Source organism: Mesocricetus auratus, unplaced genomic scaffold (assembly GCF_017639785.1).
Source record: "Mesocricetus auratus isolate SY011 unplaced genomic scaffold, BCM_Maur_2.0 Super-Scaffold_100015, whole genome shotgun sequence".
Taxonomy (NCBI): Eukaryota; Metazoa; Chordata; class Mammalia; order Rodentia; family Cricetidae; genus Mesocricetus; species Mesocricetus auratus.
Window position 1 is genome coordinate 58,442,353 of NW_024429198.1, and position 72,089 is coordinate 58,514,441.

General features: G+C 38.2%; 1 long non-coding RNA gene across 1 annotated transcript; it reads right to left on the bottom strand.

Annotated features, from left to right (window-relative positions):
• Positions 1–15,280: 15,280 nt before the first annotated feature.
• LOC121144393 lies at positions 15,281–47,948 on the bottom strand. Its single transcript, XR_005881752.1, has 5 exons — positions 47,771–47,948; positions 42,515–42,686; positions 18,642–18,782; positions 16,939–17,004; positions 15,281–15,788 (listed from the first exon to the last, which is right to left on the bottom strand). It is a non-coding gene; the product is annotated as an uncharacterized LOC121144393 (long non-coding RNA).
• Positions 47,949–72,089: the final 24,141 nt, after the last annotated feature.

Sequence of the window (72,089 nt, forward strand, 5' to 3'; positions counted from 1 at the left end):
ATCACAGAGGTTTCTTCAGTAGCACTCAGAGCACCTTAGACCCCCCACAGCTCACTCAGGCACTTTATTAGAATTTGCCAATTTTGTAACGTTTCTCAAAATGAGATTTAAGCTTCCTAATGTAAGGAAGGGGAGAAGGAGGCCAATTCACCTGCAATTGTATACCTAACCCCAGGGACACATCTCACAGATTGCCATAAAAATAAATAACTGCCTATTCTGTATTGTTTCACAGACAAAGGCAAATGCCATCTACTACCATCACCAGCAAGAACCCAAGAAAACCTGCCAGCAATTCTGTTCCTTCATGAGGAAAAACACATCAAAATCAGGTTGACTTCTGGAAGGAGTTATGGAATTCTGCTTCCTGGAAAAGGATTTATTATTCATTACATTGTTTCTTCAAGATCATCTTGCTTCTTCCTTCAGGAAACGAGCTGTTTGCTTCCAGTGTCCAGAGTGAAAGCCTTCACTTTAGACTGCTGCAATTTCTACCCTAATAGTCAAGTAGCAATTAGAACTGTTTGTTACAGTGACAGCCGGAGCAGCATTTCAAGCAACAAGGCAGGGGAGGCAGAACAAGCGTGTTCATTTGAAGGGGACTATCGCCACACAGCAGCAAATCCTGGGATAGCAGGCAATTTGGGGAGCACGACTGCAAGGGTTCAGCTTCACTCAGCTTTGCTGCTGCAACTTTTGAGAAAGGTCTCATCTTTGTTTTGCTGGGAGGGAAGAATATAGGAACCCTTGGTTGTGTGCTTCATTTTAACTCAATATCCTCATATTCTAATCTTACATAAGAGATTAAGGAATAAATTGGGAATTTTAATTGTTAATTATGGATGCAGGGCTCAGCAAACATCTCACAATAAGAACCTTGTGATGGAGTCCTATTTACAAAAGCAGGGAGGTATTTTAAATAGCATCTCTGGTATCTTTGTCTGTTATTTGGTCTTCAAATATTTTGTAAATTGTTTGAGTTTAATTGATAGCATGGGAAGAAATGTTATGATTGGTGCCACAATGTTCTCCCTGTTCTCCTTTCTTGTTTTTTTCCCAAGTATTCTACACTTTTCAAAATTATAATTGAATTCTATTCTTGATTTAACCAATTAAAAAGAAAAAGCTTTACCCTCTGTACGTGTTAAGTTGCCTTTGGAAACTATCCCTTCTCAAATAAAGCAAGAATCCTACTACTTTCCCTCAAAGAAACCATCTGAGAAGCTGTGAAATACTGCTGGGTGTTTGATGTTTTCAACCAGAGGTATTTTTCCTCCTTTGTTCAAGAGCTATTATTAAGTAGAGATTCAATAAATAGCCAAATGCAGATAATTCTTAGACATTGAATAAGCATCTTGCTAGATACTTGGTGTGCACACATTTGAATACATTATGTTTTCTATTCTCTAACAGGAAAGAATGAAGTTCCCAAGCCGAACTCTGAATAGCCATATTTAGGAGAGAGCTGACCCTAGGCTGGGTGAGTCTGCATAGGTTATCAGGCATGGTTCTGTACTGCTTCAGGTGCCTTCTTGAACGCAAATACTCCAAACGCAGAAAAAAGCTTGGTACCATTTCTCTTTTGTTTTAGTATGGATGGGGTCTTTCCCCCTCTTTTATTTATTTTGCAAGTATACATGCACTCTGCAGCAGCTCTTTCCAGAGTCAGAGGTGAAGCCACGCTTGACTGGAGACATCTAAGATCAATTTGTTGCCTCATACTTCAACATTAAATGCAGCTTGAAATATAATTGTTTGTCCATGCACTCTCAGCTCCTAGGAAGTGTTCCAGCACCTCAGAATGGGGAGTGTGGATATTGATGATAAGCCAAGACGTGTACCCTAAACCAAAGCTAACCAGAATTTTCAGGTTCAGAGATGTATAGCTCTAAGGAACAAGATGGGGACAGGAAAGAACAAAAGACAGAAGGAAAGCACAAAAACAGACAGAGCTTGGTTACTCCAAATACTATGAGTGGGAAAGCACGTCAACAAATTTGGAAATCTGCAAATAAAAGATATTACACATGAATTATTTTTCTTCATTTTTATCCCTATGTTGATAAGTTCCCCCAGCCCCCTTTTCCTTAGGCAGCTTCACAAATCCTGATTTGAAGACCACTCAGTCTCTGTGATTTTAGGTTTCTGTTTTGAGGAATGTCTGCTCACCTGCAGCCTGGGATGGCAGGAAGCAAGCCGTAGATGATTGAGCCTCGTGGACTGAATGACTGTGTCTTTTCACATCCCTTTAGAATTCAACTCTCAAGTTCTGCCTGTACTCTTCTGCTAAATCCCATGGTTAAAAATAGTAAACACACAACCTCTGTGGCTCCACAACTTAGAAGGGAATGTGAAATCCAGAGCTTATGAAGCTGACCCCGATGGTAGGTCCATCCCATAAGAATCTGTAATCACAATGGCTCCATGGATGGAGAAGAGAAGATATTATTAGATTAAATATGACAGTTCCATGGTAATGTGAACCTCTTTGGAGATAGGGGAGAATTACTGCCTCCAAGGAGAATAGACAGGATCTCCAATGACAAAACAAACCAGCTAAAGAGTATTGACTTTTGTCATTAATAGAAGTGTTTTCTAGATGACTGGCAACACAGAGCCTTGGGAGGATCAAGGGTATATTTAGTACCAGTAAGGTAGGGTATATGAACCTGCTTCATCAATATATCACATTGTGGCCTCACACAATTTGTAGTCCCCACAATACTGTGATTTGCAATTAGTTCAAGGAATATAACTCTGTTCCTTATGAGGACTTTTAGGATAAGGTTCCCATTCAAAGTACCCATTTGTTACAAGTACATCTGACATCACCAAATATTCTTACAATTCTCTGTACTTTGTAGGTCATTCATTGTGTACATGTTGGTGACACATAGGGGTGATATGGAACGTTTGAGCATGAGAACCTTCTTACGTCTCAGGCATTTGGATCAAACACTGTTTCCAGGAGAGTAAAGGTCTTCTGTCAGCACTGCATCCAGTGCTGTATATTTTCACTTGAGTCTTGCTGGCTTCTCATGAAAGACAAAAAAAAAGTAAAATCCAGTTATTGAATAAGTAAAAGAAATGAGACTCATATCACCAGAGACGTAAGAAAAGGTAAAAGCCAAAAATGTTTGCCGGAGTTATGATGCACGACAACAACATCCCCGTCTTCACCGGATGAGAATGGCTGAGAATGGAGCCCCACATAGAGCACTGGTCCTAGGGCCCGGAATGCACAAGGCCATACACCCAATTCCGTAACCAAAATAAACCACTTGCAGAAAAATAAGAAAAGAAATTGAAAGCCTTGGACAAATAGAAATTTTTCCATAAGGACACTGGAAGAAAAAAATAAATGTAATAAGGACATGACTGCTTTTGGTTATGGTGAAGGAGCAAGTTTTTGTGGAAATAAAGGAGAACACAGTCAAAGGCATCCGGAAGGGTCCTAACTGAACCAGTCCATGAATATGTGTTTACCAGGAGCCAAGAGGCCAGGGGACCAAGAGCCCTACTTGGCAAAGTGGCTGATGTATATAGTGAAGAGAAACAGGGGAAGAGGCCTAGCCCAGTCTTTGGACTGGACAGTTAAGAGTAGGGAGTGGGATGACCTGTGCTGGGAGGAGACACAGGTACTGACTTATGGTGGAGGAGTAGGTCTATGTGCTCTTTGATATGACAATAGCCACCTCAGTTAGCCATTTTTTTCCTGGGCTTACTTTGAGACTTAGAGAAATAAAATAATATTTTCTAAGTGAAAAGAATGAAATGGATTGAATCACTTCCGCAAGGGCACAGACAAAATGGAGACAAGGAAAGCTTGAGATAGTCACGTCAGAACTGCTCATTTGGCCTCATACCTCATGAGTCCAACAGGGCAGCGTGGAGTCCTGCTTGCTCCTGTTGCCTTTCAAACCCTTTGTTCTCTCCTCCCCTCCCACCTCTCTTGTGTTTTCTACTTTCCTATTCTCTTTATGTTAATGAAATCAGAACATTCTCTTCCTTCTTTGTTTCTGCAGATTCCAAACCTTTCTCCCTGTAAACAAGAGTGCAGAGAATGCAGCCCTGTATTGTCATCAGAGAAAGAGATTCCCCAAACACCACCATTTCTGTGCTGTTGGCAGCACACAGGCATGCAGACCTGCCCTCTGCAGAACACATCTACAACAATCTGCAGTTCCTGACCTTATGCCCAGGAGAATACTGACCACTCAGAACAGAGGATGGCCGTGACGGGGGAACCAGGAGAGAAATGCCAAGGTCGACGGCACCTCCCTAGGCTTGATCAGAACTAACAGGAAACAAGAGGTATGGGCACTGGGAGATTGTTAGTGTGGGAGAGAAAGAAATATTAAAATGGAGAGAGAGAGAAGGCAGGGACATTATGTAACCTCACATTCACCCCTGCTGTCCTTCTGTCGGCCTTCCACTCATGATGGGCCTGCGGCTGATCACATTCTTGAGATGGCTGGATTTCCTCAGAAATGCACTTGCTACTGATCCCAGGTGAATGCAGGGTTGTGAGCTTGCTATGCTTTGTGCATTATGATAATGCTATACTTATGAACTCCACTGAAAGTTAGTGTCCATGTGTACGCGCATGCACACACACACTCACACACACACTCACACACATACATGCTCACACTCTCATACACAATACACACACATACAAACACACACACAAGAGGGAGCTCAGACATGACTGCACACCGAAAGCACATACACAACTTGGCAGTTATCTATGATAAAGATTGACAAAATATCGATTGTTTAAGAAGCTTCCATTTTATCCCTCTCCAGATAAAGAAACTTCGTGATAGAAGACAGCTAAGTGGATCAATAGTAACACAACTACTAATAAGTGATAGGGCTTGTGTTCAGTCTTTTGATCCCATATTCTATTTGTTCTAACACATCAGGCTGCCTTTGATACCGTCTTACATGGTTATCAAGGACCAAGTTCAAATCTTTATTTCCTTATGGTGTCTTTCTGAATGCATCAATTTACACAATTCTCTTCTTTGAAGTATGTGATGATTATAATGATGATTTTCATGTGATATATTTTGAGAGTCTTTTTCGGTATTCAGCGGTGTGATATATAATTAATTACAAAATTTTACATTAAGATATTTATTGCTAACAATGAAACCGTGTTTTTTAGTTAACTCAAATAATTGTATTTCTGAAAATGTGTTGCAGACTTAGGAAGGCCAAACGTATCTCCTTCATTCCCTCTTTGTCCCCGTCACATCTGAGGATCTTCAGCCCCACTGAGGCTAGGTATGTACTACCTGAGCAATCAAACCCAGCTACGAGTCATAACATGTGAAATACAAGTAAATCGTTAGCTGCATCACTGCCTTCTGGTGGTGTTTTTGTGGTCACAGAGTCTCAATTCAGACTGTTTCTGTTTGTCAAATGCCTAGGAAATGCCAAGTCTTTTAGATTCCCAGAATTCTCAATCTTTATTTGTGCCAGGTTTTAGGAAGGCCAAGAAGGCCTAATGTGGAGAATCATTTTTGAATCTATTTGTTCAGTACTCCTAATGTTGCATGTTGAGAATGTGGAGAATCATTTTTAAATCTATTTGTTCAGTACTCCTAATGTTGCATGTAGAGCCAACACACAAGCAGCATTACACCAGCCATACTGTAATAGATTATAAAACTGAGAATTGCATTACCAACATAGGCGTTTCTGAGAAAGTATGAATGCTCATGGTCATTTTCTAAAATACGCATTTGAAATGCCACCTACTTGGAAAGGCATGGGAGTGGAGATGGAGAGGGAAAGAATCCCTCCCATAGGAGCATCTGGGCTCCTATCCCAGGAGGCCATCAACCTTCTAGTACAATGCCTGTGTTCAGACAGCGTAGGCTGCCATCTGGGAGAGTTCATTTCTAGTTACCATCTCTTAGCCTTTATCCTAAATCAAGGATGCACATCAAATGTAAGTACAAAATTCCTCCTGGAAGGGTTTACAGTTGATAAGGCAATGGATCTTTCTTTTGTTATAATACATGGAACAATTAAAAAAATTTCTCAGTCTTATACCAGAAATTGAAGATAGAACCTATTTCCAACATTTTTTAAAGACTTTTAACTTTTTGTGACTGGGTTACCTCACTCAGGATGGTTTCTTCTAGTGCCATCCATTTGCTAGCAAATTTCAAGATTCCATTTTTTTTTCTGCTGAGTAGAACTCCATTGTGTAAATTTACCACATTTTTCTCTATCCACTCTTCAGTTGATGGGCATCTAGGCTGCTTCCAGGTTCTGGCTATTACAAATAATGCTGCTATGGACATAGTGGAACAGATGTCCTTGTTGTATGAATGTGTATCATTTGGGTATATGCCTAAGAGTGGAATTGCTGGATCTTGTGGTAGACTGATTCCCATTTTCCTGAGGAATCTCCATACTGATTTCCAAAGTGGCTGTACGAGTTGGCACTCCCACCAGCTATGGAGGAGTGTTCCCATTTCTCCACATCCTCTCAAGCATAAATTGTCGTTGGTATTTTTTATTTTAGATTTTAGCCATTCTGACAGGAGTAAGATGGTATCTAAGAGTTGTTTTGACAATAAGGTATATACTTGCTCATATATAGATTTTAGGCCTGAAACAGGGGAGTGCCAGCCTACAATTCCCAGCCAGAAATTCTGGGAAACAAGGAGGACCCTAAGAGAGGTAAGCACTGTAACCCAGAGAAGGGGAACAGGACAGAATCTTCTGAGGGGACTGGGAGCACAGGAGGAGGGATGAGGAATCTGGAAGAAAGAGAGGGGGTGAAGAGGGGGAGAGAGGAAGACATGGGGGAGCAGAACAGTTGAGTTGGGGGAAGAATATAGGAGAGAAGGATGAGAGATACCATAATAGAAGGAGCCATTATAGGTTTTAAGAGAGATCTGGTACTAGTGAGATGTTAAGAGGTCTACAAGGATGATACCAATAGTGGAGAGGCTACCTTAAATGCTCTTCCCTATAACGTGATTGATGACTTCCTTGTGTGCCATCCTGGAGCTTTCATCCAGTAGCTGAAGGAAGCAGAGACAGACACCCACAGCTAAACACTGAACTGGACCCCTGGAGAGGGAGAAGTGATGAGCAAAGGGGTTATGACTTGGCAGGTGAAACCCACAGAATTAGCTGATCTGAACAAGGGGGAACTCATAGACTCCAGACTGATAGCTGAATGGCCAGCACAGAACTGATCCAGATCCCCTGAATGTGGGTGTCAGTGAGGAGGCCTAAGCATCCTTTGGGGCCTCAGGCAATAAATCAGCATTTAGCCCTGTCATCCAGATGGACTTTGGCAGCCCATTCCCTGTGAAGGGATGCTGTCTCTGCCTGGACACATGGGGGATATCCTAGGCTCTGCCCCAGATCATATGAGTGGAGTAGGGATTGGAGAAGGGGTTGAGGGAACGTTGAAAGGGGCAGGAGAGCAGGGGAAGGAGAGGCAGCTAGGACTGACATGTGAAGCAAACTTGTTTCTAATTTAAATTAAATTAAAAAACAAATTAAAACTAAAAAATTAAAACAATATTAAAAAAAGTTTTAACTACTTCACGCACTTCACTGTGAGACAGCATGAATAGGAACAATCTCCAGACTTTTCTCCCACAGCTGTATTCCTATCTTCACATGCATGGCAAAATATATAAAGACTCATTTCAACTTTGATTCTGAATCTTTGCAGCACCATGTTATCAATACCATGGGATGTGATCAAAGGAAAGGGATAAGATTGCCTCTAGAGCCAATTCTGTGTGAATGGGTTTCTGCAGGACAATTGATGTGGGGGAGGGTGGCACTGAGCACTTGGGTGGACATTAGGAGACATCGGATTTCACATTTATAGATTTCTACCCTTCATTCTTTCAATTCTTTTCCATGCCCATACTAATTAGTATTTTTTGAAAACTAGTGAAGGGCAGCTATAGGAAAGCCTGTGTCTATACTGAGATACTTTGACATCCTATTCCAGACTAGATAGTCGACTTAGTGAGGGGATTGCAAATGGAGTTGCAAAGGCACATTATGATACATTCTAGAACCAGACTAGAAGTCTCTAACCTCCTTTGATAGGACAGCCAAATGGAGAACAAGAGTTATATAATAAAAAGTAAATTTATTTCTACAAGTGACTGCTTTGATCTTTAAAATTCAAAAATCAGAAAACATACTGAAAGTGTTTGATAAAGGAATAGATACCTGACAAAGTATAAAGGGAGTACAAGAGTCCCCGTCGAGCACACACCACACCTAAGCCTCAGCAGCTGAATATACTAGTTTGCACTCTGATGCTGTGATGAAAAACAGACCAAAGCAACTTGGGGAGGAAAGGGTTTTTTGGCTGGTAGTTTACAATGCCAGGACAGGAACTCAGGGAAGGAACCTGTAGCTAGGATCTTAAGAAGAGATTATGGAGGAGTGTTGTTGCCTAACTTAAGTTTGGTTATCTTTCTTAATGCATCTTAATCCTGTTTTCTTAGGAATGGCACTGCTCACAGTGGACTGTGCCATCTCATAAGAATTCTCAATAAAGAACATAGCCTACAGACACATCCACAGACCAATCTGATGAACACAACTCTTCAGTGGAGGTTTTCTCCTCCCAGGTATGTTCCATTGAAAACTGATGCTAACTATGACACTAACACAATCAGAATTGAAAATGCATGAAAATAAATAGGTTACATGGAACCTGGGCTTGAAGACAATCACACCACACAAGAGGATGTTGAAATGTGAAAGAAATGTGACTTATGTGAAGGATGTTACTAGAAATGAGGTGACCACAGTAAGCTGACAGAAGACTAGTGTTGAGATCTGAAGAGAAGAGCTCAATATCACAACAACCAAGCATTATAAAGTAGAGTGGGGAATTCTGAGAAGTGAAGGAAACATTTTACTGGGATCATTGATAAAATGTTATAAATATTGAATTTCATGAAAATTTGTGATGGCTGATTTAAAATATTTCTGTAATTTTCAAATTAAATTTAAAAATGCTGATTACAAGTTCTACAACTAATAATCAATTATTAAACACTAACCTAAATGCACTTAAATATATTTTGTTAAAACACTGAGTTGAGAGCTAAGTGTATATTCTCAGTCTTGAATAATTATGCAATTTGTTCAATGTCTTGGCTTCTGAATGTTTGACTATAAATTTATCCATACCAGAAACACTTTAAGATGAATTAATCAATTTTTAAATCACAGGAATTTCAATTTGTTTTTTAATATAAAAATGTGAACCAAACAAGTACCAAATACACAAACAAACAAACAAACAAACAAATAAATAAATGGCAAAGAAACTTGGGCATGGTTGAATCTAAAAGTATCTTCTACTTAAATCCAGTGAATTACAATACAGTCAATAGAAATTTCACACACTGCTACAAGTCTTTATTTTAATAAAGTTAGATCTGTTTTAAACAAAAGTTATTTTTCAGCAATGTCAATTCACTTCCTGACACATTACAAAATCATCTTCAATTATCTCATTTACAGTAGCCAACACATGGAAGTATACATGTATAGAACAATGTGGAGATTTCAGCTATTTTTTCTTTTTTGCATTCTGATCCCAAAAAGTAAGGTTTGTAAGACTCCAAAATTTACACTGACTAGTGATTAAGGTGGTGCAAGATGGTGTAGATCAAATGTGTTTCCTCAACAGGAAAAACAAAACAACAACACAAAAACAAACAAATAAAAGCCCTGTAGCAGTTCTCATATATAACATTAGTTAATATCTCAACTCTTCCATGTGTTTACATGAAGATAACACATATAAGCTCCTGTGTAGAGTTAAAGCATGCCATCGATACAAGGGTACCATGATCAGTTACAAATCCGTGTGGTAAGCCCTATCCTCTAGCCTCAGAGTTCAGTGTGCTTGATAACTGAAGGTTACTGTGAATTCAAATCTGAGCTGATCTAAATCACAGGAATTATTTGTTTTTGTAAGTTTTTTTATATATTTCTACAGAGCGTTTACGGAATCTGAAACTAGAAAATTGAATATGGCATCTTATTTAATTTTGTTTTTGATTTTGTTTTTCAAGACAAGGTTTCTCTGTATTGTTTTGGAGGTTGTCCTGGAACTTGCTCTGTAGACTAGGCTGGCCTGGAACTCACAGAGATCCACCTGACTCTATCTCCTGAGTGCTGGGCTTATTTAATTTCTATATGAAATATTTTTTTTACTTGTGCTAAGCTATAGCCCTTTCTCTAATGATATCATATTACTTGTAATTTATCTCTATGCTTATTAAATACATGACAATAACTATAAAATTAACATTAAAATCAATTCAAATTGGAAACAAAGACCTTTTTAAATAAAGATTTGTGAAAAATTCATGAGTCCTCCCATTTAGGGTTGTCTTCCATAAATTGTTTAAATATTTCAAGTTCTAGAATGTTGAATGGATATAAACAAGAAAGAAAAAATATTTGTTGTTTTTCTTTTTAAATTTTACTTTCACATGTGTCATAGAAGGCAAGATTTAAGAAGTTGAATTTTAGGAATTGGTTTTTTATTTCCATTGTATATTCCAGGAATTGAACTTGTTTATTAAGTTTACATGCTGAAGCATCTTGTCAGTCCCTATCCAAAACAAACAAAACATTACATTCAAAAGAAATATTAATATCATTAAATGTATTAAACAACTGCACCCCTTCATGATAAAGGTCGTGGAAAGATCAAGGATACAAGGAACATACCTAAACATAATTAAGACAATATACAATAACTCAACAACCAACATCAAACTAAATGGAGAGAAACTCAAAGCAATCCCACTGAAATCAGGAACAAAGATGAGGCTGTCCACTCTCTCCATATTTATTCAACATAGTACTCAAAAGTCTAGCCATAGAAATAAATCAACAAAAGGAGATCAAGGGGACAAAAATTGGAAAGGAGGAAGTAAGACACTTGCTATTTGTTTATGACATGATAGTTTACATAAGTGACCCCAAAAATTCTACTAGACATCGCCCACAACACATAAACAAGTTCAGTAAAGTAGCAGGATAATAGATTAATTCAAAAACATCAGTAGCTCTCCTATATACACTTGATAAATGGGCTGACATGGAAACCAGAGAAACATCACCCTTTGCAAAAGCCACAAATAACATAAAATATCTTGAGGTAACTCTAACCAAGTAAGTTAAATATCTGTATGACAATAATTTCAAGTCTTTAAAAAAACAAACTAAAGAAGATTTCAGAAAATGTAAAGATCTCCCATGCTCTTGGATTGGCAGGATTGACATAGAAAAAAATGGCAATCTTGCCAAAAATAATCTACAGATTCAAAAACAGTCCCCATCAAAAGCCCAGCACAATTCTTCACAGACATTGAAAGAATAATGCTCAACTTCATATGGAAATACAAAAAAAAATAGTCAAAAAAATCCTGTATAGTAAAGGATCATCTGGGGGCATCACCATCCCTGAATTCGAGCTCTATTATAGAGCTATAATAATTAAAACAGCTTGGTGTAGGAATAAAAACAGACAAGTGAACCAATGGAATTGAACTGGAGACCCTGATATCTACTCACACACCTATGACCACCTAACTTTAAGCAAAAAGGGTAAAAATACAAAATGGAAATAAAAAGCATATTCACCATGTGGTGCTGGTATAACTCTGGCTGTCAAAATGTAGAAGAATGCAAATAGATCCATATCTATCACCATGCAGAAAACTCAAATAGAAATGGATCAAAGACCTCAATGTAAGTCCATCCACACTTAACCTCAAAGAAAAGTGGGATATACACCTGAATGCACAGGCACAGGAGTCCACTTCCTAAATAGAGCGCCATTAGCACAGACACTGAGACAACTAAAAATGAGACTTCCTGAAACTGAGAAGCTGCTGTAAAGCAAAGAACATGGTCAACCAGACAAAATGTCAGCCTATAGAATGGGAAAGGAGCTTCACCAGCCTCACATGTGGCAGAAGACTGATCTCCAAAATATAAAAAGAACTCAAAAACTTGATATCACACCACCATGTGATCCAATTAAAAATGAGGTATAGATCTAGCCAGAGAATTCTCAACGGAACAGTCTCAAATGGCAGAGAGACAATTAAGGAAATGCTCAACATCCTTAGTCATTAGGGAAATGCAATTCAAAACCACCCTGAAATTACATCTTACAGTTATCAGAAAGTGAAGATCAGTAACACCAATACCAGTTTATGCTGAAGACGAGTTGAGAGGGCAGAACACTCCTCCATAGCTGGTGGGAGTACAAACTTGTAAAACCACTATGGAAATCAGTATGGTGATTTCTCAGAAAACTGGCATATTCACACCACAAGGACATTTGCTCAACTATGTTTATAGCAACATTATTCATAATAGCTAGTTCTTGAAAACAACCTAAATGCATGTCAACTGAAAAATAGATAAAGAAAATGTGGTACATTTATGAAATGGAGTACTACTCAGTGGTAAGAAGAAAGGACTTCTAAATTTTGCATCAAATGGATAGAACTACAAAAAAAAACATCCTGGATGAGGTAACCCAGACCCAGAAAGACAAGTATGATATATACTAACTCATAAGTGGATACCAGACATAAAGCAAAAGATAATCAGCTTATAATACACAACCCCAAAGAAACTAGACTCCTCTTCCAGAAACAGATGGAAGCAGATGCAGAAATCCAAAATTAACCATTGAGCCAAGCTTCTGGGGTACAATTGGAGTGAGGGAGGGACGGTAATATGAGCAACTGAGTCAAGACCATGATGGGGAAACCCACAGAATCAGCTGACCTGAGCTAATGAGAGATGACTCGCTCTGGTCTGACAAATGAGGAAGCTGCATAAGACCAAACTAGACTTTCTTAATATAGGTGACAGTGGTGTGATTGGGACAATATATGAGGCAACTGGAAGTGTGTCTAAGATCTAGCCCTAAGGCTCAAACTGATTAGTGGAGCCTATTCTATATGGAGTAATATCTTGCTCAGCCTAGACACAGGGGTGTGGGTGAGGAGAGGTACCTTGTTCCTGCCTCAACAAGATGATGTGGCAGAATTAATATATTTCCTAGAGGAGGCCTTACCCTTTCTGAGGAGCAGATGGGAGGTGAGGGGAGTGGACGGAGAGGAGGGAGGGGGAACTAAGATTAGAATGTAAAAAATTAATTAATAATAAAAGGAAAAAACAACTGCATGAATGGCTATCGTGAGGTTGTATGTCCTTTTCATTTGGCAGGAAATATTTACGTCAATCTAATGGTGTGAGGTAGTGTTACTTAGTCCTTAACCTATGCAGATAGTGTTCTGTCACACATGGTAGCTTGGAGATTATGTCACATTCTACTATCAATTTTGTTTTCAATCACTTAGGCATTATCACAAGTGAGGATCAGAAGACAGACAAAGCTGAAATGGAATGCACTCAGCCCTTGAATGTGTTAATTAAAGAATTACTAAATTCAGTTGAAGACCTTGAGTGTTCATATCAAACATAAACAACCATGATGAACCAGGTGAATTTCCTAGAAAGTCCCATAGATTTAATAAAAATTGTGTAGGTGGAACAGATAGAAAAACACCTACAGATCATATCTAAATATCTACTAAATTACACAAAGGGAATTCTAAGCATGTAGTTATTCTGAAGGCTATATTATCAACTTCCTATCTCTCTCTCAAAAGGCTCCAGGAAAATGTATTGATTGCTGTGTATTGAGCAAGCATTTCATAAGGTATTATTCTCTTGGTGTTGGTGATGATGCCAAGAGAGTATCTTAGCTGTAGTTTTGGTTGTGGTGATGAAATATCATGGCCAAAAGCAACTTAGGAAAGAAATTACTTGTTTCAACTAAAATGCTCAGGTCATTCACCATCACTTAGCAGAGTCAGTGGCAGGAGGGGGGCTTGGAAGCAGAAACTAAAGAATTTATTGAGGAATTCTGCTTACTGACTTGTTCCTTGTGGTATGCTCAGCCTACTCTCTTACATACCCCAGGACTGCCTGCTCAAGGATGACAACACTCATAGTGAGCTGGACCCACCCCATGAATCATTAATCAAGAAAATTCCTGACAGACTTGCCTACAGATCAATCTTGTGAAGGCATGTTCTCAACTGAGAGGCCTTCTTTCCAAATGATGCTAGCTTGTATCAAGTTGATAAAAACAACAACAACCAATACACCGGAGTTCTGTGTCATTATTTTCCTAGGGTAAAAGAGTATGCAAGAATGGTCCTACCTAGTTTTAACTGTCAACTTGACACATCTTAAAATCAAGTGCGAAGGGCATTTTCATTTTAGGAATCACTCAGATCACATTGGCCTGTGAACATATCTTTGGGGGATTCTCTAGATTGTTTCTCAGTTTAGGAGGGCTTAGTCTACCTCCTGTGTCATTATAGTATGGGCATTGTGGCCCTGGCTGTGTAAGAAGGCTAGATAAACATGATCGTGAGAGAGAGAGAGAGAGCTAGTGAGCAGAATTCCTCTATGCTTTCTATTCCATGTTCTTGCTCAAGCTAATGTCCCAACTTCCCTCCATGATGGAGTGTAATCTGTAAACTGAAATAAACCCTTCCCTACCCTGAGTGACTTTATTACAGCTACAGAGATGAAAATACAATAGATGGGAATGGAGTGACCTTGGGGAAGACTAGCATGTGACCTTAAAGTTCTGTAAAGGTCATTTTGATACATTCAATGGGTAGGATGATAATGCCTTATTTTGAACACACACAGGAGTCAAAATGAATAGATTGAAAAGCAGCACTTCTCCCCCCAACTGTGCAGGGATCAGCAAGACCATTATCAAGACGCTTACTCTCTGTGAAATGGTTTGTGTTGAAATTATTTTTTAAGGGCATCATTTCTCTTGGCAAAACTTCATTACTAATTTGCCAATTGAATATCCCATAAGATATTGAAAGGCGTTAGTGAATGCAGAGTGAGTATTTTGATTTAAGTAACATGTGCATCCCCGTTGTTCAATAATAATAGGATGGATAACATCTACTTTAGGTTTTCAAATGTAATTTATGGTGATAAGACTGTTAGACAGCAGATGGATGAGATAATGGGTGATGCACGTACTGCTGGAACTCAGGTAATGATTGTGACATATTTTGCATAAGGTTATGATAATCTGAAAACAAAGTAATACTTCTTTTAAAAAACAGCCAAGGAGACTGATTAATGAAACTCTGATATAAGAAGTGGTCTGAGTCTTATGCTGCAAGACTTCTGGTTTAATTTACACAATTTTCCTTTCACACATGTGCATGCTGGCAAGTTCACATCAGAGGAGGCAGCTGAGGGTGGACCATTTCAGAATTTAACATTGAAGGAGCATGAAAAACTCCACTGGGTAAGGTAGGCAAATAATTCCTGGCTGATTCATTGGCTCATTTGTGCTATTTCTTTAAGTAAAATCAAGTCAGATATTCAGGGCTGCAGTCTCAGGATATAACGAATTTTTCTTCCTTCATTCTGTCTTCTGTAACAGGAATGTTTGCATATTTACCTGATAAACATTTTGTTTCGGTGAGTTTAGTTTGTTTCTTTCATTATTCTGTCAGGATGAACTCTAACTGATTCTCCTCAAAACTATAAAAGTCTTTCCAAGATCCTGTAGCCAGCAAGTGCCATGAAGTACTGTACAAGCTTGGGCCATGCCATGCTACCTTTCTGTGAGTAGAGGCCATTACAAAGTGTTCCAGTTCATATCTGAGAAGACAAATGCTCTGCAATAAAGCCAATAAAAGGAGATATTATCTCAGATATATATTGTTAGAAATGTTATTAAGCAGCCAAAAGAGTCAAACGATACAAGGTATGACTAAGAAAAGTAAATTTCAAGGTTTTTTTATTCTTTTTTTTTAAATTTAGATAAGAAACAAGGTTGCTTCACAAGTCAGTTCCAGGTCCCTCTCCTTTTCCCTCCCCTCCTCCCGTGCCCTCCCCCCATCCCCCCCCCGTTTTGTGTGATCTCAGTGATGTTGGTAAAGGACATCCAAGAACTGACATATACAGTGAAATCAGACAAGGACTTGATAGGCTCAACCATAGTAGTTGAGCTACTGAAATATTCATTAATAGCCAGGTCCCCATAACCAGGAAGAATAGCTAATCCAGGTTATAGTAGTGTGTAGAGAAACATGGGTTACAAAGAAAGTGGCATCTGTTTATACTTCCTCTCTGCTTTGCATGTGATAATAGAGATGATGAGTGAGAAAAGGAATGTGAGTGCTAAGTCCTGCAGTCCCAAGGATGCCTTGAGCTTATATATGAGGGCCTGCCTATCATGGGGAGAAAATACCACATCGTGACCTTCCCCTGTAGAGAGACTCAGAGAAAGACCTTGCTATACTCAGACAAGTGGGACTGAATGACAATCACATCACTGGACTTTGCTGTGCTCTCTTGAGGTTCTAGTCCAAGGCTCAGAATTCCCTGTACTTGTCTGGTTTCCCCCGGCAGGGGTGACAGGTTTACACATGGTGTTCAAAGATCCCTTGGCCATGGGCCTTTGGAGACAGACAAGGAATGTTCTCCTAAAAGCAAGTGTTACAACAATATCCAAATGTATTTTCAGAAATAAGAAGGACAAGAGCAGTAGAAAGTGTATGGGGATACTTTAGGAATGTAGCAGCAGTGATAACCTTGTATACATGGAAAAACTTGCTTTCAGTTCCAGACAGGTAATTCTTAAGAAAGTGTTAAGACAGAGTCCTCTGCATTAATATCAGCAGAATGTGAAGTTCATTTATGGATGTTACTGTTGGATTATATTATGCCTAATTCATCAGACAACTAAATCAAACTTGATATGTTGATGTACACCTATCATACCAACCTTCTGGAAGTATTTAGGATCCTAAATTCTTGATTTACCTGAACTATGTATTGAGTTCCAGGATAGTCTGGGGTACTACCATGACCCCTCCTTATAAAATGAATCTGAGTGAAACAAGGGAACAAGACAACAAGGGAAACTAAGTGAATTTTAAGGAACCACTTTGATGCTTCACACATATTTCATAGCCTCCACAAGGCCTTTAATCTTCTGAATAAGAATGTGAATCCAGGGTCATATAGTCCCAGCAGCATCTATCCAAAAGAGCTCCTCTTTTAGACAGCGAGAGGATCTGTGCCTCCATTCCTTCCCTCCCTTATGCCTAAAACCCTAAGAGACTCTATCAAAGGAAAAAGCAATATATCAAGACTTAAATCATACTCAACCCCACAACTGTAATAAAATAAAGATATCCATTTCTGTTAAGAAGAAGACTTCATTTCATAAATGAAAGCCTCCTATGTATTGAAATGTGCTCCAGGTCTCAGGTCACAGGCACCCCAAACTTGCCAGTGATAGGTTCTGTATCCTGAGTGGAGACTCTTAGGAAAGTCTTCAAATATCTTCATTCTTGCCTTTGCCTTCTACAAATTAATCCTGTAATACCCATTTTGAGGAGGGATAGGAAGCTTTGGACATGTGTAACAAGGACGTGGAGGTCCTCAGATGAAAGGAGTCTCACATGTTGGAAGGCATTATCCTTTCTGCATGTGTATTTTCTCCTATGGTCTAACTGAGGGGAGGGATTAGGGGGATTAATTGCGCATATGATCTGTCTAATCAGTTGCAGAGAGCACAGAATGCTCATGACCTTCAAGAGCACTGAATAAAACAGCCTGTGCCAAGTTTCCCCAGCTTAGTGAATTGTATCCGTGAAGACTGAGCTGGGCAAGCAAAGGCTCTGCCGAGTTCCTAGATGCTAAACTGAGAAGGGGCTGAGAAAAAGCAATGGCTGCAGAAAAGCACTGAGATCCGAGGACAAAGGAAAAGCATGTTTTAAATACCACATCTCTTGTCTTAAGGTGGTTTGAAGGGTGAATATATATCAGAAGGAATACACATCTTCTGATATCTTTTACATTTTGCTTCCCCTTGACAGTTAGAGATTAATAGCTTCATCCTCTGAATTCTTTAGTTGTACATAAGTCTCAATCATGTGTTACTCCAGTCTGTTATTAGACACCTACCAAGAAGTTCCCATGTAGAGAAAGCCAGGATTATTGTTGCAAATATCAATAAAGTTAAGAATTATTAATTACATATGCTTCAAACTGCAAGGTGAGCCCTGACTTCAGAGTCTGTCATTTTTCTCCCCCCCCCTTTTAAATTTAAGTTAGAAACAAGCTTGTTTCACATGTCAATCCCAGCTCCCTCTACCTCCTCTTCTCCCCTGCTCTCCCCACCAGACTCCCCAGTCCCCCATCCAATCTCCACTCAGATCCCCAGGGAGGGTGAGGCCTCCAGTCTGTCCTTTCATCCAGTGCAAGGCCTAGACCCTCCCACAAGAGTCCAGGCTGAGAGAACATCTCTCATTGTGGGGTGGGAACTCAAACTCTATTTGTACCCCAAGGATAAATACTACCCAAGGCCCCATAGATTACCTAAGCCTCCCTAATAAGATGGGAAAGAGTGACATGTTAGATGTACTTGCTCTGACAAGTTTCACATGGCTTCTCACCTGTAGTGCTACTAATACAGATAAAATTTTCTGGAGACATGTAAACCAAACAAACTAAATCACCTGGATTACTCAGGAAGCTCTATCTCTTCTTGTGTGAAGGAGTTAGCACCACACTTGTTTAGGAAGTGGACAGCTGGGAACAAGATCATCTCCTTCTTATCCATCACAATTTATGCAGATGCATGGGCATGGGGTGCAGACCTTATGAGGAATGAAATTGGAAAGACATAAACATTGGTCTGTAAATAAAGATATAGGAGTTGTTAAGATTATGAATTTAAGTAGATTGTAAAAAAGATTTTAAAAAGGTATCAAATACAAAGAAGCCCCAAAGCTGCAATCAAAGCTTCACACTGTGGCATGGGATTACCCCGCATGTACACTGTTCATTATCACCAACACCATCCCCAGAACCAGCACACAGTTGGTTCACTGTGTGGAATGACCATCTCATATTTCACTGTGTGTGGACTCAAGCATTGGATAGAAGTTTAAACACTTTCTCTACGTGAGCTGCAGATGCTTAGAAATAAAAAAAAAGAAAATAGTGAATCTATAGTATTGATTAAGGTGAGAAATGCAAAAACAAAGTTTAAGACAACAAAACCATAGATACTAACATTTACACAGCCTGTCAGGGAGTCAAAAGAGTCTGTAGTGTGGTTGAACTCTAGCTTATCCAGGCAATGAACCTTTCCTGAATGTGATCAAATTTCCCAGCACAGAAGCTATGACACATGCTGAATGTTTTGCAGTCTGAACATCTACAATCTACATCTAAGTCCATCTTCAAGATAGAGTTTTCTAGCAAATTCACACAGCATAGTATCTCCCAAGCACCCACACTGTTCTGGCAGAGCAGCACAGTATAGTTTTGATTGTCTCTCTCGGCACTATCATACTATTCTAATTAATATGAGCTGAGTGTTACTGTCATGGCCTTCAATCCCCCAAAGATCTTCTACTCTATGCCTGCATTCCCACCATTTAATGCTTTATTCATATGCGTTAAGTGATGCCCTCTACCCAGTGTCTTCATTAGAATGCAAATTGTACTGAAACAAATATCATTAAATAAATATGAACATATTTATTGTGTCATATTTCTTTCACAAGAAACATCAGGTGAAAGGGGGAATACTGGCTACCTAGGACTGGGAAGACATTGATTTGGGGATAAAAGGCTTTAAAGGAAGGTTAACATAACCTTGATGACAGAGCAAATGAAACAAACAGAGATAGCACAATCATCCTTAGCTGCTGTATCTGATGTGGGTTTTGTTGTTTACACCTCTGAGTATCACAGCCTTATTTCATTCCCTTATGCTACAAATCCATTTCAGAGTCCAATGAATAAATGTCACAGTCTTTGCTTCCCGCTTACGGAACTGACTTCAGTGTCCTCCAAACCTATAACCATCAGTTAGCACCCAGCATCTATAGGAGTGAAGTATGTGTTAATGAATATTAAATAATAAGATAAATTGGCAAGTACTGGGTTGTTTTGATTCATGCAAGCGATAACGTTTATATATATGCATATATATGTTTATATTTCAGGGTACATGAATCAGAATACATAAAAATGTTTGTAATTTATCTTGATTCTTAATATTTATTAATGTATGATACTAATAAATTTTAGTGCACACACTTGTAAATTTTTAATATATATTTATACTGAGAGTTGAGTAAAGAGAGGAAGTATTAGAAATAAAAAAGCAGGATGATAAATGGACTCTTTCACCCTGTTTAAAGTTTGTTTTCTGAATAAAACAACCTTGTGGTGTCAGAGCAGTTTTTAATTTCTTTCCTTTGCATTTTTTTCCTTTTTTTCTGGTGAAGTCATTGCAGATGTGCTGATATTTCAAGCAGACAGGCAAACACTGAAGGGTGACTTAATCTAGACCTTGAAGGGCTGAGAGCAGCTCTCTTTAGTTCTGCAACTGGTTCATGAGAAAAGGAAGAGAAGGCCAATCTCACAGGCGGCCAACCCATTATCCTTTTCTGCGTCTTTGCCACCTTGTACTAATTGTCCTTCTAGCTGCCCCCACTGATCCTAAGGCTTAATATAAGTCTAAAGAAGTTGTTTCCACTATGGGGCAGATGACAAAGGAAAGGAGCAAAGGGTATTTAAACTGTTTAGGGACAAACCCGGAGAGGGGGTTGGATAGAATATAGTACATTGGGGTTTGAATCTGTGAGTAGAAGAAAGAGATTCCCTTGAATGGTCAGAAGTAGGGGGACCATTTAGACTTTAAATGGTTTAAATTTTAGAGGCACTGTAATACAAGTAAATGGTGTTTTCTTCTCTTGGATCACAAATAAATCCATCTCATATTCTTGCCAAAGATGATAATAAGTAAGTGTTTAGAGAGAATGGGCTAAGAATTGCTTAGTGAAATTCTGTACATTATTGTTACATATGTTATCTGTTTGTGGAAGGATTGATGAATAGGTGAATGGATAACAGGAATGGGATCACATGTGCATAGTAAGTATAAGATAAATAGAAATTAAAATATTTGAAGTTACAATTTGGAAAATTCTATTCCGTAATTAAAATTATATTGACAGAGTCCCAATATGTAAAGACCAAAGCTTACAAAATTAACTGTGTTTATACACATTGATTTATTCATTGATTCAATACACAGTATGTACTTACTGTGTACACATGATTTTTCTTAGGTGTAGGCACAGGACAGTGAACATGGTGTCCAATTTCTTGTTAGTGACATTAACAGTTGATTTCAGCCATACAGCATACCCCATTCCAGCTTTCAGAACACCTTCACACAAATTGCTTTCTTCTGTCTCACAGTCATTGGGCAAGGAGAAGGTTATTTTATGTGCTAGGACACTTGGGATCTGAATTAAATATCCTGGTTGTAAGTTAAAGAACTCAGAAACACTCAGGACTGTTCAAAATGTGTCTACATCATTTTCAACAGACCTCTTACCTTCTCTACAGAAACGGCTGAAGCATTCTATATTGACTAAGAGGAAGAGAACAGAGAAGAATAAATCACATTTAATTGATTCATTTATCTTTTAAAGTCACTGGTCAAATGTCTTTGGACTGAGCTCTGCTACCCCTTAAATGATAAAATGTTGTATTACAGTATGTAAACCTTGGTTAGATATCCATATTGCTAAAACCAGGCACAAGTTTGCAACTTAATCTCTGATATCTTTAACAAGAAGAAGCATAAATTAAGTAAAGATGGCATTTTGATGCAAACAATACTTTCAGCTAATATATTTTTAAAATCCAAAGTTAACCGGTTCTTGCAGGTATTGTCCAGAATACATGAGTACACATGTGTGTGTGCTCACATATTCTCACAAAAACAACAAACCACATGAGCTCACACTAACAAAATGAAGCTATGAATGTACTGTGAATCCAAAAATTTATACTGTTCTCACACAACTATCTTTTCTCTCATAACTGCTTAGAATCCCTTAAAGAGTGACAGGAGAGGTAATGTGTAGCTCTCCTTGATTTGAACATATGGCTTGGCATTGCTGAGAGTGACCTTGTGTTAGATTTTGCCTGCTGGCCAGCCATTCTTACTACACTGTGACCATCAGGACCTAATGCCTCCTTAATGACAACCTTGTCTCATTCCTGGAATGCTAATGGCCCCACCTCAAGAGACAGCTTCATATCTTAGCTTGAACACAAGCTCCCTTAGCTTCAAATATTAATCAGAAGCCTGTGGCTAATAATAGATTGTCCTTCTCATTTCTGATTTCAGTGCCTGATAACAGGAGCAGCTTGGTAAGTGCTAAGGAATTACAGATTGGAATGATCCTCTAAACTCATTTAGCCACCTACTCCCAGAATATGCATATTGGATATCCCATTAACTGACCATTCACATGTAGTAGGTTGCTAAATTACTGAGTCCTAACTAGCCATCCCTGGTTTCTTTTTGCCAAAGAAAAAAAGAAACACAATTTGAGGTATATATACTACAGCAGTACTAAGTATCTTTTTATGCATTGAAGTCATAAAATGAAAATATAATGGTCTTAGAGACCATTATTATTGCAGAAGGCATATGGATAAATACATATCCTCCATATTATATAGGGTAAAATTTGATATTTCTAGGTGAGAGGCTATTTAATTCTCTCTCTCTGTCTCTCTCTCTCAATTTCTAGGTAAACAAAAGAAGGTATGGGTCTATCTTCTCACACAAAAGGTGTCATTATCTGTCAATTTGCAATTTCAGAGGAAAGAACCTCCATTTAAGAATGATGATACATGGTAAAGGTTTTGATACATATTAAGTACTTATAAATATCTCAATTTTTAAAAACAAGGACAAAAATAAGATACCATGTTTATCAAGTGTGATCATGTCTCATGTCATAGTAAGTATACACCCATTGTTTTTACCAGCTTCCTTCTCTAATATATTTTCTGTCTGTTCTCATAATGATAGGTGGCCAATGAGTCTCAAGTGCAATAAAGTATTACCATTCTATAGTCACTCACAAAAGTTTATCACATACACATGTAGAGGGCAACAACAATGGCAGTCATTTCATCATAGAGTTCAGGGTCCTTCTTTTATCTTTATTAAAAAGTAACAGGGAAAACGTATGGTTGTTAGGTAGGGTTAAGGGCACAAATTAAGTTTGTCCCCAGTAAAAAAATAGCCCCCACTAACTTTTGGGTTCCCATTATTTGTAGAGGGGATTGCTCTAGGACAGAAATTCTTACATTCATTAAAAGCATATAGCCTTACTTCACTTTTGAGTGGTGTTGTCTTTACTGCCTTAGCCTCTCGTCATATGAAGAATTTAACAGCTGTTCTGCTATTTGGTAGCTGTTAGACTGAGTCAGTCATTGGGGCCCTTCAATTCAATCCTCAGAGTAGAATAAAAAACAATAAAGCAAAATACCTCAAATTACCTGATTCTGTAGTTGTTATGGGTTGAATTGTGTTTTCCCAAATTTATATTGGGGAGTTATAGTCACAGGTCTGGAATGGGAATATATGTGACCTTTGTAGATACATCAAATAAGAAGTAATTTTCAGGGAGGTCCCAGCTGAATATGACTGTGGCCTTTATCAACAAGGAAACTGGAGGGTGAAAAGCAGCCAACAAGAGTGGGTGAAAATGTACAAATAAGAGGCTAGATGGTGGCCACTGGCACAAGGATCATTGATATATTGGGAGGAAGAAAATGTACAGCATCTGGATTATTGGCTTTTCTTTGGCCAAGCCACAAAAATCTCAGATAGCTTATTTGAAGGCCTTCCACAATAATAAAATACTCCTATTACAGTTGAAAATATTTCAGATTTGTGTCATGGAAAACTCTTCTCCTGTGCATGACATGATTTTGAAAAATTGTGACTTATCATACAGAATTCTTATTTTAAAAAAAAGTAAAAGGAGCATGCCCTGGTGGAAGGGGAGCTCATGGATTTTAAAGCTCCTGAGGCTCCCAAGAGCACATATGTCCCCCATGACATATAAAGGGTCAATGATTGTGCAAAGAGATAAAAGTGTTCTGACAGTTCAGGGGTCCATACACAACCCACGCTCTTGGAAGTAATCCCTGGTGTCTCTTCCGGGGTGAATTTCTGAGCAGTTGAAACAAGTGAGGAAGGGTTTAGTTTGGGTCAAAATTCCAGGATACAGTCCATCATGTAGAGAAGCCATGACAGCAGGGGTGAGAGGAGGCAGCCACAGAGAGAAAGCAGACAAAGATGCTTTCTCCATTTTATGTAGTGCAAAACTTCAGTCCGTTGACTGATGTCACCCACATTCACAGTGGGACTTCTGACCTCAGTTAATTCCATCTATGTAATCCCTGACAGACATACCCAGAAGCTTACTTGAGTATAATGTAGTAGTTTAGCCCACTCTCACACTGTCTTGTTTTCCATGGGATTCTAGATGCCGTTGGGGCTGACAGTGATATCCACCATTCCAGTTAAGTTCTTTCACCAAAGTGGATTAGTGTGCAACAGTTTCTTTTGTCCGTTATTGACTTTTCTAACGTGAATAAATAAAAAACGGTATACTAGGAACAGTCATAAACCAGTGGACATTGGCGCCATTTAGTATATTACTTGGAAGGTTTTCAACTCTGTCCACAAATGGTGTTGGCCTACTTCACTGACAGATATTATTCATTTGTATTTTTGCTTTGAGTTTCTCTCCATATGTGATGTGTGAGGGGTATGGTGCATCCATGCACCATTTTAAAGAAAGACTGTTAATATATAGGCAACTCACTTCATAAAGGTAAACATTGCTAGGGCTTTAGAGGCCACCTCCACTCACAAGCTAAACATTTCCCAGGTAAGAGCCTGTTGTTTGGATGTCCTTTCTTTTCTGTGGGTTTTATGTCAAAAGGATATTTTCTTTCTATTGATCTCCTTGTGATCATGGTTTCATCTATTATGCTATGTGTGTTCTCTGTGCTGGTTAGTTTTAGTCGGCTTGATACAAACTATAATAGCTGGGAAGTGGGATCCTCACGGAACAAAATGCTTCTACCAGATTGACTAGTGTGCTTTTCTTTGTTCTACTTTGTTGGGAGAGGGCCCATCTAACTATAGGTAGGGGCACATGTGAGCAGGAAGTTTTGGGTGCTATCAGAGGACAAACCAGAAAACAGCATTTGTTTATAGTCTCTGATTCAATTTCTGCCTCCATGTCCCTGCCTTCAACTCCTAACTTAAATTCCTTCAGTGTTGGACTATCCTGTGGAACTGGAAGTTGATGTAAAACCTTTCTTCCACAACTTTCTTTTGTATCACAAAAACAGCAAATTCAAAGTATCTCTTTTTTTTCAATACTATGTTTTTAGATGTACTTTGGATGACAGCTGTAGACTCCCTCTATTCTAAAACAGATGTGTATAAGTTAACTCCATTTTTTGATGCTCCTCAAAACATAGAAGGAGAGAGTAGCATATTTTTCTGATACATATTTCCAAGTAACAATGCTGAAACAGAGGCTGGGACAGAATCTTAGCCTTTCATTCTGATTCCTGTTGAGGAATTGCTGTCACATATATTGACTCCAATGATGCTGGTCATCTGAGACACTAGTATACATGATTGAATGAACGGCTTCCCATTGGCACCAACAGATCTTTTTGCCATGTAATTGATATTTAAACTCCTTGCACTCATCTCTAGAGATCTTACCGCTCCAGATTGAAATAATTAATTCATGACAAAGAAAGATGACTATTACATAACTACATATGGAAGACCAATGTATGAATTAAATTGTTAATTGAAAAAACATACTTGCTACAAACATGGTCTACCAGGTACTCAGCCAATGGTAATTTGCTTTTCGGGGCCATTATTATGAAATTTTTTATCAACAAAACATTTTAAAAATTAAATTATGTTGAGCTGTGATAGTTTGCTATGGAAAGTTCATATTATTTTGATAATAGATGTAAAATGTTCCACTGGATGATGGAAAATAGAAAATCTCCACGCACAGTCTCTGCATTTCTTTTTGTTTCTTCAAATTCCCGAGTATCCAAATGCTTATCATTATTATTATTATTATTACTTGTTTCATCTACTGTGTGCTTATCAAACTGAGCCTTTCTGTCACAGCTGGAGCAATCAAGACTTCTTTTGTTGCTTATCATAAATAAATACTCAATTGTAAGAATGTCCTCAGGGAAAGTTCATTAAAAAGAAACGAAAATGCAGGGAAATAAATGGTTATTGTGGCAGCACTTGTTTTGATATGATATGCAAAAATGTAATTTTATTCTGTAATGTCGGGAATGCAAAGAAAAATTTAAGATGGAGAAATGGAAAAGACACTACATTTGTTTTGTTAGTTCAATTATCATTTTAGGTCTGAGGGTGGGAGAATTTAGATTCAAAACATCAATTTGGAATAAAATGTGAATGTAGCTAACAGGGGAAGGAGTAAAATACATAAATAGGAATATTAACTGATAAATATAGCATCGGGCACATTGCTAGCATTTCCCAACAGATACTTTTTCAGACTTACTGCCTATGCATTTGGATTTTTCCCTTTGTTTTGCTTAAAATCTCTATTGGCAATGTTATTCTGCAGTTTCCCAGGTTATTTTGCCTTCCCCTTGCTTTGGCTCAATGACAAGTAACAATTAACCAGTCAGGGAGCATTGTAATAGAGATGTGAATGGCTGGAGGTAAGTGCCTGATATCAGAACACAATTCTCTAGGTAAAACAGTTCCTTTCGGGAATCCAGGATAAAGGAATGAAATCAGCTCTGCTCCTCTCCAGTTTTAATTCTCCTCACTTGTCCTCATTCCTCAAGTCATTTTCTCCTTTATGTCCCCAATGTGAGTTTACAGGGTTTTTCTCAAACAACCTGAATGTTAAAGAAAGATGGAAATAAACAAAGGAAACACAAATAACTGGTGGTAGCCAAGGGGCAAAAGTGGAGGGACAGGTAGGACAGGAGGCAAAGAAAAAGCAAGGTAGGTCCCTGAACTGAAGAGCTGTGGGGGCCAGTGATGGTCAGCATGAGTAGTGACAGCAGGGAATTTAAAGACATCAGTGTTGTCATTTACTTTGCTGTTTCTTCCCATAAATAGTTATTTAGTCTTATCCTGTATTTGTTGCCATTGAATGGCTAATTTATGGTAATTTTGGCAAGTAGGCAATACTGAAAAAATGGTATTTTCTGTATCCACACACATACATACATACAGACATACAGAGAGAGGGGGCGGGGAATGAAACAGACAGATGCACATACAGAGAGATGGAGAGAGACACACAGACAGAGTAACAGACACACATACACACACACAGACAGAGACAGACAACAAATAGACCCCCATGGCCCTACACAGAGACAGAGAGATAGACACACACACACACACACACACACACACATATATATATATACATATATATATATACACACACACACAACATACAACACACACACCAAAAAAGAAAAAGAAATTTGTCAATAAAGTACTGTCTGGCCAATAGGGAATCTAGATAGGAGGGACTAGGAGTCCAGGAGGACTCTGGGTAGGAGAAACACAAGAGAGTCAACTGTAACGCCATGGGGTAGGACCCCGGAACTATTCTCCGGTAAGAGACATACTTAGATTAACAATTATGGGGTAATTACTTAAAGCAGAGCTAGCCAGTAAGAGACAAGCAAGGCCAACAGCTTCATAATTCATATAGCCTCCTGTGTGTTTATTTGGGGATTACAATGTGGCAGAGCCCAGGCGACTGGCGGGTGATAAACCAAAGCAGTTAGCAAAGAAAAAGCTTCCTTTAACACACAGACACACACACACACACACACACACATATATATATATATATACACACACACACACACACACACAACATACAACACACACACCAAAAAAGAAAAAGAAAGAAAAACACATGCACCATACAGAAGGAAAGAATGCTTTACCCAGAAGGTGGGAAACTATGTGCCTACCCAATGATTACAAGACAACTTTCATCAGCTGTTGGCAATTATTTTCCTTATATTCCCTGTACAAACAGTATTAAAAGTACACCAAGAACAACTCAACATGGAGGAGTAAAGTGGACTACTGTGATGAAAAGGATAAGGACTGAGACTAAGAACTAGAATAGAAATAGATGACACAACATCTGTTATTAAATGATATGCAAAAGATCATGTCTCTTTAAATAGTGACAGAAAGGAAACAACATCAAGCATACATTCTTTGATCCGCCAAGACATTAAAATTCAAGTAAAATGCATGTCATTAATTGTAAATACTCCTCATACATTTAGAGTGCAGAAGTACCTCAAAGAAACTAGAAGGAATTTTCAGTAAATGGAAATTAATAGTTTTTGACTGCTAAACGTAGAAGATAATAAAAACCAAGATAATTAAGGAGTTAGACGATGGGTAAATGGGCAATGCTCTAGTGTCCATTACTTCAAAAGTAGTAAAAGAAAGAGATTTACATTACTAGAGTTCATATGACCCCGTCCTGAGGAGACAGGTCTAGAGCATGAATTTTCAGATGGTTGAACATGTTTGTTAAACATTAACCTTAGTAGTTTAAATACTCAAGAAATGTCTTTAAGATCATTGCCCCAGTAAAACATAATGTATCAAAATCTGACACATGACTGATGCTTGAAAATCAGCTATCCAAATAAATCAATGAGGCGAAATAGTGAGCAAACACAGCACATTAGAGGATTAGCCTGGTAATAGTGGGGAAGCAGAGAACTGACTACAGGTGAAGAAGCTCGTGAGAGGACACCACAGTAGACACTATGGTAGGTGAGTGAGGAAAAATGGCAGGAAGGAAAAGTCAAGAAGCAACATACAGCACAAATGGCATTCTCAAGGAGTGGCATAAAATCTTAGCTATTTACATCGAGAGATACTTCAAGAACTATGACGTTTGAAACAACTGTGTGGAGTAGTTGCTGATGCTGAAAATGAACTGGCGCTGGTTTAAGAGGCAAGACTGGAACTTGGTGCAAGTACTAACATAGGTATTTATCACGTGGTGTTTACAGGAAGACTAATAGAGGTTGCAGTCAAAGCAAAAATCGAAGCTGGTGATCTGCCTGTTACTAATGTACTATGCACTGAAACTTCTGTACGGAATGTTGGACACCTCCTCCCTCCTTCATGAATAGGCAAGCATTATCTCTGCTATGTGAGACTCTGCTGGGCAAACAGAATTTTCCCTGGGAAACGAAATACTCGCATCTGTTCACCCCACATAGGGAGCCAATAACTGACCAAAGTATGGATACTGTCAAAGTCCAACTTGGTGAAACAATGGAATATTCATTAAGATCATTTGTAGTGTGTGAGGGGTTACTTACAGGAGACGATGGGACTCAAGACCACCTACATCACCAAAGTCTAACACAGAATGAGTGGCAGCTCACAAAAGTTGGGTACCTAGAACACAGTACACAGCCTGAAGGCAACTCAACAGGATGAACAGTGTCTTTTCTAAGCCAAGTTGGTCTTAGAAATCTCTTCTGAGCAGCTCAACTGATTTCTGCTTTCTCCGGGTATATGGCTTCTTTGCAAGCTTGAATTATTTGAGAGGTCTTAGGAGTCTTTCCTGTTTGTATAGCAGGGTGTTTATAGAAACTATGTGGGACTTAACTGAATCTGGCCAGTTTCAGGGGATTCCTGAAGTTCTCATGAGTTGTTTACCTTCTGTTTTAAGGAGCACCCCTGCAGGATGGATTGTTGCAATCTCCGAGAAAAGGACTACACAACAGACAGTTGGAGAGATGTGTTAGATGTGTTAAGACCATGTTTCTTCCAGGTGATAACATTAAAGACCAGTTAAACAAGGTATCCCTCCATAGGGAATGGGCTCCAAAAAGCCAGTTCATGCACTATGGATAAATCCTGGTCTCACTGCCGGTGGCCCCATAAACTGTTCAAGTCACACAACTGTCATCCACATTCAGAGGGCCTAGTTAGATTCTATGCATGTTCCCCATCTGTCAGTCCAGAGTCAGTGAGCTCCCACTAACTTAGGTCAACTATTTAAATGGGTTTCCCGATTACTGTCTTAACCCCTCTGCTTATATTATTGCTCCTGCCTTTCTTTGACAGGACTCTGAGAGCTTGGCCCAATGCTTAGCTGTGGATCTCTACATCTGTTTCCATCAGTTAGTGGATGAAGGTTTATGATGACAACTAAATCAGCGGTCTGAATAGTCATCAATCTGAGCCCATTCTCTATGGAGGTATATCTTGGTCAGCCTAGATACAACGGGGGAGGGGGGTGCTTGGTTCTGCATCAGTGTGATGTGACAGACTTTGTTTACTCTGGATAGGAGGCCTCACTTTCTCTGAGGAGTGGATAGAGGGTGGGGTAGGGCAAAGGTGGGGTAGTGGGAAGAGGGGCAGGAGGGGGAACTAGGATTCGTATGTTTAAAAAAAAAGATTGTTTAAAAAATACCTTAACTAGGCAGGCTGGAGAGATGCCTCAGACGTTAAGAGCACTGAATGCTCTTCCAGAGGTCCTGAGTTCAATTCCCAGCAACCACATGGTGGCTCACTACCATCTACAGTTCAGTCCTGGTGCCCTCTTCTGGCCTGTAGGAAGAACACTGTATATGTAATAAATAAATCTTTAAAAAAATAAAAAAATAGCTTAACCCAATTAAATTATTTTCACACTGGAAAAAAATAATTGAACTTACAAATATAAGCCATGTGACAATCAGGTCCCTAAGACAATAGTCATTTATAATGTCAATGAAATTACTTATTGAACCTGTGAATTTTCCTCATGGGAATAGTTGTTGAGGTCTAGTTGTGTTCCTTTTTTCAGGCGTTTATTATGAGACCTTTCCCTGCTTTCAAAATTTAAGTGAATTATTGCCTCTTGTATCCATAAGCAAGAATCATGAAAAATAAATGTCATTTTTGGGTGAGAGAAATGTTGCTTTGTAAATGAAAATAATCAGAATTGGCTATTTGCATGCTACAGAATTTGCCACACAAATGATGTAAGCATAAATCTACATTAAATCAATAACTGTGCCCAAATAAACCCAATTGTCATCCTTCATCTTTAGGGAAGACTTCTAAGTCCCAACTTGAATGGCTGAATCCACTGAAGGTACCAAACTTACGCATACAGATTTCTTCCTGTTATGGTTCCTGTGAGAAATATGAATTTATTTGGGTTCCAGTAACAGAAACAAACCAATTGACAATAAAATTACAGAATTGAAACTATATGCTATAATAAAATTCATTTTTAGTTCCCACCATCCTGCCAATAGGTGAGATCCGTACCTTCAGGCTGAGCCCCACACCTGCCACATACTGGATGATGTCCTGCCAAGACCCACTCTGAAGTACAACCCCACGCCCCTGAACATCTTGCCTGTGGCCTGTTCTGCCTGGCAACCCCAGCAGATCACATAGGCACAGGTGGAAACCACAACATTTGAAAGAACAGTCACAGGCACAAATGCCAGTATAAGAATACATTTAACAGGCCTCATGTGAGTGGCACACATCTTTAATCCCAGCACTTGGGAGGCAGAGGCAGGTGGATCTCTGTGTGTTCAAGGCCAGCCTGGTCTACAGAGCGAGCTCCAGGACAGGCTCCAACACAATACAGAGAAACCTTGTCTTGAAAAAAAAAAAAAAGAATACATTCAACAACAGAAAGAGCAATATGGCACCACCAGAACCCAGTATTCCTAAAACAGCAAAACCTGAACATTCTATTGCAAGTGAAACACAAAAAAACATACTTAAAATTACTTTATGAAGATGATAGAGGCTCTTAAAAAGGAAATAAAAAATCTCCTTAAAGAAATTGAGGAAAAGGCAAAAAACTCGGAAGAAATCAATAAATCACTTAAAGGACACAAAGAAAGCCAAGAAAAACAAAAACAAAACAAAGAAACAAACAATCAAACAGGTAAAGGAAACTATTCAAGACTTGAAAACTGAAATAGATGCAATAAAGGAAACAAAAACTAAATCTGCAAATGTAAAACTGGGGAAGTGAAGAGGAACTACAGATGCAGGCATCACCATCAGAATACAAGAGACAGAAGAGAGAATCTGAGGCACTGAATATAAAATAGAGGAAACAGACTCACTGGTTAAAGAAAATATTAAATCCAGTGAATTTCTAACACAAGGTATCCAGCAAATCTAGGACAGCATGAAAAGACCAACCCTAAAAACAATAGGGTTGGAAGAAGGAGAAGAATCTCAGTTCAACGGTACAGAAAACATTAAATAAGATCATAGGAGAAAACTTTCCCAACCTATAGAAGGACATGTCTATAAAATACAAGTAAATTTTATAGAACACCAAATAAACTGGGCCAAAAAATATAGTTCCCTCACCACATAATAATCAAAACACTAAGAATACAGAACAAAGAACGTGTTTTAAGAGATGAAAATGGAAAAGGTCAAGTAATGTATGAAGGCAGATCTATCAAAATTATATCTAACTTCTCAATGGAGACTCTAAAAGCCAGTTTTGCAAACTGTAAGGGAACCTGGATGCCAGCCTATACTACTATACCAGACAAAACCTTCAATCAACATAGATGGAGAAAACAATATATTTCATGACAAAGCCATATTTAAACAACACCTATCCATAAACCTAGCACTACAGAAAGTACTGGAAGGAAAACTCTAACCCTAACTGAAGGAACTCAGTTACATCCATAAAAACACAGGCAATAGATAATCTCACATCAGTGAAACCCAAAGAAGGGAAACACACTCTACCATCACCACCACCACCACCAAATCTAACAGGAATTAACAATCACTGGTCAACAACATCTCTTAATATCAATGGACTCAATTCACCAATAGAAAGATACAGGCTAACAGAATGGATATGCAAACAAGATCCATACTTCTGAATACAAGAAACATACTTATATTAACTTCAAAGACAAACATTACGTCAGAGTAAAGGATTAGGAAAAGATTTTCCAATCAAATGGACCTAAGAAGCAAATGGCTGTAGCTGTTCTAATATCTAACTAAATTGATTTCAAACTAAAATTAATCAAAACAGATGGAGAAAGGCATTTCATATTCTTCAAAGGAAATATCCATCAAGATGAAGTCTCAATTCTGAACATTTATGACCCAAATACAAGGCACCCTCATTTGTGAAAGCAATATGACTAAAGCTTAAATCACATATCACGTTCCACTAATAGTGGGGGATTTCAACACCCCACTCTTACCACTGGACAGGTCTACCAGACAGAAACTTAACAGAGAAATAAAGGAACTAACATGTTATGAATCATATGAGCTTAACAAAAATCTATAAAACATTCGACCCAAACAAAAAAGAATATACATTCTTCTCAGCACCCCCATGTAACATTCTCTAAAATTGAACACATTCTCAGTAAGAAAGTAAACCTAAACAGATACAAAATAATTGGTATAACCCCCTGTATCTTATTGGATCATCATGACTTAATGATAGAATTCAACAACAACACTAATTGAAGAAAGACCCACAAACTCATGGAAATTGAACAATGCTCAAATGAATCACCACTAGGTCAAGGAAGAAATGACAAAAGAAAAACTAAAGACTTCCTATAATTCAAACAAAATTAATCCACTACATATCCAAGCTAATGGGATACAATGAAAGCAGTGCTAAGAGTAAACTACATAGCCCTAAATGCTAACATAAAGAATTTTGAGAAACCTCACGCAAGCAACTTAATAGAAAACCTGAAAGCTCTAGAACAAAAGAAGCCAACACACACAGGAGAAGTAGCTAGTAAGAAACAATCAAGCTCAGGGCTGAAATAAATAAAATTGAACAAAGAGGGCAATACAAAGAATCAATGAAATCAAGAGTTTGTTCTTTGAGAAAATAAACAGAATAGACAAATACCTATCCAAACTAACGAAAAGGAAGAGAGGGACTATCTAAATTAACAAAAACAAAATTAAAAAGGGGAACATAACAATGGACTCTGAGGAAATACAGGTAATCATTAGCTCATACTTCAAAAGCCTGTACTCCACAAATTAAAAAATAAAAGAAATGGACAACTTTCTTGATAGATACCACATACCAAACTGAAATAAAGACCAGATAAAAATTTAAACAGACCTATAACCCTAAGGAAAATCAATCAGTCATTAAAAGTCTACTAACAAAAACAAAGCCCAGGGCCAAATGGTTTCAATGCAGACTTCTATCAAAACTTTAAAGAAGAGCTAATACCAATATTCCTTAAATTGTTCTTCACAATAGAAACAGAATGAATATTGCCAAATTCTTTTTATGAGGCTGCTGTTACCTGGTACCCAAACCAAATAAAGGCACAACAAAGAAAGAGAACTACAGACCAATTTCCCTCATGAACATTGATGAAAAAAATACTCAATAAAATACTGGCAAATCAAAACCAAGAACACATAAAAAATCATCCACCATGCTCCATCCCAGAGATGCAGGGATGATACAACCATAAAAATTTGTCAATATTATCCATCATATAAACAAACTGAAAGAAAAAATACATGATCATTTCATCAGATGCTGAAAAAAAACCTTTGAAAAAAATCAAACACCCCTTAATGATAAAGGTTCTGGAGAGAAGAGGAATAAAGGGAACATACCTAAACATAACAAAGGCAATATATAGCAAGTCAACAGCAACATCAAATTGAAAGGAGAGAAACTTAAAGCAATCCCATTGAAATCAAGGACAAACAAGGCTGTCTACTCTCTCCATATCTATTCAGCATATTACTCGAGATTCTTGCTAGAGCAAAAGGCAGCAAAGTGAGATCAAGGTCTTATAAATTGTAAAGGAAGAAGTCAAATTGTTGCTATTTGCAGATGATATAATAGTATACATAACTGACCCCCAAAATTCTGCCAGGAACCTCCTAAAGCTGATAAATACCTTCAGTTATGTGGTGGGATATAAGATTAATTTAAAAACTCAGTAGTTGTCCTATACACAAATAATAAATGCGCTAAGAAAGAAATCAGAGAATCAACATCCTTTACAATAGCCACAAATAATATAAAATATTTCATGGATAACTCTAACCAAAGCAGGGAAAGACCTGTATGACAGGAATTTTCAGATTTTGAAGAAAGAATCTGGGGAAGAGATCACAAAGTGAAATATCTTCCATACTCATGAATCAGTCCTATTAACATAATAGTAATGACAAATGTACTAAAAACAATCTATAGATTCATTATAATAGCCATCAAAATCCCAATACAATTCTTCACAAACCTTGACAAAACAATTCTCAACATCACATATAAAAAAAATCAGGATAGCTAAAACAATTTTGTACAGTAAAGGAAGTTCTGGAGGAACCACCATCCCTGACTTCAAGCTCTACTATAGAGCTAAAATAATAAAAACAGTTAGGTACTGGTATGAAAACAGACACATCTATAAATGGAATCATATCAAAGATACTGACATAAACCCACACATCTATGAACACCTGACTTTTGACGATGAAGTAAAAAATACACAATGTAAAAAAGAAAGCGTCTTCAACAAATGGTGCTTTCATAACTGGATGGTGGCATGTATAAGAATGCAAATGTATCCATATCTATTACCCTATGCAAAACTCCAGTTCAAGGGAACCAAAGGTCTCAGTATAGATCCAGTTACACAGAAGCTGATAGAAGAGAAATTGGGAAGCAGCATTGAATGCAGTGGTACAGGAGAAAGCTTCCTGAACATAAGTAGTACAGATGCTGAGGTCAATAACTAACAAACTGGACCTCCTAAAACTGAGAAGCTTCTGTAAGACAAAGGACACAGTCAACAAGACAAAATGGTAGCCTACAGAATGGGAATAGTTTTCAGTGACTGCACAACTGACAGAGGACTAACATTCAAAATACATAAATAACTCAAGAAACTAAACATCAAAATACCAAATAATGCAATTAAAAATGGGGTACAGACTTATCCAGAGAATTTTCAACAGAAGAATCTCAAGTGGCTAAGATACACTTAAAGAAGTGTTCAATGTCCTTAATTATCAGGGAAGACCAAATCAAATTGACTCTGAGATACGATATTATATGTGTCACAATGGCTAAGATAAAAAATGCTAATGACAGCCTATGTTGAAGAGGATGTGACTTGAGGGGGAACACTCATCCATTGCTGATGGAAGTGCAAACTTGTACAGCCAATTTGGAAATAAGTATAGTGGTCTCTCAGAAAATTGGCAATCAATCTACCTCAGGACCCAGTGATACCATATATATATATATATATATATATATATATATATATATATATATAAATCCCCACCCAAATGATACTTACTCATACCACAATGACTCTTGCTTACCTATGTTAATAACAGCATTATTGATAATATCAATTGATAATATCCAGAACCCAGAAACCACCTAGAGGTCCCTCAGCTGAAGTCTGAATAAAGACAATGTGATACATCTTCACAATGGAGTATTATTCAGTGGAAAAAAGGCAATTACATCATGAAATTTGCAGGCCAATAAAGCGAACTAGCAAAAACAAATCATCCTGAGTGAGGTAACACAAAGAGAGAAAACACATTATTTACTCACTCATTAGTGGATATTAGACGTAAAGCAAAGAAAAACAGGCTATAATCCTCAGGCTCTGAGAAGCTAGGTAACAAGGACACTAAGTAGGATGCATGGATCTCCCTGGGAAAAGGAAATAGATGAGATAAACTGGGTGCAGGGTGGGTACAAGGGGGGTGTGAATGGGGAATGGGAACATGAGGGATCAGGATGCTGGACTTGGGTTGGGACAGAGAAGGAGAGTAATGAAAAAGACATCTTGATGGGGGGGAGCATTATGGAGTCAGGGAGAAATCTGGCACCAGGAAAACTCCCAGGAACCCACAATAATAACTTCAGCTAAGACTTCTAGAATAGAGGAGGGGGTGCCTGAACTGGCCTTCCCCTGTAATCAGGTTGATGACTACTAGTAAGTTTCATCATAGAGCCTTCATTCATTACCTCAGAGAAGCAGACACCGTGATCCACAGCAAAGGACAGGGCCGAGCTCTGGAAGTCCAATAGAAGAGAGGTGGAGGGATCACGTGAGCGAGGGTGGTGCATCAAGATCATGATGGGGAAACCCAACAGAGAGCTGACCTGAGCTTGTAGGAGCTCATGGGCTCTGGAAAGACAGCTAGGTAATGGGCATATGTGACCATCGTAGGCCCTCTGCATCTCAGTGACAGTTGTGTAGCTTGGTCTTTAGTGGAGTCCCTTACAGTGGGACCAGGATCTGTCCTTGATGCATGAGCTGACTCTTGGAAACCTACTCCCTATGGTGGGATGCCTTTTTCATCCTTAATGCAGGGGAGAGAAGCCTGGTCCTGCCTCTACTTGATATGCCATACTCTTTTGATTCCTATGGGAGGCCTTAGCCCACCTGAATGAAGACAGAGGAGGAGTGAATGGGAGCATAGAATCCTACCTCTGTACACGCCTCTAGCCACACCCAAAATTGGGCCGGGCTAGTGGCATAGTTCACCACCCTATCATGACCATATCTGTATGTGTCCCTAGTCACGCCCAAAGTAGGTGTGGTTAGCAGCACGGTGAACCACCCTATCATTACTACAATTGTATGTGCCTCTAGAGTGCCACCTGGCTAATGGCGCAGTCCTAATTTTCCCCCTACAATTTTGGGCAATATTTTCTGTAAATACACAACACTTTGGAAACAGAAACCATATAGCTAAAGAGGTTGGGTCCATGTTTGAAAGAGAGCTTGACTATATTTTGTTTGGAAACCTGATTGTTAGATGGTATTAGGTAATAACAGGAAACTGAGGACATGGGGAAACATCCTTATTATGCTAGATATAGTTATCTTGACTAAATCTAAATATAAGTGTATCACTGTCAATTAACCATAACTATGCAATAATTATCTTCAGTTGGTTTGCATAATGAAGGCTAAAAAATGAAAAAGTTGTACATATCTTGAACTAGTTCCAGTTAGGTAAGTTAGAAATAAAAATTACATGGCTTCCCAATTCCTTCCAAACCAGGAAAATAGTCATAGTTGTACATGGTACAGTGATGGATATGAGTACCAAGAGTCCCATCTTGTTCTCTGAACCTATACATAATGAATGCAATGATGTAAAAGACACAGATATCAGGTTTCTGCAGGAGTTTTATCTCTACTGTCAAACCTGACAATGGGTGGCAACTCTTTCAATGTCCAGGAAGGTGACTTTGCTCAACCACAGGACACAAAGGTACTGACTGTTCTCTCATCACACGTAGGCTTTCTTGAGACCTTCATGCTCTGCTCTTTTCTCTTTAATATCTGTTTAATGGATTTTAGGACTTTGACTGGCAGTCCCAGCAGTCTCTCCTCCCGGACAAGGATCAGTGTGTCCCGCAGATCTCTGTTAGCTCAGCTTTAATTAGCTCCGCAAACAGTTGTCCTCTGCCTAAATGGTTGGGTTAAAATGAATTCTTCTCTTCCTGGGGCACAATGTCATCAGCAGCACTTGGAACTCACAGGGTGACACAAAGACCCGGGCACTGGCTTATCTGTCCATTCTGCTTCAGCTGGTAAAGTGAAGTGATGGGTGACATGGTTTAGATCGGACTTCTGGCTTTGATCCAGATATCAGCAGAAGCCTGAGATCTAGGTTTTGAGTAACTTCCTTGTTTTCTGTTTGGAGTACTGCCAGTAGGTACATGCCATTGCTTGTACTCAATATTGCCTGTGGTTATACCATATTAGAATATTTACATTCATTTCAATAGGACTATATTGATGGGGAAGTCCTGTGTATATGTCAGTAAAGCACTGTTGGCCAATAGGGAAGCAAAGTAGGTGGGACTAGGAGTCATGGAGTATTCTGGGAAAGATAAACACAGGGAGTCACGATGTAGCCTCTGGGGAGTAAAAGGTTCAGACCCTTTCTCCAGTAAGAGAAATTCTTAGATTAGCAATTATGGGGTAAATACTTAAGTCAGAGATATCCAGAAAGAAACCAAGCAAACGGCCAGCAGCTTCATAATTAATACAGTGTCCTGTGTGTTATTTGGGGGACTGCAAATGTGGCAGGGCCCAGGCAGATAGTGGGGAAGGATGCACTCTACATATGATGTCAGCATGTGGGATTGAATTTCCATGTAGAATAACAAAAGCTTAAAAGGAATTTTAGAAACAAAAGAATGGAGGGAAGCACAGATTTTTGGTAGCAGCGTTTTTCTCAGGTGGGCTCTGTTTTGCTAGGAACAAGCAGAGACTCACAAGGCTCGCTTAAGGAGTCTTCCTGAGTTAGCATAAAAAAACAAACAAACAAACAAAAAACCAGCAAGGTTATTTTAAGAGGCTCTGCTAACAATTGAAAGGTGTGTACGTACAGCTGAAAGTGGCAGTGACCACATCTCCAAGCCGTCACCATGCGGCTGGATGTCAGCATAGACTGAGGTGATGAGCTGGAGTCAAACTTACGCCTGCCATCTTGGAAAAACTGCAGGTTAAACAGCCATGGTTATTAGCGGATAAGACACATGGCTAGAAAAGCATAAAGATTTATAGTAAAAGTCAGATTCAGATGACCAAAAAAACCTCTAAAGTTTTAAAGTGTATTGAAAAACATACATAGGATTGAGAGAGAAAAAGAAATGGCATAGTGGTAAATAGAGAAGCCAGCTGTTATGGTGCATGCCAGTAGGATTTGCTTCAGAGGCAGAGGAAGCCAGATTTCCAGAGAAACCCTTTCTCAGAGAAAAACATATATAAAAGTAAAAGAAATAGAGTAATAGATGGAAAATAATAGAAAGACTGGATACTGTATGCTATTGTGTTTCTCTGTTGTTCAGTGGCTAAGGAAGGAACAACTGCTGAAATATACTTGATTATAAATGCTACTGAATTAATAATGCTTTGACCTCTAACTTTAAATATAAGGACCAGTTACTTGGGGAAAGAGTTTTTGTTCTTTTTTATGTTTCCACAGAAAATGGAAAGGTGTGGATTCCTTCCAGGCTTCTGTGGTTTGATGAACCAAGACCCCCGGAAGCAGTAGGCCAGGTATTCCAACAATTAATACAGCTAAGATGATGCAGCCCTACAGATAATGAAAATAAAGACTTTTAAAGGTTTCTGAGTTTTGTCATGATACCCATAGTATGAACAGCACCTCCTTCCATCAGGAAGCAGTTTGAATGAGCAATGTCCAAGTTCCCATATTGTTTATAAATCATTGTTTACATTTAAATAAGGTTGCTTATAATTGGTTAATGATCATAACCAACCTCGTTTTAATAGTAAAAGGGGGATTGTGGTATGGAAATGAATACTAGGTATGCGTATGGTTTTTCATTTATTGATACAAATTCCAGGTCAATTTTGTGATATGTATATTTCTCCTCTTGATTAAGTATTGTGTTTATACTAATCTTTTAAACATAATGCATAATTAAATACATTAGATAGTGACTTATAACAGTCAGAACTTATGGTTAGGTTAGTTAGGTTTTCTAGATATACAGAGATATATTTGTGATAGATAGATAGTCTTCAGACCTTTCAAAGACCTTCAGAAAGTGGCATTTAAAATGGTTTAGGGTTTTATTCACAATAAGAAATGTCTGCTACTGGCAGCACCAACTACGTCTGTTGCTGTACAAACTTGATATGCAGGACCCATAGGAAAATGACTGCTGAACTCAAACTGTCCTTCAGGGTTCCTGATTCATGGAAGAGTCTACATGCAGGACATAGAAAAATGAATGACAGACTGTCAAAGTAGGTTGACCATTTGAAATTTCCTGCTTTGCTGAGAAGTCTTCTGGACACATTGTGGCCTATGGGCTGAAGATGGATGCCCCAACATTACAGAGGAACTTCAGGTGACTGTCCAGGTAGAGAGATGTCTCTGTCAATTCTAGTGTTTATATAGTATCCTTCTGTGGTCTTTGATGGAGTTGAAGACAAATAGTTATAATTATAGTTTTCCTTAGTTATGGTGAAAGATAAGCTATATATAGGACTTTGGACTCACAAGGATGGGATAGATGATATTTTCTTTAAATCTTGCTGAATATTTTATGGACAAAATATTGTAACTGTGTTCTTGCTTGATAGCTGTTCTTTTATATATAATTTGACTATGTCAAAGTTAAGAACCTTCTGATGGGGAAGTTCTGTGTATATGTCAATAAAGCACTGTTGGTCAATAAGGAAGCAAGATATGTGGGACTAGAAGTCGAGGAGTACTCTGGGAAGGAGAAACACAGGGAGTCAAGATGTAACCGCCATAGGGATAAGAAGCACGGAAACTTCTCTTGTAAGAGAAATACTTAGATTAACAATTATGGGATAAATACTTAAATCAGAGCTAGCCAGTAAGAAACAAGCAAGGCCAACAGCTTCATAATTAATATAGCCTCCTGTGTGTTATTTGGGGACTACAATGCGGCAGAGCCCAGGCAACTGGTGAGGAAAAAACCAAGCGGCAGACAAGAAAAAAGCATCTCTCTACACCTTTCTTTTTATTTAAACAGAAAAAAGGAGATGATGGGGAAGTCCTGTGTATATGTCAATAAAGCCAACAGCTTGATAATTAATATAGTGACTTGTGTGTTATTTGGGAGAGTGCAACTATGGCACGGCCCAGGTGGATGGCGGGGAAGACTGCACTCTACACTATATGTTTTGTATGATCAACGGAAATGAAAAGCATTCTAGTTGCCACGTGGCTTTAAACATGGTAGAGGAACTGAGTGAAAATGGCATGATATGTTACTGTGTAAAATTGAGTTATGGTGGTATCAATTGACAAATATATGAATGTATAAGTTAACACTTGCAGATTATATTCTTGTAAAGGGTAAGATTTTTATGTTTTCTAAAAAGACAATAAAATCTACTTAAAAATATGACGAGATGTCAGATCTTTCAGGCCTTGCCCTAGGGCTCAATCTCCCAGTACAGAGAAGGACTCTGAGATATCATCAAAGAGATAATTACATTTTGACCAATGGGCAGGTTATGTATAATTCTTGTCTGTAGTTTTATGTAATGTTTCTTGAGTGAAATGGACTAGCTACATACATTAAAGATCTTACATTAATTCCAGCATCACCTTTGTCTCCTGGAGCAAGTCATGGTAAAACCCACACACAGTGGCACCAAGAGTTAAACAATTATGGTTATGAAACAATGACAAGTGAAGACAAATTCTTGGAAACACTGTTCTGTACTCAGCAGTGGGAATGCAGGCTCTGAATTTCTATATAATCTTTGTATGTTAAAAACATTATAGAATAATGCAGGTTGAAAGGAAATAAATTTTACATTAAATGTACCTCTGTAAGGAGGTCTGTGAAGTCAATTTAAGTACAGGATTACTTACATTTACTGGTGTCCTCCAAATTCAGGGTTGAAATCCCCATGCTATTCTTCCTTCAGCACCTTAAAAGTTCACAAATTTATGCCTCCATTCAGCCTAATATGTCTGAATATTAGTGGCCATTTGGCCTTCTAAGTAGCTTCATGGATGCTTAACTGACACTCCCACCATGGTCCTGGAATGTAGAAATATTTCTTTTAAGAATTTATACACTACACATTGATCTAAGACTGTATAACATTAAGAGTAATGATGAGTGGACAGAGACATACACAATCATCTTAATGTTGATTCTAAATTGTAAGCATTAAGTTCTTTAAATATGTTCAACTGAATAAAAAATATGAGAAATCTAATGAAAGAATCTTTCCTCAAACCAAATTATAATTTAATTTGATTGTTTTATATATTTGTTTCCAATATCAGATACTCTTCCCATCATTTCCAAATAAGGTTTAATTTAGACTAATTCAATTTGTACCTCATATTTTAATTTAAAAGCATGCCCATTTTCAATACAGTGAGAAACATGGCTCTGCACAGTACACATTAGGCACTGTGATGCTGATATGAGTACCAGCTTAATATAAAAGATGTTGTACTTCAGAGGCAGTGAAGAAAGAAAAATCTGAGCCTTGATGGAAGAAACAGGGGATCAAGTATAACCAGCTGTGGGAGGTCAGCTACTTGGAATTCAAAATTAGCCTCTCAGTTAGGTACAAGAATGTATGTGTTAAATCTCTGAAATTTGGGCCACAGGACCAACAATACCGGGACCTAGGGTGGGTTAAAACCTTATTCGGACTTCTCGGAGATTTTCCCAAGTGTAGAGTCACAACTTGTTTAGTACTTTGTCTTCAAAGCACTCTCTATGATACATGCCAAGTGTATGAGCTGGAGGATGGCTCAGCAGTCAAAGTACTTGCTACAGAAGAGGGAAGATGGGAGTTCAGATCCCCAGGCTCCAAAAGCTTCATGACTGTGATAGCCTGCCTGCTTTTCTAATTAGAAGAGTGAGAAGTCATCTATGGAACAAGCTTGTTATTGTGACTAGCCAGATCAAATAGTTCTGAATTTGAATATGACACCTACCTCAATAAGTAAGGTGGAGGAATAATCTAACCCAACTTCTGACATCAGCCTCCTGCTTTCACAGATGTGTGCACAACCACATGCACACTCATCCCCACACATGTGCCAATGCATAGGTAAACATGCATATACACACACATGAAGATGAACAAAGAAAAATACATATGAAAAGTGTCCATCTTGCAAATATAGTTCCATAGCAATCTACACTGTCTGCTGTGGGGTTTAACGGTGAGTCAGTCGATAGAGTCATTATTAACCTGCAAGCCCAGTGGATGAGATTATAGAGATACCACTGGGACCAAGTGAAGTCTATATGAAAAAATATTTTTCAGAGTTAAACCTTTTCAAAGACGGACTGTCAAACATCAAGCCTGCAGGTAGACACTAGGCAAGAAACATTCATGAATCCTCAGTTGTTGACCCAGTAAACTCTAATCCTTCTAAATCAGAATCCAGAAGGCAGATGACCTCATTTATGCAATTTTCCTGAAATACAGAGTGGATTGGAACGTTCAAGGGAGCAAAACTGTGTAAGTTTTATATTATTTTATTTATTTGGCCTTTTCAAGAAATTCTCTGTGCAAGTGCCCTGGCTGTCCTGGAACTTGTGTTTGTAGACCAAGCTGATCCAGAACTCACAGAGATATGCCTGCCTCTCCCTCCCAAGTGCTGGGATGAAAGTCTGTGCACCATTACACCTGGCTTAAATTTTTGTTTTATTAATTAAAGCAAATTAACTTTTTTCTAACACTGTCATCTGTGTACATTTTTTATCAAAAATCCAAAATTCTTTAAACAACCATTTTACATATCAGTGTCCCCCAGCACCCCATGCCTTCTCCCTCCCATCCTCCCATGCCCCCTACCAACCTCCCCAACCCACCCCTCACATGCTCCTCAAGGATGGTGAGGCCTTCCATGGGGGATCATTAAAGTCTGTCAAAACCTCCTCCATGTATCTGGCCTGAATTAGTATCCCCCCATAGAGAATGGGCTCCCAAAGTCCATTTGTGCAATAGGGATAAACACTGGTTCCACTGTTAGAGGTCCCATAGACTGTCCAGCCCTCCTAACTGGCATCTATATTCAGAGGGTTTGGTTCAGCCCAATACTGGTTCCCCAGGTTCACAACTGGGGTCCGTGTGCTCTCACTAGGTCAGGTGAGCTGGTTATGTAGGTTTCTCCAGCATGATCTTGACTCCTTTGCTCATCCCTCCTCCTTCCCTACAACTGGATTCCAGGAATACGACTCAGTGTTTAGCTGTGGGTGCCTGCTTTTGCTTCCATTAGCTACTGGATGAAGGCTCTAGGATAGCAATTAAGGTAGTCATCAGTCTCATTATAGATTCTTAGTTGGAGTCATCTTTGTGTATCTCTGAACATTTCCCTAGTGCCAGATTTTTCTTTAAACCTATACTGGCTCTCTGTAGGTATCTCTTTTCTTGTTCTCCTCTGTTCCTCCCCTGTCTCAGTCATCCTGATCCCTCTTGTTCTCATCCACCCCTTCTCCCCTTCCCTTTTTCCTGCCTCCCTCCTGAAACTAAGAAGCTTCTGTAAGGCAAAGGACACAGTCAACAAGACAAAATGACAGCCCATGGAATGAGAAATGATCTTCACCAACCCAACATCTGACAGAGGGCTGATTTCCAAAGTATTAAAATAACTCAAGAAGCAAATCCAGAATTCTTAATAGGAAATCCATCGTTGTATGATGGCCTTTAATAGGACTCTTCTGTATGGGTGCAGCCTGCCAGAAAAGAAGCCAACACATAGGAATTTAAAAGTTTTTATTTACTTATTTTTGAGACACCATCTATTTACATAACCCTGGCTGTCCTGTAGTTCACTATGTAGACCAGACTGTAATGACCTCACCTAGATCCACCTGTCTCTGTCATGCAAGGGTTGGAATTAGAGGTATTTATCATTACCCCAACAAGAAACCAATACACATAACCACAATGTTGTTACCATGTGTGTAGAAGTACAGTCTTAAAAAAAAGAAATTCCTTTGTGTTGATTTCATGATAACCTGATAGTCTGGATGTAGAAAACAGCACAAATAGCCTACATTCAGACATAAGAGGATGAAGGCAGGCTGACTCATTTGAGAAATGTCCAGATAATGGTAAGAATAGAAATTCTTGGATCAGTTTTTCTTTGGTGAACTCAGCATCTGCAAGACAGAAATTCTTTTCCCTCCAGCCAAGGTCTTTCCTTTTCATCTGTTCTCAGTTCCAAGCAGTCTCCTGCCATCTGAATGTTTGCTCTCCAACATACATGGCAGTAATATTTCTTAGTTTTTGCCTACTCAGCTGCTGGCCTAAATGGTGTGCTTTCCAGTAAAGAGCCATTGTCACTTTCCACACCCTTTATATCATTATGGCCAATGGCATGTGTCTGTGTAGTCCCCTTTTGGGTCATACGATCTGCTATTCTAAGATTACAACTCAGAAGATGAGACTACCTTCTAGAACAGTTATGACCATATCACCAGGTATGTACAATCTAACAACCCAATGCCATGTTTTCTTAAGTAAATTACCTTCTTAGTTTTCCATTCTCTTTGCTATTTCTGCGGCATACAGAATCTTCCTATGTCAATCTTGGAGTGTTTTATAATCTTTTACTTTGGCACTTTTATTATCTACTATGTAGCCTAAGAGCCTGGGTGATACAGAAAATATAGTAGAAAGCAACTGTCAGAGTGATTAATTCATATAAAAGACAGTCATCTTTTTGTTCAAAATATAAACAAGTTTGCTTCAAGTTTAGTGTCTGTAGTATTGAGTAATCAGAGTCTGCATTGCTTTGAGATTCACCTAATGGGGCAAAAGCTAGCTAGTCTCCAAAGAGTTCAGAGAGAATTCTAACTCATCTCCTGGAGACAGAAAAAGAATAGATCACAGAGAAATAATTTTTGTTCTTTCTTTACTGTAGTGTCAAAACTCACTTTACATATTGTTGGATACAGATCTTCAAAAAATCTCCCTTGCTGTGATTAATATTTCAAGCCAGGTTTCGTCAGAAACCTGTTTTTACATATGATACTGGAAGACTTTTGCATATATCTCCCATGAAATGTATTGTGCATCCTTCCCCCAAAGCACTTTACCTCACTTGTGTTTTGGGTTGGAAAAGTTGGACATATTTAAGAAAGAGATTTCTAACCCCAGCCTTGTATTAGAATTATAGAATCCAGTATAATTAATGAGACTTTCATAATATAAGAAATTATAACAGGCTCAAAACCCTTTTAGTGTGGCTCTGTGGGGGTGTTTTATCCAATGCTATTTTGTTTTGAATAGGAAATAAAAATGAGTTCATGGTGATCAGTACTCAGAATGGAGAAATTAGTTAACATTTGAAAGCAAAATCCATATCATGAATGAAATAACCTGGTTTACTGTAAAACGAAATGTCTGTCTTGTTGAACTGAACTCTCTAAGTAGATATCTCTGGAGCCCTTTGATTACCAGAGAGGAGGCCCATAAACACCCATTAATATAACAGTGTAGGAAGAATTTTCCCCTTTCAAAAACACAGCAGTTTGTATAGAAAATATTTTTCCATATCAGAGAGATAAATCCTAATATTTGAAGCAACTAGAGGCAGAAGATTGACAATAATTCCTAAATGTTATCTCTGCATGGGGTTGGAAGAAGGTGGTAGAGGAACCCCACAGGGGCTTGGTTGCAGTTTTATTGTCTTCAGGATAATTAAAGGAGACTGGCAGGTGGCTTTCCTTCAGCTTTTTTGTTCTTTCTGTTTTCTGATCTGAGAGTAATCTAAACCCACCTGTAAATTCTTACACATTAAAAAAAATGACAGATGACTTAAATACTCTGTAGTGATAGCCAATGTGTATGCTACAGAAGCACCAAATCCTTAGTGATACAAATGAGATTCACCAAAGAACATAAGGTAGAGGTTGGCATATTTGTGGCATGACACAGGCACAGAAGATTCTAATTTGATAACATGTGGAAGGTGTCCTTTTCATTATTTGCTGAGAGACTCACAAAAAAAACCCCACATATAAAGGAGGAGAATCTTCACAATGGAGATTTGAAAGATTGAGGCTCACTAGTCACACCAGGGAGTTGGACTGTAGCTTGTGGTTTTAACTAGCATGTACCAACCAGCCCTTGTTTTGAGACTAACCTCTTGTGCTGCTGGTAGTGACTGTCAGTGTAGCAAGTTGTTCAAAACAGGGAAGGTGGCACCAAGTAGGTCTAGAATACCATGTTCTGTCCACACTTGTGCTTTGAAGAGGAAATTCAGAAAGTGTGCAGGCCTCTAGCCACGCCCAAAAGTGGGCCTGGCTAGTGGCAGAGTTCACCACCTAAGTCCATAGGCATCTTAAGTTACGCCCAAAGTGGGTGTGGTTAGGAGTGTCGTAAACCGCCCTTTTATTATTTCATCTGTATGCGCCTCTAATATGCCACGTGGCTAATGGCGGAGTATTATGATTCCCCCTACAAGTAAGCACAATAAGAAGTGTGCTGGCTGTTGTATGTTCCTGTGTACAGTACAGGTGAATGTAATGGAAGGGAAATAGGCTTTACGGCAATGCGCTATGATGAAGGCTGCCCATGGAAACCTTCAATGAGAAGAAGCAATGTAAATGGAGACATAAGGGAGGTTTGCAGTAAGTGGTAGGTACAATGATGAAAGAGAGGATGGGGACAGAGGAAGCGAAATGAAGAAGGACGGAATGAGAAAGGAACATGCAGTGTAACGAAAAGCAGAATTCTGGTTGCACCTGAGGGATGAAGGCAGACAGTTTCATGGGCTGCACCTACCCTGCAGTGTTGACAGGAACATGAATTTTTCCTATGATTGAGAAGAGGTACTGAGAGAACTTTCTAAGTAGGGAATAAAATCATCTCACTTTGTACTAATGTCACTACCATGTAATATGGAAATACTTGACAATAAACAAACTGTGTGCAAAGACCATACAGGATCTTTCAATTGGAAGCAAGACGATTATGTGAAAACACCCAGGAGACAGGAAGGAGGTAATGAGATTGGACAGAGTGCATTTTAAATCACCCTATGTGGGACAGAAAGTCAAAATAAGTAAAAGAGAACTTTCCAGAGTTTTAACCTCATAACTGCAAGGAAGTAGCTTCTGTAGAGAAAAATACTTGACAAAGAGACCAGACTGCCAAAAAAACTGCGCCTCATGTTAAATTTGAGACGCCCAGTAAAGCTCAGTTAGAGATGTGACGGGGAACATAGATACTGGTTTTGATTTCACAGTCCAGGTTGGCCTGGGAACAGAATCTAAACAGTATACAAGTTTGAATGGCAAATGTGATCACATTGCTCCTATAAGCTCAGATGTGACATTATTTAGAAAAGGGATCATTGCATATATATTTAATTAATTCTTTAATAGGGTGGTCCCTTATGTCCGTAGTTCACCTATATGTTAATAGAAGGAGGAACAGCTGGTTATAAGAGGACTGCTGTCTGGTCCTCTACACAGACATGCAGTGATGGGTGTATAAGTCAAAGAAAACAAGGCAATGTGTCTTTGGCACTGAATGGCCCTAGAAACAATTTGACTTTGAACATTTTACTTCCAGGGTGATGAAAAAACAAACATCTACACCTTTAAACTGTATGATATATGATATTACAGAGTTGCACCCCTGTGAAACAACAAATTGTAACAATCAGTTTTTAAACAGTAGACAAACCAGTGTGTTGGGAAATACATGGAGTCCTACCTCCTACCAGGCAGAGGAGGATCACAAATTTGAGTTCAGATAGGGTAACACATTACAACCTGTCTCACAAACAAAAAGAAAATCTGGGCTAATCTTCCCAAGAGTAAGGGTATCCAGAAAAATGGGGATCGGTGTTTGAATTCTAGGAAGTATTTTTGGCCAAATGTCAGAGAAAGTAAAGATTAAAGGAGTCAAGTGAACAATGTGCATTAAACTGGAGGGCACCTGCCCCTGCTGTGAATGGCTCAAGTAGGTGAACCTTGATAGATTGGTTTAGATAGCACGAGAGTTGCTGCTATCCTCTGCAAGTACAGCAAATACTCTCAACCACTGAGCCATCTTCCACGTCCATACTTAAATCTTTTAAACAGATATTTTACTGAATAACCAATTGGTGTGCTGTTCCCTGGAGAAGAAGGGAACATTACTTAGCTGCTTATAGTCCTTTGTGTGAGACTGAGGTATCTTGGGCTTTCCTCTGTCTAGTTTAGAATGTCTATAATTGTCCTTGTTCAGCTCATGTTTGGGCAGTCATGCTGGTGACACTTTATCTGTGTAACTTCTCACATTCTTAGGAGACACAGTATCACAGCAATGTCCCATATCCTCTGGTTCCTACAGTCTTTCTGGCACCTCATCTTCTGTAAAACATATATATGAGAAACAATATTCAGACTGAACAGGATACATTAAGGAATAAATATGTATATACATATATACATGATAATAATTTTTAAAAAAGGAGACCATGAATTTGAAAGAACAAGGAGGAGTATATGAGAGGATTTGGAGAAAGGGAAGGGAAGGGAGAAATTATATAAATACAATATCAGAAATAAATGAAAAAATCACTGAAATTAATGTCTTTGCTTGCTACAGACAAACAAAAGTCATTATTTTATTTTGTACATGTGTGTGCCTGTGTCACTGTATTTGTCCCAGAGACTACATGAGCACATGTATGTGTGTGTGGTGGGCATGGGTAATTATGAAAGCCAGAAGACAACATATGATTCCTTGAAACTGGAGGTTCAGGTTGTTGTGAACTGTCCAACCTGACTGCAGTATTTGAACTCTGGACCTAATGATAGAGAAGCAATTGTTCTCAACCACTGAGCAATCTCTCCACTCTCTGTTGATAGCAGACTTGTAAGGATTTATAATTATTCTGGGAACAAATCTCTGGACATTTCTGTGAGGGATCGTACAGACTAAGAACTCAAATAAATCCTTCCTCACTGTCCTTGCTATTGTCAGGTTTAATTGTAACCAGAGCAAGCAAGTTATCAACAGGTGAAGCAAGATATGCTGCTTCTCCCATGAGAATAAAACTTTAACTCTGGAAAAACCAAATGTCCATAACTAGCTGAAGTGCTACCATGAAATACAGAGTTGACAATATATCTTGAAAAATCTATCTCTTTGCAAGGTTGTCTTTTATAGGGGACTTTTCTACATTTTTTATTTCAGTTCTTCCCTATTAGGTATTAGTGCAGAAATGACAAAGAATGCTTCTCACTAAAAGTCAGGGGGAAATAGAGGCACAGATGCAGTGTTCATTAGTGTCCTTAAAGGACCTTGGTAACGGAAGAAGGTATAACACCAGTGGGATGTTTTAGTCTGAGGAGTTCCCATACCACTGCTCTAAGAAAGTAACCTACAACCTACTGAACAAGTCACCAATGTGTCACCCTAGAACAATAAATTCCTAGGAAGACAAGTCTGTATACAGCTCTCAAAGTAAGTAGTGTGGCTGGTTATGCAACTTTGAGTGCCCATGTGCCAATTAATTTTTGTATTTGAATAAAGCATCCTGATTTATTCCAAGGGCTATATTCAACCTGGTTGCACAGCATAATACAGTATCTGAAAACTGAATATAGCATGTATTATCTAAAACACTTGCAGTTTCCATTTGTATTTGGGATGATGCGTGAGGTGCCTGATTCGTGCAAAGCTCTTATTTCTCTATTGCTTGAGATATTCTTGTCATGGTCAGGTCATCAAGTCTTAATGTAAGTGTTTTAACTTTAGGTGCTACAATAATGTCTTCCCTCAGAAACCTAAGTGGTTCTTTGTCAAAATTCTCAGGTAGTTGTTAGAATAATCCTAATGTGTATAGGATGATAGAGGCAGCAGAGATAGACATTAAGTTTATAAAAGTTAGAGTACTTATCAAGGAAAAGTGAACTGAGAATAAGACATTATTTTATTATCTATGGAAGGATTGAATATGTTGGTGGAGTTAGAAGTACATTTAAAATTTGGATGTCATTAGAACTAGTGAAAAATGGTAGCTTCTGAGTCCCCCACAATATCTACATCTGCTGACTTAGTGTGCACTATAGTCATTTTGGTGAGCATACATGAGGCACTGGGGACAATACTAGATATAGAGAGACTTCTAATATTCCTGCCCCTATAAACTGTGTCTGCCCTGGTCCACCAGATTTAACTGATCTACTGTGCTTCTTGTCGTGTCACTTTCTTGTTTGAATTAGGAAAACTGAGGAGTCCTCTGAGCCTTGCTTGTGACTTTGGGAAAGACAGGGAAATTAAAAGAATTGATAATCAGGAATGGGCATTGTGGAGATATTGACCCTGTCACTTGCCTGCTATGCTCAGTGAGAATAAAAATGAACACATGTCATAATAAACAAACAGACAAGTACTGTCATGCAATATCTGAATGTTGTGTTCAGAATTTATTGGATATTCATTTTATAAGACTCCATTCAGAGAGAGAGTCAACCCTTTGTTCTCTTTCCCCATGAGCATTAATCCTATCCCATGAATCATATACACTTATAAATTAATTTTTATTGATTATATTTTATTTTTATCTGTATGAATATTTTGCCTGCATGTATGTATATGTACCATGTGCATGACTGATGATCATAGATGTCAGCAGACGAGGGCTGTGAATTCCCTAGATATAAACAACAGAGCACTATCTAAAGAGGGCTTACAATAGAACCCAGGTCCTCTGAAAGAGCAATAAGTGATCTTAAATATTGAGCCATCTCATCCGTACAGCCCCTTTAAATACATAAAGACTCTCTGAATATCCTACAACAATTCATCTTATATGTTCTGAAGGTACAAGCTGCTGTACTATCCAAAATCAGCTAATATCCCAGGAAATTCATGAAATACAACAGCCATGAAGACAGATGACAGACCAGAGTGTCCTTGCAGATGAAGAGACGGTAGTTTACATTGGCATATACTTTGATTCTCTTACACAATCCTTATACTTTTCTCATTTAAGTTAATTAATTTTTCGCTGTCTTTGTTTGTAATTTGATAAAATCTGGAAATTCACAGGACCACTTTCTGGAAGCATGGAATAGCATACATGGTGAAGTTAAGTATCCTAGGTTTTAAGTAATGTATGAGTCATTTCTCCTTTGGTTGGACTTAACAATATGGATAATAAATTAATACAGTTCAGTTTTATTATTAAACATACTCTGCACAAAACAACTTGTACGACTAAAAAATTTTATTCGAGCAAGTGATTTTTTTGTATCAAAGTGTAGGTGTGGATGATCATCTTCAAGATGCAAAAATATAGAGATCTGAGGGTTTCATGGATTAGAAGACAACATTGTGGTTTCATACTAAATCTTTTCTGAGTTTAATCGTGAAGGAGACCCTGTGAGCCCTTGCCAAGAGTGCCCATGCTTTATTTTTCACTTTTCTTTCCTTTTCCTTTTGTTATGAAACTCTTTGGAAAAATAGCAATGGTAAAGAAAGAAAAACATAAAAGGCACAGTGTCTCATCAGTCTCCCCATTGTGTCTCATTAGCTCAGAGACTGATACTCGTATATCAGTGATTTGGTCTCTAGGCTATTTTCAATTTATGTAAATAAAAGAACTATCTCTATTTCTCTTTATTTCTTCAGAATAAGAAAGTCTTCCAGACTCAAATACAGTAATGGGTTAATAATATTTAACATACGTTTTGTAGATAGAAAGAAGGATGTTGAAGACTGCTACAAAGTTTAAAACTCCTATCTTCCAATTGTTGCTTATGCGTTTTACCTTCTATTTTTAGCAATATACACATTTCAAATAATTAATTATTAATTGTAATTAATTCCTTTAAAATGGGATAATATCTCTCTATGGTAATAATAATGTCTCTTATGCAAAGTGTTTTTTTAATCTTGCTGTTATGTATATCTGCAGCTTTGCTTCTCTTGAATATGCTGTCTTTTTAATGAATCATATGCAAGGTACCTACCATCATAAACAATTATAGGATGTACAGATAGCTGGGCAGTGGTGGCTCATGCCTTTAACCTCAGCACTAAGAAGGCAGAGGCAGGCAGATCTCTATCATCCTGAGACCAGCCTGGTCTACAAAAGCTAGTTCCAAGCCAGCCTCCAAAGCCACAGAGAAACCCTGTCTCGAAAAACAAAAAAATGAAAAATAATAAAAGAAGTATTATCTAAGATGTGCTGTATTTTAATGGACACCTGTTCCTATTTATTATACATTCTCTAAGGAATTTATCATGTGTCTTCTTCCTTCATCTTTTACTTTCATCTTTTTCTTTGTTTCTGATTAATTATGATTTTATTATATTTTGTTCTTATTTCTAACATTATGGTGAAAAATAATTTTACATTCTATTTCTCTTAGTTTAAGTGGCATCTCTAAGTATTTGGGATACATACTTTACTTAACTAAGTGCAAAGCTACATGTAATTTATTAAATATTGTCAAAAATATTATTTATTTCCTAAACCCCCAATCTGGACAACCCTCTCAATGTCTGTCTTTATTATTGTTTGGTTACAGCAAACTAAAATATTTTTCTCATCCATTGTATTACATTGAGGATGCTGCTATAAACAGAAGCACTGACTAATGATTGTGAGGCATGGCAAAGAAAAATGATCAACAATACCGGTTTAATAACAAAATGGGAATCAGGAAGGTAAGGGAAGAGTCTACTTTTAATAAAAATAAAATGTAGAAACTCATCTACCTTATCACTTTAAATAAAATTGTTTTCAGAGAAAGTTGGAAGAAGAACTTGTGAGATATGTCAGTCATATTTATCTGTCTTTGTTATAATAAATATTATTGCTAACTACAAGTCATCTTTTCAGATGTACTGAGACAGTCCTAACTAGGTTTGGTATTCGCTGCACCTGAATCTGTGTGTGCATGAAGCACATCCCTCTTCAGCATCAAATGCTGCATGTTCCAAGTGCTGTATTGCTGCATTTTCTCGCCCATCATTCACCATACTTACGTTGTTGTCAAGGACACAGATTCTCCTTCAGTTTCTGCAGCAAATCCCCTCACATTGGCTTCACACGGCCTTCACCTTCATCATCGCTGCTCTTCATCAAGCCCATTGACTTAGTTCTTTCAAGAAGGGATTTATTTGTAAGGGCAGGATCTATACAATCTATTTTATCTCCCTTTTTATTATGAAATGTTATTATTACAGATTTGCATTATGGTGAAGAATAAGTTTCTAGTTAATTGGTGCGATTGATGTAATGCCTATGACTGTGTATAAGATACAGAGTAACCGGAACAGAACAGCAACAACAAAAAACAGTTAAAGTTTCAGAGTATTAGGTAAAAAGTTGGCAGCAACATGAATCATAAGAAACATCATTGAACCAGGAATTAGCAAGGGTAAAGAAGACAAAATGAGAAAACAATGGTGTGAACACAAATAAAAGGAAACCTTAGTGAAAAAAACTTAAATGAAAAGAAAAATGTTCAACAAATAAATGATAAGCTAGTAAACATGAAAATGTCTTTTAAACAATGAAAATAGTCTATATATTAAATATTTTTATTAAGAGGCAGAAGTTACCATAAATTGTATAAAAGTCAGAACCATTTTTAGAGAGCCCATCAGGCTAAAAAGTCTGTAAAATAAACACAGTCTTTAAAAAATAAATAAAAGAAAAATGTCTTTCTTTGAAGCATACAGATGTAGCTATGTTGCCTATATCACAACTAGTTTCAGTAAACTTCGACCAAATTATGATGTGAAACATGATATAATGATTCTTTTTATGTATGTATGGAATAGAATTTCAATACACACACAAAAAAAACTGTAGATAGTAGAAAACTACAGATCATCACTGTGGTATTGAAACCTTGACATGACTCTCTCTGTTACGAGAAGAACTAGAATTAGGCATAGTATCAGTACAGACATCACCATCTATTCACTTTCTTGTGTCTCCAGAAACATTCTTCTGAACACAGTGCAGTTGTATGAGGTGTAACTTATAATGTATTATGCATCAAAGTGTTTTCAAACTAAGCTTGAAACTTCCATAATGTAATGTGTGAAAAATCATAAAGAAAATGTGGCTTATACACATGATAGAATTTCTTCAGCCATAAAATATGAAATCACATTGGTTTCAGGAAAAAGAATGCTACTGGACATAATCATGGGAGCAAATTGAGGAAGTCTCACAAGTATCGTGTGTGTGTATGTGTGTGTGTATTTACATGGAAACATCCTCTTGAAATAAGCCACATGTGGCAGAACATAGATTAATATAAACAGGTTAAATTTAAGTTTTAAGAGGTAGCTGAGAACAAGCCTAAGTTAAGGCCAAACTTTCATATGTAATGAAGAAGTCTTTGAGTTGTTATTTGGGAGCTAGAGGTCCAAAGAAAAACTCATTACACATTATGGTCACATGTGGTTAGGTGCGCTCATATGTCTCAATTGATTTTTGTTTAAAATTACTTTTAGTGAAAAGCAGTGATACCTAGGCATTGACTGTGCTATCCAAAGTTCTATTTGTGCTAGAGTCTCTGTATTAACAACCCCTAGAAGCATTTATTTCATCACTTATGTTTGGAACCCAATCTTCAGGGTCTTATTGGTTAATGAAGACGGAAAACTAGGCAAAGATTAGCCTCCCATTGTCTAGAAATAACCTTTCTTGTGGTTCATTCTTAACTGATTTTTTTTTATTCTGGATGCTTCAATATTCAACCATGATTCTATACATGCAAAGCCTTTATAGCCGAGAATATTCTGGTGACTGAATGTCTCCTCTTCACCTCAAGATATTAGATCAAGAATTTTAGGGCTCAGAATCTGTGATTCTGATATCTGGAATTTCCTTTATTCCTAAGCAATCTTAACAATGTCTTATTGTTTTGGAGGTTATTATTTTACTTCAATTTGGAACCATTCTATATATTTTATAAATGACTTTTAAGTTTATTTTCAATTTCCACACATTAAAAATATTTGTTTTAAAGACATCTTTGAAATATTTTTCATTTTTATAGAACAGGAAATGGCCACAAGGCATGGTACACAGTGTAGTTAAAATATTAATGAATATATATTTTAATACATGTGCGATCCAGTCATACAGTATAGCAATAAATTTGAAAGAGGAAACTTTTGCTCCAGCTCCATTGAAGTATTATATAATGAACAAATCTTCCATTTGCAATACAATAAAGAGTCATTGAAACTTAAAACAAAAGGAAGAACTCATACCTGCACAATGCATATGCCAGAAACCCCAAAGAACCATCTTAATACATAGTAAACTTCCTTTGTGGGAAAGAGATGTGGGTAGAAAAGATGAAGATGTGCAAGTTTTCATTTAAAATTCTGTCAAAATGTTCATTGATTGAATTTTCCACTGCTTGAAATCATGGCTCCAGCTGCCTTCTGTACATGGGTGGAAAAGTGAACCCTGACATATGTTACAAGGGAAACAGTATCATCCAATATACTGAAATCAGAAGCAGCCTAAAGGTTATTGAAACAGCGTACTTTTGTCAAAATATTCTCAACACAGCCTTCTATTCATGGATTGCACTGAATAAAGAAGAGCCTAGTGTTTTCCCTCAGTGATGTCTTCCTCAGCTTCCAAGGAGAATCTGGTCCACCTGACTCTGCATTTATTGCTATAAAAATAAAGGTCATTCAGAGAATTAACTTTTTGTGAGGCAGCATTCAAATAATTGTTTGAATTATTTAAACAAATAATAAAGATAATTTTTTGAATCTCCTACAAGACATATAATGAGTGAAGGGAGATGAGGGGAAATAAGTGAGCTTTACCAAGGGAGGAAGGATATTGAAAATAGGATGATGCATATTGGGTATTAATTTCCAGAGATGTCGTGACAAGTTTCATCAGATTGAAGAGTTGAGACAAAGGAAACTGATAATAATGATTGATCAGAGAACATCCCTGCAGATGTGAATTTTCATTGCCTAAATTATGAATTATCTCTCTGGAGACAAAGGCAAGCGAGACAGAAATGACCGTGTGTGAATGTGATTATACAAACAGAGAATGAATTTCCAAAAGAATGTGGATTTAACATGAAGGGTCTAACTTTTTATTGTGTCTAACTTTTTATTGTGTCTTTCCTCTGTAAGTTCTTTCCTTTTGTAAGTTAATTCTCCCACAGACAGTTTTTAATGATGTGTGACATTTTGCAATGTTCTGAGTGCTGAGAATCATGAGGAGGAATAAGAAGAAACTTGCTGTAAGTTATAATCCTGCTTACTATTACTTTACTTACATTAAAGTTCCACATAGAGTGGGCATTGCTACTGCGTTTGTGTTGTTTATGACATTTACTGACTTTCATATGTTGAAGTCTTCCTGCATTTCAGGGATGAAGTCAACGTGGCTACAATGTATAATCTTTTTTTTTCATTATTTTTAATTTAAATTAGAATCAACCTTATTTCACATACCAATCCCAGTTTCCTCTCCCTCCCATCCTCCCATGCCCCCCATTGACCCCCTTCTCCCAGCCTGCCCCTTCCCACTTCCCATCCACACCTCAGGGAGAATGAGGCCTTCCATGGGGATCATCAAAGTCTATCAGATAATTTGGGGAAGGGCCTAGACCCTCCCCCCATGTATTTAGGCTGAGAAAATATCCCTCCATGGGGGAATGGGCTCCCAAAGTTCATCTATGCACTAGGAATAAACACTGGTTCCACCACAAGAGGGCCCATAGACTGCCCAGGCCTCCTAATGTCACTCAAACTCAGGGGCCCTGGTTCAGTCTGGCTGGGGTCCATGAACTCCCACTTGCTCAGGTCAGCTGCTTCTCTGGGTTTCCCCAGGACGGTCTTGAACCATTTGCTCATCACTCCTCCCTCTCTATAACTGGATTCCTGGAGTTCTGCTGAGTACTTAGCTGTGGTCCTCTGCTTCTGCTTCCATCAGCTACTCAATAAAGGCTCTGGGATTGCATTTAAGGTAGTCTTCAGTTTCATTATAGGGGAAAGGCATTTAAGGTAGCCCCTCCCCTATAATCTTTTTGATATATAACTTCATTTTGATTTCAAGTATTTTATTGAACATTTTTGAGTCTATCTTCATCATGGATATTGGCCAGTAGTTTTCTTCCCTTCCTTCTTTCCTTCCTTCCTTCCTTCCTTCCTTCCTTCCTTCCTTCCTTCCTTCCTTCCTTCTTCCTTTCTCTCTCTGACTCTCTGTCTCTGTCTCTCTCTCTTTCTTTTTTATTTATTTAGTTATTTCTCTTTCTTTTTGTTGTTGTTATTGTTGTGTCTTTACCTCATTTGTGTGTTAGAATGTAACTTGCTTCATAGAAAAAGTTTGCACTGCTCCTTCTCATTCTGTTTGTTTTCATATTTTAGATTTTTTTGGGGGGGTGCTTGTTTGTTTTGGATTTTTTGATGCTGATTTTGAGTAGTTTAAAAAATGTTGTCTGTAGATCTTTAAATGTCTGGCAGGATTTTGCTATGAATTCATTTGGCCCTGGAAATTCCTGACTGGAATGCTTTTCGTTACTGTTTAAATTTTCTCATTTGTTATGGATCTGTTTAGATTGTTTGACTTCTTGGTATAATTTTAGTTGTTTTGCTGACCCTAGGAATTCATCCATTTCTTTTAGGTTTTCCAGTTTGATAAGTTAGACCAATAATCTGTTGATCTTTGTACTCTCAAAGAGCCAGCTTTATATTTTTGGTTGTGAACATAGCCTTTAATGGCTGAGCCATCTCTCCTGGAATACAAACAGACATCGTGTGTCCATAACACAAATAGGGTTGCTCTCTAAGCCTGGACTCTTAGGGGAGTGCCTGGACCCTACCCTGAGTGAAATGACAGACTCTACATATCCCCTATGTGGAAGGAATTGGCAATAGGGTGGGAGGCTGGGGGGGGGGATGGCGGGGGAGTGTGGGAGGAGGGGAGGGAGAGAGGGAACTGGGATTGACATGTAAAACAAGCTATTTAAAAATAAAATAATGAAAAATCTAAAAATAAAAAAAGAGCCAGCTTTAGATTCTCTGTGTTTTGTTAAATTTTCTTGGTTTCTGTTTCACCAACTTCTGCTTTTGATTTTTATTATTTATTACTGTTGGCTGGAATTGTATTTGATCTGTTCTTGTTTCTCCAACTTTTTAAGTTTCATCATTAAGCTGTTTATATGTGCTCTTTTTTTAATTTAAATTAGAAGCAAGATTGCTTCACATGTCAATCCCAGCTCCCTCTCCCTCCCCTCCTCCTTTTATTGTAGGTACTTAAAGCTATTGAGGGACTGTGTGTATGTGTTTGTGTGTGTGTGTGTGTGTGTGTGTGTGTGTGTGTGTGTTTCACTTCATTTAGTTCCAGAAATTTATTTTTGTTTGATTTCTTCTTTGACCTATTCATCATTCAGCTATGAGCTGTTTGATCTTCAAGAGTTTGTGTATTTACTAATTTTTTCCTGTAAATTTCCAATTATATTATGTTGTGGTCAGATAAAAGGAGCAATTTCAATCCTTTTGAATTTGTAAAGATTTATTTTGTGTTCCAGGATGTAGTATATGTTAGAAAAGCTTCCATATACTGCTGACTAGATTGTAAAATATCTGATACTGATGTTGAATATTCTGTAGATACCTATTTAATTCATTTGATGTATGGTATCAATTCTTCTCTATTTTATTAAGCAATCTTTTTTATTTTACATATCAATCCCAGTTCCCCTCCTTTGCCTCTTCCTGCTACCCCATCTTTCCCCCACCCCACCCCCATGTACTCCTCAGAGAGGGTGAAGCCTCCCATGGGGAGTCAAGAAAGTCTGTCACATCATTTGGGCAGGACCGAGGACCTTCCCTGTCTAGGCTGAGCAAGGTATGCCTCCATAGGGAATGGGGTCCAAAAAGCCGGCTAATACACAAGGGATAAATCCCGGTGCCAGTGACCACATAAACTGTCCAAGTCACACAACTGTCACCCACATTCAGAGGGTCTAGTTAGGCCTATGCAAGATCCCCAGCTATCAATATAGAGTCAGTGAACTCCCACTAGCTGGGGTCAGGTGTTTCTGTGGGTTTCCTCATCATGGTCTTGACCTCTTTGCTCATATTGTCGATTTTCCCCCTGTTTGACTGGACTCTGGGAGCTTAGCCTAGTACTTAGTTGTAGATCATTCCATCCGCTTTCATTGGTTACTATACAAAGGTTCTATGATGACAATTAACACAGTTATCAATCTGATTATAGGGGAGGGCCACTTCAGGATTACTTAAAGTTATTAATGAAATGTGTATATTAATTGTGCAAATAATGGTATTTTGAGTTATAGTTATTATGGCTTTGTATTTCTTTCCACTGTTTCTCTGCTATACTCATTTCTTTTTTTAGCCCCAAGTAATACATATTTTATTAGGTTTGATTATTGGATATGAATTTTCTTAGTTTGTTTATACCATGGAAAATTTTTCTTTCTCCTTAAATCATGGCAGGTAGTTTTGCATAGGTATATTATCCTAGGTTGACTCTCATAGTGTGTTAGGATTTGGTATGTATTTCTCTAGAATCTTCTGGCTTTCAAAATTTCCACTGAGAAATCAACCATTAGTCTGAGAAGTTATCTTTATATGTAACTTTTAGTTCTTTTTTCTTGCAGCTTTCAATATGCTTTCTTTTGTTTGTATACTTAATGTTTTAACTATTATACACCCTGGGTATTTTTTTCTGAGTGGTCTAGTGGGTGTTTTATATGCTTTTTGCATTATATGGGTCCATCTTTCCTAAGTTTACCAAAGTTTTCTTCTGTGATCTTGTTGAAGATCTGGTCTATGCCTTCGACTCTGTTGAAGAGTTGGTCTGTTCCTTTGAGTTTTTTCTTCATCTATGCCTAGGATTTGAGGGTTTGATTTTTTTCATGGTGTGCTACATTTCCTGTATGTTCCTTTCCTGTATTTTTTAATTCTTCATATTTCTTGCTTATTTTTGAAGATCCTCTACTTTATCTTGAAGTCCTTATATTCTGTCTTCAACATGATTCATTATATTTGTAAGACTTCCCTTGGATTTTTCCAGTTAAGTTGTTAGATTTCTCAATTCCATCTAATTTCAGCTTGAGTCTTCATCAGTGTTTCTATGTTCTAATTGTTCCATTTGCAAGTCTTGGATTGCTGTCATAATATCCAACACCCTTGTATTTGGATTTCTTGAGCATCACACAGGCCTTTGTTCTTAAGATTTCCCCTTAATTTTATTGAGCTGTTTCTTTGTGTCTTCCTTAAACCCTGAATTATTTGATACATTTTATGATTGTTCTTTTAAATTCATTGTCCTGGAGTACATGTACATATTTCACATGGACAATCAGTTCTATGGGACTTGCAGTTTTGTAGAGAAGGCACTGGCTTGATCTTTCCTATGGTCCATATTTTCTGAACATGTGGACTTCTTTTGTCAGTTATAAGTCTTTTCAGGACATAGAAGTTTGGGATAGGAGAGGTTATGTGTGGCCAGGTTGGATCTACATGCTGGAAGTGACTTGTGTAGTTGAATTTTGGTACAGAGAGTTGCCTGGGCTGGTAAAAAGGATATGCATTCTGTTTCAAGTCTGTTGTGTGGGTTAGATATGGCTGGGTGGAAAGATGGCATATAACTTTGCAGAGTTCAGAGATTTGAGAGATATGCCGTGAGGATCCTGGCTTAATTCTAGAACTAATTTGATACACAGGTAGGGGAAGATGGTGCCATGGTTCTGGGCCCCAGACTAGAACTTGTGGGTTGAGGAAAAAAGAATGGATGAGGAGGTCAAGAAAACTCATTGGAATAGAAGCTGGAGGACAACATGAGAAGTGTGAGTACTATATTGAGGGGAAATAGAACAGAAGTGACTTAGGCATGGTCACAGATAAGGCAGGACACAGTAGAAGCCAAAAAGTTGTCTATGCCACAAGACAGGGTGGTTAGACTAGGCTGGATGCTGGTTATGTGTTGCTGAAACTTCCCACCAGCCTGGTCCTGCAAACACCTCAACCCCAAGTAGACACACTGAGATGCTATATTAATTGATAAACTGTTGGCCAATGACAAGGGCTTCTTATTGGATAGCTCTGTCTTAATTATTAACCCATTTCCACTGATCTATGTATTTCCATGTTATCTTATCTGACCAGAGAACACTTGCTGCATTGCTTCTTCCCAGTCCTTACATGGTGACTTTCTCAGAGTGTTATTCTGCTTACTTTTCCCAGAATTCTCATCATCTCCTCATTCCATCTATCTTCCTGCCTCATTGGCCAAACAGTGTTTTATTCATCAACCAATACTAGGAACATTAATATGGAAGGACATAACCCATCAGTTATGTGACCAGAACTTGATCTGGTGAGTTGTGGTAAAGGAACTTCATGTGTTTAGATTTGGGGAAGTTCTCATTTTTACATATTATATATTAAAAATACCCTTTTTAAACCATTACTCCTTTAACTATGTCATTTTGGTCCTTAACTGATATTTTTTGTTTATTCCAAGTTCATTTCAGTACTTCAGATATGTCTCAACTCTTGGTGACAGAGTTACCAAATGACAGTATATTGTTCAATTAAGATTTTGCCAGAGTACAGGGATCAAGTCATTTGGTGGTGTTCTGTCCATGAATATCTTCCTTTCCTGTTTCTTTCCACCAGCTTTTCTTCCTGTACTCAGTCACAAACTGAAGAGCCCCATGGATAACTCATTTAATTGTACAATTAAGCTCTAAAAATTTGCTTAAAATAAACTAAATTTGGGGTTTGTTGAAATAAGGATACTCCATTTTTATCCACAGAAAAATGAATAGCACACAGACCCAGTATTTCTAATTTTGGAAAGGTCTCCATTGAACAGAAGCGTTTGGGGACATTCATCATGGGTATGGTTGTAGAGATGTGTGAGGCATAGACCTGACATGGAACTATTATGAATTTAGTTTCCATTGTGGACCACAGAAAGCCATACTACTGAGTTGCATAGTCTATACCTGTGATTTCTGCTCCTAAGTTGTGTTCTTCCTCACATTAGTTTGTCATTGAAAATCTGTATTTCTCATTGATTCATCAACCAAAGAAAATCTTAAGTCCAACAAATCCCTCAAACAAAACATCCAGGAAATATGGGACACCATGAAAAGACCAAACCTAAAAATAATAGGTATAGAAGAAGGTGAAGTAAACCACCTCAAAAGGGCAGGAAACATTCAACAAAATCATAGAAGAAAACTTTCCCAACCTAAAGAAAGACATGCCAATGAAGGTACAAGAAGCTTACAGAACACCAAATAGAGTGGATCACAACAAAAAGTCCCCTTGCCACATAATAATCAAGACCCCAATATACAGAATAAAGAAAGAATATTAAGAGCAGCTAAGGAAACAGGCAAAGTAACATATAAATGCAAACCTATCAGAATTACACCTGACTTCTCCAGGGAAATTCTAGAAGCCAGAAGGTCCTGGATAGATATTCTACCAACACTAAGAGACCATGGATGCCAGGTCAGACTTCTATACACAGCAAAGCTCTCAATCACTATAGATGAAGAAAACAAGATATTCCATGAAAAAAACTAGATTCAAGCAATACATATCTTCTAACCCAGCCCTACAGAAACTTCTGGAAGGAAAACTCCAACCCAAGAAAATTAACCACAGCCAGAAAACGATAGGCATAAGATAATCCCACTTTAACAACAGCCAAAAAAAGGGGGTGGAATTCCACACATAATTCCACCAACAACAACCATTCCAAATCAAAGACGAATGAGCAGTCAATGGTCACTAATATCACTCAATATTAATGGCCTTAACTCACCCATAAAAAGACACAGGCTAACAGAATGGATCTGAAGACAGAACCCATCCTTCTGCTGCATACAAGAAACACACCTCACCCTCAAAGACAGACATTGCCTCAGAGTTAAATGTTGGGAAAAGATTTTTCAGTCAAATGGACACAAGAAACAAGCAGGGGTAGAAATCTTAATATCTAACAAATTAGACATTAAAGTAAAATCAATCAAAAGAGATGAAGGAGGTCATTACATACACATCTCAGGAGAAATCCATCAAGATGAAGTTTCAATTCTGAATATCTATGCCCCAAATACAAAGGCATCCACGTTCATAAAGGAAACATTACTAAAACGCAAATCACATATAAAGCCCCACACACATATGGTGGGAGACTTCAATACCCCACTCTCACCACTAGACAGGAATACCAGACAGAAACATAACAAAGAAGCAAAAGGTTTATTAGAAGTTATGACACAATGGGGATTAACAGATAACTTTACAACATTCCATCCACATAAAAAATATATCTTCTTCTCACCACCACAGGGAACCTTCTGAAAAATCAACCACATACTTGGCAACATATCAAACCTCAGCAGCTACAAAAAAATTAGAATAACTCCATGCGTCTTATCAGACCACCATGATTAAAATTAGAATTAAAGAACAACACAAATTGCAGAAAGCCTACAAACTCATGAAAATTGAATAATGCACAATTGCACCATTCCTGTGTCAAAGAAGAAATAAAAAAAGAAATTAAAAATTTCCTAGAATTCAATGAGAATGAAGAAACAACATACCTAAACCTATGGGACACTTTGAAAGCAGTGCTACAAGGGAAGTTCATAGCACTAAGTGCCCACATGAAAAAATGGAGGATAGTTATACTAGAGAATTAATAGAACAGCTGAAGGCTCTAGAACACAAAGAAGCAAACTCCCCCAGGAGGAGTAGATGCCAGGAAATAATCAAACTGAGGGCTGAAATCAATAAAGTAGAAAGTAGGAAAACAATACAAAGAATCAATGCAATGAAGAGTTGGTTCTTTGAGAAAATCAACAAGATAGACAAACCTTTGTACAAACTTACCAAACAGCAGAGTGTAAACATGCAAATTAAGAAAATTGGAAATGAAAAGAGGGACATAACAATGGACTCTGAGGAAATTCAGAGAATTATCAGGACATACTTTGAAAACCTTTACTCCACAAAATTCGAAAATTTAAAGGAAATGGACAATTTTCTGGGTAGCCACCACTTGCTAAAATTAAATCAAGAACATATAAATAATGCAAATAGACCTATAACCCCTATGGAAATAGAAGCAGTCATCAAAAGTCTCCCAACCTTAAAAAGCCCAGGTCCAGATGACCTCATTGCAGAATTCTACCAGAAATTCAAAGTGCAGCTTACACCAATTCTTCTCAAAGTATTCCACGCAATAGAAACAGAAGGGTCTTTGCCAAACTCTTTCTTCGAGGCTTCAATAACCTTGATGCCCAAGCCACACAAAGACACAACTTAGAAAGAGAACTTCAGACCAATATCCTTCATGAACATTGATGCAAAAATACTCAATAAAATACTGGCAAATCAGATCCAAAATAACATTAAAACAATCATTCACCACGATCAAGTAGGTTTCATCTCAGGGATGCAAGGATGGTTCAACATATGAAAATCCATCAATGTAATCCATCATATATACAAGCTGAGAAACAAAAATCACATGATTATCTCGCTAGATGCAGAAAAATCCTTTAGCAAAATCCAACACCCCTTCATGACAAAGGTCTTGGAGAGATCTGGGATAATAGGAACATATCTAAACATAATAAAAGCTATATACAGCAAACCAACAGCCAGCATCAAACTAAATGGAAAGAAACTCAATGTGATTCTGCTAAAATCAGGAACAAGACAAGGTTTCCACTCTCTCCATGCCTTTTCGATATTGTCCTTGAAGTTCTAACTAGAGCCATATGACAACAAAAGGAGATCAAGGGGATACAAATTGGAAGGAAGAGGTCAAACCTTCACTATTTGCAGATGATATGATAGTTTACATAAATGACCCAAAGAACTCTACCAGGGAAGTCTTACAGGTGATTATCACCTTCAGCAAGTTGGCAGGCTACAAGATCAACTCAAGAAAATCAGTAACCCTAATATATACAAATGATAAAAGAGCTGAGAAAGAAATCAGAGAAACATCACCCTTTACAATTGTCACAAATAACATAAAATACCTTGGGGTAATGCTAGCCAAACAAGTGAAAGACCTGTATCGCAAGAACTTTGAGTCTGTAAAGAAAGAAATTAAAATATCCCTCAGAAAATTGAAAGATCTCCCATGCTCTTGGATAGGTAGGATCAATGCAGAAAAATGGCAATCCTGCCAAAAACCACCTACAGATTCAATGCAATCCCCATTAAAAACCAGCACAATTCTTCACAGACCTTGAAAGTATAATAATCAACATTTTATGGAAAAACAGAAGACCCAGGATAGCCAAAACAACCTTACTCAACAAAGCAACATCTGGAGGCATCACCATCCCTGACCTCAAGCTTTATTATAGAGTTGTAGTCCTGAAAACAGATTGATATTTGCATAACAATAGCCAGGTAGACCAATGGAATAGAATTAAACACCATGATATGTTTTTTTATTTTATTAATTTAATTTTATTTATTTTTTTATTTTATTTTCCAGTTTAAATTTAGATAAGAATCAAGGTTGCTTCACAAGTCAGTTCCAGGTCCCTCTCCCATTCCCTCCCTTCCTCCCGTGCCCTCCCCCCCATTATCCCCTCATTTCTCCAGGGAGGGTGAGGCCCTCCATGGGGGTGTCCATAGTGTGTCATTTCATATAGGGCAGGGCCTAGACCCTTTCCCAAGAGTTCAGGGTGAGAGTGCACCTCACATTGTTCTATTGGAGTCCAAAGTCCGTGTGTATACTTGGGATGGGTACTGATCTGCTGCCCAAGGCTCAATAGATTCCCTAGGCCTCTTCACTGACACCCAGATTCAGGGGGTCTTGATCAGTCTCATGCTGGCTTCCCAGGCTAATGCCTGGGATTCAAGAGTTCACATGTCAATCCCAGTTTTCTCTGCCTCCCCTCCTCCCACACTCCCCCACCATTCCCCCCAGCCTCCCACGCTATCCCCACTTCCTTCCACATAGGTGTTATCAAGAGTCTGTCATTTCACTCAGCGCAGGGTCCAGGCACTCCCCCAAGAGTCCAAGCTGAGAGAGCATCCCTCTTTGTGTTATGGACACATGGTGTCTGTTTGTATGCCAGGGATAAACACTGATCCACTGCCCAGAGCCCCATAGGTTGCCCAGGCCTCCTCACTGGCTATCACACTCAAGGGGTCTGGATCAGTCCCATGCTGGCCTCCCAGCTGTCAGTCTGGGGTCCAAGATCTACCCTTTGTTCAGATCAGCTGTCTCTGCTGGTTTCGCCAGCACATTCTTTGCCGAGGTCTCACTGGTTCCAGATCTGTCTTCTAACCTATAACTCCCTCTATTATGGTACTTTTCATCTTGTTCTCCTCCTATTCTACCCCCCCCCACTCAACCTTCCTGTTCCCCCATGACCTACTCTGTCCTCCTCTTCTCCCTCTCTCTTCTTCCCAGCTCCCACTCCCTCCCACCCCTTACCATGTTCCCAATCTGCTCAGGAGATCTTGCCTCATTCCTCTTCTCTGGGGTACCATGCATATCTCTCATAGTTTCTTTCCTGTTTCCCAGTGCAGACTGGCACTATTCTGATCCATGTCTGAAATCCATATATGAGTGAATACATACCATGTTTGTCTTTTTGTGACTGGGTTACCTCACTCAGGACGGTTTCTTCTAGTGCCATCCATTTACCTGTGAATTTCAAGATTCCATTGTTTTTTTCTGCTGAATAATACTCCATTTTGTAAATGTACCACATTTTCTCTATCCACTCTTCAGTTGAGGGGCATCTAGGTTGCTTCCAGGTTCTGGCTATTACAAATAATGCTGCTATGAACATAGTGGAGCAGATGTCCTTGTTCTATGAATTTGCCTCTTTTGGATATATGTCTATGAGTGGAAATGCTCAGTCTTGTGGTAGATTGATTCCCGTTTTCCTGAGGAAGCTCCATACAGATTTCCAAAATGGCTGTATGAGTTGGCACTCCCACCAGCAGTGGAGGAGTATTCCCCTCTCTCCACATCCTCTCCAGCATAAATTGTCTTCGGTGTTTTTGATTTTAGCTATTCTGACAGGAGTGAGATGGTATCTGAGAGTTGTTTTGATTTGCATTTCCCTGTTGGCTAAGGATGTTGAGCACTTTCTTAAGTGTCTCTTGACCATTTTAACCTCTTCTATTGAGAATTCTCTATTTAGTTCTGTACCCCACCTTTTAACTGGATCCTTTGGTATTTTTGAGACTTGCTTCTTGAATTCTTTGTAAATTTTGGAGATTAGCTCTCTGTCAGATGTGGGGTTAGTGAATATCTTTTCTCACTCTGTGGACTGCCTTTTTGTCTTGTTGACTGTGTCCTTTGCCTTACAGAAGCTTCTCAGTTTCAGGAGGTCCCATTTGTTAATTGTCGATCTCAGTGTCTGTGCCACTGGTGTTATGTTCAGGAAGTAATCTCCTGTGCCAACTCGTTGGAGAGTATTCCCACTTTCTCCTCTAAGAGTTTCAATGTGCTTGGATTTATGTTGATATCTTTGATCCATTTGGACTTAAGTTTTGTACAAGGTGATATACATGGGTCTATCTGCAGTCTTCTGCATGCTAATACCCAGTTATGCCAGCACCATTTGTTGAAGATGCTTTCTTTTTTCCATTGTATAGTTTCAGCTTCTTTGTCAAAAATCAAGTGTTCATAGGTGTGTGTGTGTGTGTGTTAAAAGAACACCCTGATTTTAGCACATACATGTATGGATATCTGATCTTTGACAAATGCTGGCATGCAGAAAAAAATGATGGAATCCTGAAATTTGCAGGCAAATAGATGGCACTAGAAAAAACCATCCTGAGTGAGGTAACCCAGTCACAAAAAGAGAAATACTGCATGTACTTTCTCATATATGGATTTTAGACATTGATCTGGGGAGTGCCTGCCTACATTCCCATGACCAGAGAGTATGGGAAACAGAACCTTCAGTCAATGGCTGATGGAAGCAGAGGCAGACTCCCACAGCTAAACACTGAGGTGAACTCAAGCAATCTAGTGACAGAGAGGGAGTACTGATGAGCAAAGGGGTTAAGACTGGGCTGTTTTAACCCCCAGAAACAGCTGACCTGACAAGGGTTAGCTCTTGAATCCCAGACTGATGCCTGGGAATCCAGCATGGGACTGATCAAGACCCCCTGAAGGTGGGATTCAGTGAGGAGGCCTAGGGAATCTATTGGGCCTTGAGTAGTAGATCAGTCTTTATCCCGGGTATACAAATGGACTTTGGGCACCCATCCAACAATGAGAGATGCACTCTCACCCTGGACTCCCAGGGGAGGGTCTAGGCCTTGCCCTGGATAAAATGACAGACTATGAACCCCCCCCATGGATGGCCTCACCCTCCCTGGGGAAATGAGCAGATAGTGAAGGGGTTTTTGTGAGGAGGGGAGAGAAGGTGGATTTGATATGTGAAGCAACCTTGTTTCTAATTTAAATTTAAATTTAAAAATAAATTTAAAAAAAAAAAGAAAATACATGTCCAGAACCATATGGTTGGAATTAAAGTTCTTTTTTTCAGCTTGCTGTAAGTTTGGTGGCCATCAAAATTATAATCAAATTAATAAAAAAGAAAATCTGCATGTTGCTTTCCCATATTATATAGTCATAAAGGAGTGAAGTTATTTACATTTTTTCTGTGAGTATCTAACACAAGCACAGGTTCTGCCAACACTGCCCATCAGTCTTAGCACCACAGAATTTACTTGATTATTTATGATATTGTTTCTTTGTTGAAGAATGATCTTTCCTGAAATCTCAGGATGGCTTCAAACTAGAATCCTCCCATCTCAGTCTTCTGTGTACTGGAATCACAAGAGTACATCATCACACTCATCAGCTATTGCCATAGAGAATCCTATAATTGTATTATTTGGTGATTTACAATAAGTAGATGAATACAGCATGAAATACAGGTATGAGTGTATGCTGCTATAATTGACATAGAAGCCTGAAAGATTTGTATGTGAATATTCAACAAAATAATCTTTCTTCTGATGAAATCACCTGCATTTCACATATAGATTTACTAACTTTTCCAGATTCCATTTTTAGTTAACTTTTAAGTATATTGGATATACTTGTCTGGGTTATAAACATCTTCAACAGCCAACTTCAATTTTGTTCTCCTTACATTTACCCTATTACTTGCCAGAGTAGCTTATGAATAAAAACAATCAAAACAATTTTACTTGTTTTATTAAAATTACAAGAATCCATGTCAAGTTTGAGGCTGTTATCTTCAGACCATAATATCCCTTGGACTGTCTATCTTCATTTGTTAATGGCTGGAAACTCTACCTCTTGCCTATTTCCTGAGTTGCCTACGTATTTTTCCTATAATAATTACTGTTTGGGAAGTTTTTGAAGCCTTAGCCAAAACCAATTCTGGCAGGTAAAGCATTTTCAGCTAAAAAGTAGAAAATAGATTTAGAATCTCATCTCTGTGTCAGCATATAGTATTTTAAAACTAATCTATTCGGTTTCATTTTTTCCATTTTGTCAAACATCAAGGACACTCACAGAAAGTCATTCCTCTCCATATTTATTAGATTCCCACTTTGCTGAATACAGAAAAGTGTTATTTAACTCAGATTCTTTCAACCCCACAAAAATCTAGATTTATTATTTATGTCCATAAGAATAATTACACAGTTTTATGATGGATTTCACTGCACACTAATTACATGTATTCCTTGAAATGTGGATGGTGGATAGAATGTTCCTCAGCTGTGAGCAAAATGGAATAAAGGAGATTCATTCATTTACACAGAATTCCCCAGGTAGGGAGTAGAACTAGTTTAGAACCAAGTTCTCTTGTCTTCCTTCCAAATCCTATTCTTGATACTTCTTAGCCCTGCCCTGATTTGCTGAACAGATATTTATATTTGGCTTTACAGTAGGCATGTCCTGTACTAATTCCAGGATCCTACCAAGGAGGAAACTCAAAGTCTTTGGGTCACATCGTACTTTTCTGCACACCTGTCAGCTCTGGCCAACTTGTCTTCTTTAATCAAGATTTTTTTTTCCGTAGATGAAACTAAACGGAACAAAATTTCACATGGCTGGCACGCAACTAGGAATGGATGGGGAGTATCTTACATAGTAAAAAACCTTCACAAAAAGGTATAATAAGACTGTGGTTACATAGGGAACCTTCAATTTAGAGACACCAATTTAACAAAAAATATTAATGGGAAAACAGACAAGGGTGCATGTATGACAAAGAGCATCAACATCAGAACTTTTTGTGATGTAACATGAGCTTTAGTTCTGTAATCACTTCGCTCCCATGAATTTTTTACTGAGCAAGTTCTCTCACATTTTAGATGGCTGGATTAGGTAAACAGGACAAGAATATTCAGAGAGAGAGAGAGCTTGGAAGTGCTTAATAACGATTTCCAGTTTTCTGGCTTGGGGGCATTGG